Source organism: Urtica dioica, chromosome 2 (assembly GCF_054948205.1).
Source record: "Urtica dioica subsp. dioica isolate 48M chromosome 2, U.dioica_male_clone48M_v1_H2, whole genome shotgun sequence".
Lineage (NCBI taxonomy): Eukaryota > Viridiplantae > Streptophyta > Magnoliopsida > Rosales > Urticaceae > Urtica > Urtica dioica.
Window position 1 is genome coordinate 31,917,639 of NC_142757.1, and position 70,730 is coordinate 31,988,368.

General features: G+C 39.3%; 6 protein-coding genes and 1 non-coding gene across 9 annotated transcripts; 4 read left to right on the forward strand and 3 right to left on the reverse strand.

The window, feature by feature from the left end:
- The first annotated feature begins 3,075 nt into the window (after nt 1-3,075).
- LOC149404372 (putative receptor protein kinase ZmPK1) lies at nt 3,076-5,607 on the forward strand. Its single transcript, XM_089604256.1, has one exon. The coding sequence runs from the start codon at nt 3,105-3,107 to the stop codon at nt 5,523-5,525; it is 2,421 nt and encodes an 806-aa protein (XP_089460382.1). The 5' UTR covers nt 3,076-3,104; the 3' UTR covers nt 5,526-5,607.
- A 156-nt stretch (nt 5,608-5,763) lies between these two features.
- LOC149404373 (protein RETICULATA, chloroplastic-like) lies at nt 5,764-8,228 on the reverse strand. Its single transcript, XM_089604267.1, has 7 exons — nt 7,404-8,228; nt 7,235-7,330; nt 6,830-7,050; nt 6,665-6,734; nt 6,504-6,583; nt 6,195-6,259; nt 5,764-6,086 (listed from the first exon to the last, which is right to left on the reverse strand). The coding sequence occupies exons 1-7, from the start codon at nt 7,968-7,970 to the stop codon at nt 5,893-5,895; spliced, it is 1,293 nt and encodes a 430-aa protein (XP_089460393.1). The 5' UTR covers nt 7,971-8,228; the 3' UTR covers nt 5,764-5,892.
- Nucleotides 8,229-9,159: 931 nt separating this feature from the next.
- On the reverse strand, nt 9,160-10,193 carry LOC149404374 (uncharacterized). The gene is made up of 3 exons (XM_089607502.1): nt 9,566-10,193; nt 9,277-9,471; nt 9,160-9,227 (listed from the first exon to the last, which is right to left on the reverse strand). The coding sequence occupies exons 1-3, from the start codon at nt 9,765-9,767 to the stop codon at nt 9,160-9,162; spliced, it is 465 nt and encodes a 154-aa protein (XP_089463628.1). The 5' UTR covers nt 9,768-10,193.
- A 7,509-nt stretch (nt 10,194-17,702) lies between these two features.
- LOC149404375 (uncharacterized) lies at nt 17,703-19,897 on the forward strand. Its single transcript, XM_089607503.1, has 2 exons — nt 17,703-18,914; nt 19,775-19,897. The coding sequence occupies exons 1-2, from the start codon at nt 17,703-17,705 to the stop codon at nt 19,895-19,897; spliced, it is 1,335 nt and encodes a 444-aa protein (XP_089463629.1).
- A 589-nt stretch (nt 19,898-20,486) lies between these two features.
- LOC149404376 (serine/threonine-protein kinase ATG1c-like) lies at nt 20,487-25,850 on the reverse strand. 3 transcript variants are annotated; one of them, XM_089603236.1, is made up of 13 exons: nt 25,287-25,850; nt 24,728-24,845; nt 24,581-24,639; nt 24,253-24,317; nt 23,942-24,035; nt 23,749-23,829; nt 23,510-23,618; nt 22,803-22,875; nt 22,348-22,721; nt 21,912-22,267; nt 21,499-21,796; nt 21,264-21,334; nt 20,487-20,955 (listed from the first exon to the last, which is right to left on the reverse strand). In XM_089603236.1, exons 1-13 carry the CDS (start codon nt 25,527-25,529, stop codon nt 20,725-20,727), a joined length of 2,172 nt encoding a protein of 723 aa, XP_089459362.1. In that variant the 5' UTR covers nt 25,530-25,850; the 3' UTR covers nt 20,487-20,724. The 3 variants fall into 3 exon arrangements, with proteins under 3 accessions (XP_089459362.1, XP_089459355.1, XP_089459371.1); XM_089603229.1 differs by having other exon boundaries at nt 21,912-22,273; nt 25,287-25,846; XM_089603245.1 differs by lacking the exons at nt 24,581-24,639; nt 24,728-24,845; nt 25,287-25,850 and adding an exon at nt 24,476-24,549 and having other exon boundaries at nt 21,912-22,273.
- Nucleotides 25,851-28,614: 2,764 nt separating this feature from the next.
- On the forward strand, nt 28,615-28,688 carry TRNAV-CAC (transfer RNA valine (anticodon CAC)). The gene has a single exon. It is a non-coding gene; the product is annotated as a tRNA-Val (tRNA).
- Nucleotides 28,689-28,740: 52 nt separating this feature from the next.
- On the forward strand, nt 28,741-31,791 carry LOC149404378 (PRA1 family protein A1-like). Its single transcript, XM_089607032.1, has 8 exons — nt 28,741-29,030; nt 29,825-29,865; nt 29,944-30,022; nt 30,139-30,225; nt 30,307-30,395; nt 30,511-30,582; nt 30,698-30,822; nt 31,217-31,791. Exons 1-7 carry the CDS (start codon nt 28,873-28,875, stop codon nt 30,799-30,801), a joined length of 630 nt encoding a protein of 209 aa, XP_089463158.1. The 5' UTR covers nt 28,741-28,872; the 3' UTR covers nt 30,802-30,822; nt 31,217-31,791.
- Nucleotides 31,792-70,730: the final 38,939 nt, after the last annotated feature.

Sequence of the window (70,730 nt, forward strand, 5' to 3'; positions counted from 1 at the left end):
GCGCATGTCTAGTCCCTCCTCCTAGTGTGCATAATCCTTCCTTGCCCGGCCACCCACTTCGTCCCTTAATGTTGAGTCCTCAAGGAGCTGAGTACCCTTTTTGTCATTGACCCCACCCTGCCTCATGGGCATGGCCCATGAACCTCCAAGGTAATACATTGTCCTTTAAAAGTCGCAAGGTGACTCTCTCTCTCTCTCAACAAAGATGAGATCTTATACCATCACTTTACTTAGCACAAATGACTAATATTGAGTATCGGAGCGTGCGTCGAGTGAAATTCATTTTCGCCTCACTACTACAAAAAAAAATAAAACAAAAAACTAACGACAAGGTAAAAAAAATCGCTGATAATTGAATTTTAGAAGCGACATTAAAAGGCTCGCTTCTAAAAGTCTGTCGCTTCTAAAATTTAGATGCGGCATTTCGCATTTAAAGTCGCATCTAAGTCAGGTTCATGCATTATAGGTGCGCATGACTAGAAACCTTTTTTGGATGAAGAACAGTGATCATCCAAAGAAAAGTCTCTCTTCCAATAGTTCCTGTGACGTTTTGGATCTGATCTTTGAATGATTCATGTATTCTCAAGCATCTTCCACGAAAAATGTAAGTTAACATACGAACGGCCTTGAAAATTATTTTTAGGAAAAAAAAAAAAAAAAAAACCACAGTCAACATTGTGCATAGTACTTAAGACAACCATCTTTACAATGTGTACTTTAAGTGAGATTCAGAATGGCATTAACATGTATTATATGAATGCAAAATTTGACAAAACTCGCATGAATGATGTATTTCTTTTAATAATAATGAGAAATAAGCCCACAATGATGACATATAATGGGGTCATTATCTACATCACTTGGATCAACACTGCATTTTCATATGTAAGTATACTATGACTTTATTAAAATATATATCTACAAAGCTTTTACACCTCAGGAAGAAGCAAGATCGATCATGAAGAACATGCATAAACTTCAATATCGCCACTAGAGTAATATTATTTATAATCTTCCTGTGTGAATGCAAAATATTCTTAGTGATGTGATGTGTTAGATATAAGATTGGATAAATTATTGAAGACATATTCCAGTCAACAACCCAAATTTAAATTTAAATTGAGTCGCTTTTGATACATACTGTAAAATAATTATTAACTAAAATAATGGATAGATTTGAGAGAATTATCTTTATTAATCTATGAATTACAATAAAAAATAAAAAATTGAAAACCCAATTTTACCTTTTAAATTTCAAAATTTCGCAACCTCTGGTACATATAAAAACAAATCAAATCAACTCAAGAAAAAAAAAATCATTCAAATTTTCAAACCTAAAATTTTTAGGTTAATATTAGTTATATCTATTAATTACAGTTTATAAAAAGTATATATTGATTAATATTGATGAAAAAGTGTAGCGAAATGAGAGAATTTGGGAACGATGACTATCAATCAATAATTAATATATGTATATTGGTTATTTGACTTCTAAAATCTTAAAAGACCACATAAATCGAGGAAAATCAATGCTACACAAAAATAAATCAAATCAACTAAAAAAATTTACCCATTTGCAATGTGACTATCTAATCATTTTAAAGTTTGGGTTTAGCAAAATAGCTCAACATTCTAAAATTGAGGTAAAATAACCAAAAATTGACAAAACTCCGAGAATATAAGAATACACCAAATATTCAGGTTTACCCAAACAATACAATCGATGAAAAAAAACCCGTAAAAATAGCTCTCGATCTATATTGGAGATCGACGCCATCATCTCTGTCGTCATCTCCGTTGGTCATTGTCGTCATCGTTGTCCTCGTCTTCGTCGATCACCATCGCCATCGCCGTCCTCGTCTTCGCGTTCCGTCTTCGTCGATGAGTAAATATTGACGTACTCATCATCAACAGCTCAAGATCTTGTTCCGTCTCGTCGTCATCATCATCATCATTATCGATCTCTTCATATCAGTCGCGAAGCAGGCTGTTCGTGTTCGATCGCCGTCGAGATCGAAAGTCGAAGATCATCGTCGAGTTTTTCTGCATCTTCTTCTTCTTATTTATCGCACAGTGGATTAAAATTTTTTAAAGCATGATTAAATTTTTTGACATCTTATTCTTCTTCCTTTTCTTCTTCTGATTTATCGCACAGTGAATTACATTTTTTGAAAACATGATTAAATTTTTTAATATCTTCTTCTTCTTTTTCTACTTTTGGTTTATCGAAAAGTAGATTATATTTTTTGAAAGCAGGATTAAATTTTTTTTTAAATGATTAAGGGTGTATTAATACTTTTACATTATAAGTGGCTATTTTGCATCAATTTATGAAATCTTGGTTATTTTGCTAAACACTAAGTTTGAAATGGCTATTTTATACAAAAATTCCTTTAAAATATCAAACCCCTGTTTTCGAAAGTTAAATGTTAATAATAGTTTATAAATATATATACATATATATATATATATGTATGTATACATATATGTGTCTTAAAAATCGAAATACAAATTCGCATTCATTATCACTACAATAAAATTGACTATTTATTTAAAATGTTCGAAACGTCTAGTCCCAATAAGCAAGTATAAACATAGACATGAAAGTCGAATATGTAAAAGCGTTAAAAAGAGTCAGAACTAGCAACAACAAATTAGGTAAAACATACATAAAATAACCTCATTTGTAATTTTAACAACGCCAAGAAATAATTAGTGTAGCATTGTAATTGTCAAATTTACAATTAGAAGTTAGAAGGTGTCACGCTATCATATTAAGAATTTCAGATATAAAATTTTATAAAATCAAGCACGAAAATGAAAACTTTACAGAATTATCAAAATTTGACCGAGTTTCAACATTACTGTTTCATTGACAACAATGATGGCGGTTTAAGAGGACTTCATTAACATATTGTTTTGTACTACGTCTGCATATAAAATATCATAGTTGACTCTGATTGCAAGTTGCAAATATATACATATATATATATATATATATATATATATATATATATATATATATATATATTATGGATGTCTCATAAGAGGTTTGCACACCAGAAAAGAGGGAAGACTTGTAAAACAAACTCATAGAGACAACCATGAAAGTGTTTTTGCTTGTGATTATTCTCACACTTTGCTATGGAACAGCGACAACCCGAGCTCTTGCCAGCAGAGAAAGACGGTTGGCAAGACTGAGGGAAGGCGATTCGCTGGTGGGCGAGAGAGGGAATGATACGTTCTTGGTCTCGCCAGAGGGAACGTTCTCCGCTGGGTTCTACACCGTTGGAACAAATGCCGTGTGTTTCTCGGTCTGGTTTTCGAAGTCCAATGGCAAGTCTGTGGTCTGGATGGCGAATCGGGACGCCCCGGTGAGCTCGAGTGGGTCGAGGCTGACACTCCGTGGTGACGGAAACATGGCGTTGACCGATCCCTCGGGGACAACTGTGTGGTCAACTGGCACTTCCTCAGCCTCGAATTCCGTCGTAGAAGCGCGTCTGTTGGAGACCGGAAATCTCGTCCTCCTTGAGGGAGAGGCCATAATCTGGGAGAGCTTTGGTTTCCCAACGGACACGCTATTGCAAACGCAGCGGCTCGTGAAGAACACGACTCTGGTCTCGGTCCGGGGTCCAGGATCGTTCTCCACCGGGCTCTACAACCTGAAGTTCGACGACGACAATGTGCTGAACCTCGTGTACGACGGGCCCAAGACATCCAGCGTGTACTGGCCGAGGCAGCCCGGGGGTAGCGTGTTCGGCACCGGAAGAACGCCGTACAACAGCACCAGAGTGGCGGTTCTGGACCAGTTCGGGGAGTTTCTGTCGAGCGATCTCCTGCAGTTCAAGGCCTTTGATTACGAGACCCGCTCGGAGAAGAAGCGGAGATTGACGCTGGACCACGACGGGGTTCTGAGGCTCTACAGCTTGGACGACTCCTCCGGGGAATGGGATGTCACGTGGCTTCCAAGCCGATTAGACTCCTGCCTGGTCGATGGGATTTGCGGGGAGTACGGGATTTGCAGTTATTTTGAGAGCGTGAGACCGGCTTGTAAATGTCCTCGCAGCGGTTTCCGAAGAGGTGACATGTCCGACTGGTCTAAAGGCTGTAAGCCCGTCTTTGATCTCACGCGGCGGAGCTCCGGCGCGTTCGGTCTCTTGAAGCTTCTCAACACGGATTACTACGGCTACGACTTGCCCACAATTCACTTCGGGATTTCGCTGCGGGAGTGTAAAAACATATGCCTCAACGACACGTTATGCCGAGGGTTCGGATACTCTTCGGACGGTCTCGGGCAGTGCTTCCCCAAGAGTTTTCTCATCAACGGCTACCACACGCCAAGCTCTCCGAGCGTTATGTACATAAAGGTTCCGAAATCAATACTGACCGATCAAGTGACGGGGAGAGACGATGATAGTCTCAGGTGCTTGGAAGCGGATGTTGTTCTCTCTAGCGGGGATGATTCCGGAGGGAAGAAGAGCGACAGAGACGGGTACGTGAAGTACTTGATGGCTTTCGTGGGATCCTTCGGAGCCATCGAAGCGATTTGTCTTGGGCTGTGGTGGTGGTTCATCTACCGGAAGCGGGTGAGCGAGGAGATTGTCAATATGGGCTACATTGCGCTGGCGATGGGCTTCAAGAGGTTTGGGTACGCGGAGCTCAAAAGGGCGACTGAGAACTTTAGAGAAGAGATCGGAAAGGGCGGTTTCGGGTCTGTCTACAAAGGGGTTCTCGGCGACGGGAGGGTTGTGGCAGTGAAGAGGCTCGAAGGAGTTTTGCAGGGGGAATCGGAGTTTTGGGCTGAGGTGAGCGTCATAGGAAACATCAACCACAGGAATCTGGTGAAAATGTGGGGTTTCTGCGCTGAAAACAAGTACAAACTTCTCGTCTACGAGTACGTCGAGAACAGTTCTTTGGACAAGATCTTGTTCCACAACACGTCGACACTATTCGGGTTGGAGCAACGATACAACGTCGCGCTCGGCACCGCGAAAGGGTTGTCGTATCTGCACGAAGAGTGCCTCGAGTGGGTTCTTCACTGCGACGTGAAGCCTCAGAACATACTTCTCGACGATCAATTAGAACCCAAAGTGTCCGATTTTGGGATGTCGAAGCTCTTCAGAGACGCCGGCGGCGACGGAGATACCGGCGGGTTCTCCCAAGTCAGGGGGACGAGAGGGTACTTGGCACCCGAGTGGACGATGAACCTGAGGATCGATGCAAAAGCCGATGTGTACAGCTATGGAATTGTGGTGTTGGAGCTTCTGACCGGGAAATGCGTGTCCAATTTTCTCGCATCGCAGGACGGCGAGTTCGACCACTTGGTTCAGTGGGTTACCGAGAAGACCCAACATCACGGGTTCGAGGGAGTCATCGATCCTAGATTGCTCGAAGAGGAGTTTGACAAGCAAAAGGTTGAGAGGTTGCTGGGTGTCGCATTGTTGTGTGTGCAAGACGATAGGAATTTGAGACCTGCCATGAGTAAGGTTGTGGAGCTTCTGCTAGAAACTGACAAGGAAGAATAATAATAATAATAATGCTAATAAACTACATGAATCTCTTATTTATTTGTATATTTTGAATTGTAATGAACGCAATGTGATTTCGTTATTAAATATGACTAGCATACTTTTTTCCTTGTTTATTAGCAGCTAGAATTCAAAATTATACTTCAAAAGGAGTTTATTTTATTATACTTCAAAATTTGGTTGTAGAATCCAGAAAGAACCCTTGGCCTTAGTAAGGATTTCAGATTTTATCCGATGATCAGCAAGTCAAAGACAAGCATTTATAAACCAAATTCAGCATTTCAACACCGACTAGGTTTTTCATAAACTACCCTAGTCCTACGACGCTCTTTAAAGATAATAAACAATAAGAAAGAGAGTAAATCTATTGCACACCGCTCCATCTAGCCCAATCCACAAACTGCATTCCACCGTAAACGTTGTTGGCAAATCGCACTCCGACGGTGAAAGCCAAAGCCATTGGAGGAAATTGCTTCCCCACCACCGATCCTTCTACAACACGTTCAAGTCCGTTGATGATCTGATACCGGGTGTTCGAAGACACTGCCAGGAAAAAACCTGAAAGGAACAAAGAGAGCCCATTGAAAACACTAATACGATCTGTAATAATGAACTCGGAATCAATAAATATAAAAATAGTACAGCTACGAACGAAACTTGACATACCCCACAAAGCAGCACTCTTAAGTAGTGGCGGCACAGGTACATCCTTTTCTGATTTCTTTATGCTCCTGATGATAACAAAACAATATGTTCATAAAAATAAAATAAAAAAATAAAATAAAAAAAAGTATAAATTGGGTATCCGTTCTTTACAAATCATGACATGCTAAAAATGTATCATAAGGAAGATCTCTCACGGTCAGATACAAAAAGGATGCAGATCCTATTGTCTTACTACCATGACTCACTAAAATGAAATCATGAGATTAATTTATATAACATCTCCGGCTACAGATTAAAATATGGGTATACCGCTTGGCAGTCATAATCAAATTGGCGATGCCTTGGCCAATGATACCGCAACCAAATCCAACGCCGCCATACAAGATACCCTATAAAAAGAAGCACACACTAGTCATCAAGAACAAAACGAGAATTACAGCCAAAGCAAGCCATCTTCACTGACTTTATACCTTGTAGAAATACGTAGCGAGTCTCTGTTGCACTGAAAATCTACATCCTGGTCTTTCCGCTTCAAAAACGCTGCATAAGAACATCACGAAACTCAAAGTCGAATCACAAAATCTCTCAGCTACCAGATATATTTATGGGGCTCAGCAAGAGCTGATAGATGATACCTGCTCGGTAGAGCTCCATAAGCATGTTGCAATCGTCCGAGAAAGCTTTTTGATACAGATGGTTGTCCAATACGAACATACGGTGCCAACATACCAACCAGAGCAACGTTGACCACTAGTCCCACCAACATATCAGCCACGTACAGCTCGAATTCTGACCAGAAATCCTCACCTCTCTTTTGTACTTCCGCAAATGTCGCACAACATGTGTCAATGACTATCTGGAATAGATTGAAGCCGATTATAAAAATTAGTCCGTCACAAGAATGGTAAAGGAAAAAATTCCTTATTTCCCTTGCATTTGTGTTACCAAGCATGCAAATAGTAAGTAGTTATTGATGAGCTTCATTTCCATAATTGGACTAAAGAAATAAACTAACTGAAGAAAAACAAAACACCACAAACCTCCGTTCCAATCTTGAAAAGAAAAGCCGGGTCCGCCAGCATTCGGTTGCGAAGCCAGGGGAAGGATCTCATCAAAAAGCCTATAATCCCAGAGCCCTGCAAAACAAGATATTCAATTATGAAAAAGCACGGAAACAAAAGCAGTAACTAAAAGCATGAAACAGAGTACCTGCAAATCCAAGTATCTAAGAAGAAGCACTCTTCGGATTCCCACGCTCTTGGCAGCCTCCAACATGCTCAAAGGAAGACTCATTCCCCGAGCTTCGGTCTCTCTCATAACCTCTTCAAACTTCAATAGCGGCCCGAACTCATCTTCCTCGCCATCACCGCCCTTTTCGTCACCACCACCATCGCCGCCGCCGCCGCCACCTTGCCCGCCATTTCCAAGCCCTCCATCACCGCCATTGCCTTCGAGCTCTATCCCATCCTTCCCCGGCTCTAAAGCCTTATGACCCTCGTTCTCTACAGCTTCCTCGCCGCTTTCCTTGGGTACGGTGACCGCGCCCACAGATGATCCGGGCTTGTTACTGGACTCCATGCTACTACTCATTGTCACAAGCCCGTGTCTTTTGTAATTCACAGGGACATGTCTAAACCTATTAGTCCCACAAAACCCAACATTTCTAAATCCTATACTGTTCACCACCACCGCTTTCTGACTCCAAACCGCCTTCTTCGCCGAAACCACCTCGTTTCGGTAGGTTACAGCGTGAGACCATCCTAAACAACCCGCCATTTCTGCCTCTAGAGAACTCGAAGGATTCGGAATCAGAAGGGGGGGAAAGTCGACAAATTTCGTGACGAAACTCACAATGCGATTGAATAAAAGCGAAATCCGTATTCCGAACTGAAAGTTGAGAGAACTATATTTCTGACTGCAATCGAAAGCACGTCTCTTTACTGTGATCTAAGTGAGAGCTCGGAAAATGAGAGAAAATCTGTGTAGTGTTCGTCTGGCACAAGAGAAAGTGGCGAGAAAGTCTTGTGATGCACAAGTGGAACCGATATTTATACTCCAAATACATCTGATACTTTCTCTGAAATTCACACGTGCGATAATCTAGGGCTTTGCTAACTTACGCCGGGAGAAGAACGGCGTATTTTTAGCGGTTTTTTTTTTATTTTTAAATCTTTTCTTTTTGTAAGAAGCGAACTATATTTTATTTGAAAGAAGCGAACTTGGTAGTTAATTTTAGGGATGGCAAATTCGTGTTCGTGTCGTGTTAATCGTGTTTGCATAAATAATTGTTAGAATCAAATCCGATCATTTATTAATCGTGTTTGAAGTTTAGATACAAATCCGACCGTTTATTTTTTTACTAATCAATAACTATTTAAATTAAATCATTTAATAGTCGTGTTAAATGGGTTATTTAATCGTGTTTGAATCATGTTTGGACAATTGGACTCAATTAATCACGATTCAATTATCAAAACCATAATAATCATAAAAGAAAAAAAATAGCCTTAACAAAAAAAAATATCTCAAACATAATAGGTAACTTACCCAAGATATAGCCGAAAAATGCAGGGTCAAAATACATGTTCATGTATAAAGGAAAAAACAGAGTACATTACATTTAGACATGAATCGTTCGGCCGAAAGAATTCAAAAAATAATCACTTATTAAGCACGAGAAGTCAAAACATGTCATTGATTAAGATGAGGCATGGGTTATGCCGAATCATGGCAATGTGCCAACGATCTCGCTTTTACGGTAAGTTTTACGACCATTGTGTTACACAATCAATAAATTTAGAGCTGCTGGGAAATACATATTTATAGTCTATAGCCAAAATCAGAAGTTCAACAAAAAAAAATTACAGATTAAATTCCTAGCGAATATACCCAAAGAGTAATCCGAACCTATGGCTTCCCGAGGAACTCACATGAAGAGTAATCTCGTAAGGACATTCGAATCCTATTACGTGTATACAACAAGCTCTGGTTTGTTGGATCCTCCACCCACTCTTGGAGACCACTTTGGCATATCTGCAAAAGAAGAAGTAAAACGATGCCAAACCCGAGTAAAAAAATATACCCATTTCGGAGACCCTGAGAGAAACCATTTCAGCCTCGTCTTTGCTCTCAGAGCGCAGTCCGTGATCAACGACAATGGCGAGAATCCCGTCGATGAACCCATCCCCGTCACGAGAATCTCCGAGGCCATTGATCTTCCACTGTGCACTCAGAACACACAGAGCCATGCTATCTGGCCCTCCAGACACTCCCACGGCTATAGCAACAAGCACGTAATAAATTTCTCAGCATATCAAACCCTATACAAAGACGACCAAGCGAGAAAAAATAAATAAATAAAAATTACTGACCGATGCGATGGTGCGGTTCGAGGCCCGCCATGGCCATTCTGTTGGCGAAAGCTTTGCTGTTCTTGGTCACGTTCGAGACATTTACAGCAGAGGAATTGCAATGACAGAGACGTCGAAGGAAACGAAGACGAAGGCGATGATAGTGTGGTAATGCTTTGGAGACGAAGAGCGGTGCTGAAATCCTACTCGCTATCGTAATCATCTACGATGAGCTTAAAAAAAAACTCTCTGAAAATAAGAGAGACAAAGATCGTTTACCTCAGACGATAATCCCCAACACCTATTCGATCAAATGCAAATGAAACGTAACGCTCTATGACCGATAACATGCAAACAAGCAAATGACAAAGATTCAAATTGATCTTATTTTTTTTATTTCAATAGGCTGAAAGAAGGCAAAATTATTAATGTACATGAATTACATTTATGATCCTCCTTACTGTCTTGAATGGGAAGTCTTGAGATATCGTGGACGAGTCATAATTAGCGATTGAGTGTCACGGAGAGAGAGACCCAAATTGAAGAAATGAAAATTAGGTAATTGAGAATAAACTATCAAGGAAAGAAAAACCAAAGATTGAGCTATCTTCGTCTTGGCATCTTTCTAAATAGCATACGGCACATCGAAAAGCTTGCTAACCTTTTGGAGACTTGTAAAGCAAAATTGTTCTTGGTTTGAGTCACCAATAATACTGCAAGTCCAAATCGATCATGTTCAGTATGGTTAAAGCAAAAATAATCATCATCGAGCAGATTTACTGCTGAAATTTATTTAGAAAATATATGACATAAAACACAACAGGATCAAAGAGAGTAGCAAAATTTTTAGAAAAAATATGAAAGAGTTTCTGATTAACGTTATAAACAGTGTCAAAAAAATAAAAATCCTATTATCTACCGTACAAATCAAAATATAAATAATTTAAATTTTACCATCGCCGAAAACCTTATGAACCGAAGAGCCTGAAAATGTTCGTCTCCACCGACGAAGAACCCTAAAAGAATACCCCAATTCAGATTTCTAATCCCAATCGGCCTCCACTCCTTCTTCGTTCTGATTCTCAGTCCTCACTCTCGATTTTTTTTCTGTCTCAATCTCTCTCTCTCTCTCTCTCCTCTCTCTCTCTCTCTCTCTCTCTCTCTCTCGATTGTCGTTCTCATTCTCTTCTGTGTGTGCTTTGTATTGAGTCTTCTCTCTCTTTATTTGAGTCTACGTGATAACAAAATAAAAAAAGTTAGATTGAAATAACAATGTAAAAAAAGGGAGGGAAATTGATGGAGGGTAAAACAAAATAAAAAGAATAGATTGAAATTTTGTGGAGATAAATGGAGAGAATGACAAATTTCAATATTAATCTAAAAATTTGTAGTTACATGAATAAAAGTTTAAAATCACACGAAATATATTATTTATATTATATATTATAATTTATATTTAAAATTTCAATCTTATATACTATATATTAAATATTAAAGTAAAGTAAAGTGACTAAATTATATTTTATAGGAGAATGTAAAAATCTTAAAATTGGTGTCTATATTTTAGATAAAAATTAGAAATCGAATTTGAAAAAAATGGAGGTAATAACTAATAAGTCATTTTACTATAATTGAAATCAAATAAAATTGAATACAATATGTATTAGTTAACAAAATTATTTATGGCTTTTTGAATCCAAGACTACTCTGATATTCAAAGGTTATGTATCATAAATTGTGATTGTTCAAATACTATTTATTATATGATTGTGGATTGAAATCAAATAAAATTGAATATGATACGTATTATGATATTATAGTAATTGTGATTGTTTGATATGAATTGAATTAAAATTGAAATCAAATAAAATTGAATATGATATGTTACTATGATATTATAGTTATTGTGATTGTGAATTGTGAATGTTCGATATGAATTGAATTGAAATCAAATTATAAAATTGAATAGGATACATTATTACGAGACTATTGTTATTGTGAATTGTGATTGTTCGATATGAATTGAATTAAAATTGAATACGATACGTTATTACTTATTATGAGACTATTGTTATTGTGATTGTTCGATATGAATTGAATTGAAACAAAATAAAATTGAATATAATACGTTATTATAAGACTATTGTTATTGCGATTGTGGATTGTTAATTTTAATTGTTCGATATGAATTGAATTGAAATCAAATAAAGTTGAATACGATACATTATTACTATTGTACGTTATTGTGATTGTGAATTGTAAATTGTGATTGTTCAATCTAAATTGAATTGAATTGAAATCAAATAAAATTGAATACGATACATTATTATGTGATTATTGTTATTGAGATTGTAAATTGTGAATTATGAGAACACCACTAGACGTACTACTTAAATTAGTAATTGAAAACAACTAATTTGATATGTTATTATTGCTCTCATGAAGTCGATTGGTATATTATTGACTATATGTTATCATACGTAAATTGATATTGATATGAATATACCTTATTTTATTTCATCATATTTTATAATATCAATTTTATATATATATTTATAAATTAATAATTTTACATATATAATATTAATCGTGTTTAACTGGGTCGTAATCGTGTTATTACTCGTAATCGTATTAGTTTGGTCATATTCGTGCGGGTCGTAATCGTGTTTCGTGTCGACCATTTAATAATCGTGTTAATCGGATTTTATTCGTGTTACCGTAATCGTGTCGTTTTGACCAATTAATTAATCGTGTTAGCGTGTTCGACCCAATTAAGAACCGATCCATTTATTGAGATCCAAATCCGCTTTAAATCGTGTCGTAACCGTTTCGTGTTTCGTGTCCGGACCAAATTGCCATCCCTAGTTATTACTTATTTTCAAGTATGAGTTTAGACATGCATGGGACAAAATATATTTTAATAAATAGATAAAGAAAAATAGCGTTTTTGAAATGTTGAAATTGCATTTTAGATTAATAGTTAAAAATTAGACTCTCAAATTGTCACGACCCGCGAGCGTCGTCACCTCGCCCGCAAGCCGCGACTCGACGGAACCAACATCACGTAGCGGGAGCATATCATATATGAATAATGAAATGTAAACAAGACATTTAAAGTAAATATATAATTTACGAAACATATAATATACGAAATATGATATTATTAAAAGTGCGGAAACGTTTACAACAAAAGTGGTTATCAGAAATCTCGGGAAATTTTTCGTTTTTCTTTTAGAACTAGAAGTCGTATATCGACCCTTATACATACATATATATGTACATAGAAGCTCCCGACTTTACATATACACACGAGATATTATATAAGGAAGAGTCGATATTATTCAAAACATTATATATATAGAGGTCTACTTCCCGAGCCAGAACCCATAGCCCGTAGGTCAAGAGATACGCGTTCCGTCCCAGTTTCCTTCTCGGTCGTCTACATTGCCGTCTTGCCCTTATCTACATTACCAAGGGACATAAAACTATGAGTCGAATGACTCAGCAAGCGGGAGTCTAGCCTATGAAAGAAAAGCAGCTAATGCAAAGCATGTGACGTGCGAACAAGCAAACAAGAATGCAGGATGCAGCTATCACCTAAAAGTGACTAATGAGCGCGCATCCTAGAATACTAGCCGTCCCGCAAGGTTATACACTCCTCACTGCTATAACCCCCGATCCGACTAGAGACCAGTTTCCAACTTCGAGCAGCAGTCGTCAACTGATCTAAGTTTTAACACATGTCTGGGATCCACTAGTGGTACTTCCTTCATCATGACGTCAACGCCACTGGTCTCTGGCATAGTGAGCTCGCGAACCGCGACCATCACCCACTACGCCCCGGTGTGCTCAAGGCAGCTTCCGGTGAGTCTTCCAGCAAGCAATGAGCTCGCGATGCGCGACCTTCACCCATTGCTTCGAGTACTCGGCGCACGGACCGGCATGGCCCGCCAAGCACAAGTCAGGGACTTGTGAGTACCACCGACACGAGTTTAAAGTTTGGGTACACTGCAGCTAGCAGCGTACACGTTAAACTTATATACGGAAGAGCGTGACGGGATAAACCCCAAAAGAAATTAGTGTTTCCCTTTGAAGCTCGTTTAGTGTTTTAAGTTGAAAGCTCGAAATGTGACTTTCGAACTCTCTACTCTCGATTGAATTTGAGAGTCTATCGCTCTTCCGTCCTCTCGATTCTAACCTACTTCCTAGAGTTAGAAGAGAAGTCTAACCACACACAAAGCAAACAAGGCTGGTTCAAGTTAGCATTTGAACCTAACGGGCGAACCCGAGCTAAGTTTTCAAGCAAGAGTGGCCGAAGCCTTAACTTTCGAGTTTATTCATTTTTAGGCTTCTACCTAGTCTTGTTTACTAGCAAGCAAATGCACAAACAAGCAGGATTATACCCTTGGTAAGTAGTTGACTTATGTCTCCACACTTACCCGGAATTGTTCGACAGAAAGCTTGACGATTCCCGAAGATGTCTTGCTTCACACGTTCTTCGAGACACTTGGCACTTGTCGAACGTCGAGAGAACTAGCATCCGGAGTTGAACATCTGTTAGTTATTGGATTCGAGTTTACTTAAAGATAATAGGGTTCGTTGTCGGGATTAGAGTCGGTTCGGAATTCGAGAATTTAATTTATTATTCCCCGGTTTTTCGGAGGTTTATTCAAGACTCGCGTATCCTCATATCGAGAGTGATACGAGATAATGTTCAACGAATAATCACGAGTCTTAAATAAATCAAATAATCCGAAATTAAAAATAACCGAGAATTCCAAACGAATAATTAAATTAAATTCATAACCATTATTAAATAAATAATTATAAATTATTTATTTAAATACTGAAAGTACATATCTAAGAGTATTTAAACGCTATAAGCGATTTAAAACTCACGAGTTAATCGAGCTTTATTTCGATAACTCTTTCACTTGATATCTTCAGAAACTGATCTCGTTGCTCTTGACTCGTCTGGTTCCCGTCCGTCCGTCAAGATCTGTAATTCAAACCTGGAACCCAACGACGAGTTAACATCGTAAATTCCAAACTCTTATCAGTTTCAAAATCCAAATCCCGAACCCAACACCAATTTAAGTACACTTAATCCGAAATCCAATTATCCGGAAACGTTCTAATACCAAATGACCACAAATGAAACACCTAGCCAACCAATTACACAAGCAGAAATTCACACGGCCAAAAACATAACCAAACAAACTCACGGTCAAGCATATAACCAAACCAAAACATCCGGGTTCTCAATTTTTCTCATTACAGCCTCAATTATCAACACTAATCCAAATAACAGGAATCAGAACAAACACATTTGGCCAAAATCAACTCACGGCCAAGAAATCCACACGGCCATAATGAGCACACGGCCAAGAATTCCAATTTCACACCAAACAATTCAAAATTCATAACGAGTCATCATCAAAGCCTCAAATACTAACAACAATCAGATTCACATATCCAGAAACATCAATTAATTCGCAGAAATCAAAAGCCCCAAATCCAAACCTAGTTCATCATGATTTTCGGCCAAATTCTCAATCCAAGATGAGAAATTCGAGTTCAATGAACATAACTAAGCCATAAACATCATAAATGAAGCTCCAAGAACCAACCAAAACAAACAATTTCATCAATTTCACTCGGACCCAAAAACCCCCAAATCAACCCAAGAACCCTAACCACGAAATCAAATCCAAAGAGAGAAATCTCTACCTCAAATCGTGATATTAGGCGTCTTGGGTGAGCTTTCCCTCTTCCCCGACGTCTTCCTTCTTGCTCCGGCGTCACGGCGGTCCTCGGCGGCGTCGTTCTTCTTCGGCCCGGAGCGCGCGCGATGGAGGCTCGGCGAGGGTGATAGCGCTCGAAGGAGAAGAGAGAAGAAGAGATGAGAAGAGTTATGTGGGTGATGGTGATGATGAAGCTCGGTCTCGTGGAACTCAGGGCTGGGAAATTTTTTTTTCTTGTCTGGTTCTTTTGGCCGAGCAGCGTGAGGAAGAAGAAGAGAAGTAGAGAGAAACCGAGAATGAGAAATAGAGAGAGTGAGGGACGGGTGAGGTGGCAGTGAAAGAGAGAGGATGAGTGGCTTAAGAGCCTAAGTGGCACTCTCACGCTACGCCACGCGTGCACAGGTGGCCCACTTAATTATTTCCACAATTCTCTTAAAACGACCCATTTTTCCTCTTTTTCTTACAATCTCATCCTTCAAAATGTTGCACATAAGTCCTTTTAAAATAAAACCTCACAAATCTGTCCTTAATTAAATAAAAAATAATCTTGAAAATAACCGAGAAAATTGTCATTATTTCCCGTTATCTTGAATATATTTAAGGGATTCCGGAATATATTTTTACTCTTGAGATTTTTAAATCTCCGAGTATGTTTCGAATAATAATATTGGATTACTCGAATATTCTCATTCCGAAATTTCATCGACCTTAAATATTATCATTTTCCAAGATATTTAAAATTTAAGGACGTCTCATATGCAACAAGAATTTGAATTAAAACTTGTCCATTTTATTCAAATTCACAAGTAGAGCGTTTACAAAAGTTTATACATTACACAAATTATTAACTAACCACTTGGGACAAAAATACCTTCTAACCGATTTTAATGGAAAAAATAAATAAAATGCATGGACACTTGTTGACGTTGGACTTTGTCCTTGAAATAACAAGATAGGGACTCGGCCCAATGTAAAGAAGTTGGACCCAAGCCCACGAATTTGTAATAATAGGTTCAGGAAAAACACCAGCTCGAAGGAAGATTCAAATATCAGCTCGAGATAACTGCTCCCCGAAGACTCGCAGGTATATGGCAAGTCAGCCCTGCAATCCGTAACCGCCCCCCAACGAATGGGTCTTTGAACGACAGGTGTCCCGGAATGCAGTAGTGAACTTCAACTGACACACGATGTGTCACCAATCAACCCGGAGCTCGCGACCTCAATTTTAGTACTATATATATAAGATAATTAAGCCTACATGGGACATATTACGTAACTTCTGATTTCTCCCCCTCTCATTTTTATCATCTCTTGATTCGAACAATTGTATTACTCTCAACGATATAATATACAGCCCCGAGCTCGCTTTGCATTAAACCTCTTTTTAATTGTTATTTTGCAACATACAAAATTCTTCAAGTTTTTCCATTTTAGTCTTGCAATGGAGATTTGAGGCCCAGTTCTAAATTTAAATCGACCCATTTATTTGCTTAAATTTTCGTGACTGTTTTGGTGTGATTTCTCGCATCAACAGTTTGGCGTCGTCTGTGAGAAATATCATCTCTCCTTACGCTTCGAGCCCAAATTCTTACAACACCTCCTTTTTCACCCTTTCCAACAACTCTCACGTCCGGCTGGGAAATGATCCCGGAATTCAAGTCAATGTTGCAGGCTCTAATTGAGAGGGCCGCGGCCCATGAGCAGTCGTATCAGACCATGATGCGAGAGGTTTTCCACGTTGGAGTCCCGTTGCGATGAGGTAGGTCTCCCGTTGACGGAATCCAACCCGAACGTTGCGGGATTTAGTAGGCCGGAAATGAATCTCCCACCTGGAATTCAGTTGGATTTCTCGGGAATCGAAATGACTCCTAACCCTGACCAGGGGGACTCCAACTGAACTTCCGCCACCGCCTCGCAAAGTCTTGTCGCACATAAGGATCCCAAGGAACGGGCCTGTCCGGGCCCAATCCCCGGTGTTCCGACCCCATCGAGAGCGCGCGAGCTCAGCCGAGCCAGCGGCTCACAGGGTGGATCACTCTATGAGTCGACCCATCTCACCCATGAATGCGGGACACCAAGTCCCGTACAATCGAGTCGAGGCAGTTCGAAATCCGTATTGGCCTGACCAGCTAGACGTTGAGCCCGTCAGAGCTCGCAAACTAACCCGCTTGAGGCCCGGTACGACCACAATAAAATTGCTTTGTTGCACCGAACTGTGGCCGAAACAAATACAGGGTTGCGGGCCGTGAGAACGCGAGTTCTCAACTCCACCAGCACAACCCCCCGAAATTGATTGTCTGATTGAAGAAACTCGTCGTACCCCGTTCATCGAACGGATTACCAGCGTCCGAATCAGGGATGCAGGAAAACCGAGGCTCCCCTTTTACGAGGGGAAGACTGATCCAAAGGCACATATGACTGCGTTTAGAATCGCCGTCGGACGGGCTTACCTGAACGACGACGAAAGAGACGCCGGTAAGTGCCACCTCTTTGCAGAACATCTTACTGGGCCTGCCCTGGAATGGTTCTTGAAATTGAAAGAAGGATCCATCGATAATTTTGACCAATTTTCGATGGTCTTCTTGAATCACTATTCCATGTACGTGGAAACAGGCGCTCCAGATGCCGACCTATGGTCGCTTCAACAAGGGGCCCAAGAGCCGCTGAGGACCTTCATGACAAGATTCAAAGATGTCATGTTGAAAATCAGTGGCGTCAGTGGTGCAGGAGCAATTGCGGCCCTAAAGAACGCCCTCTGGCACGAGTCACGGTTTCGCACGGAGCTAATCATGAACCAGTCCGCTACAATAGAGGATGCTATGCATCGGGCAACAAAATGGGCCGTCGTCGAGGAGGACAGGGCGGCCCTGGCAAGGAAGTTCGCGACCGCGAAACCGACCCCGAGCACAACCAATCCTACAAACCAGAATCCCCGCCCATTCACGCCTAAAATGCGTCACGATGGGCCGGGACAACCACAAGGGAACCACCCCCACAGCCAAGGGGGAAAGCCGAGGTTCCCTCAGCAGTTCGCGTATGCTGTTGTAGGGGGAAACAAAGGACCAGAATTCACCCTGAGGACCAACACATGGACACGAGACATGTCTACCTACTGTAAGCACCACAAGAATTGGGGGCACAAGACGGAAGATTGCAGGGCTGTACGAGACTACCTCGCCGCTAAATTTGTACGCGACGAGTTAGGAAACGTAAGCCTGAATGAGCTTCCCCCTCTTCGAGGTGGGCCATCACCTGGAAAGCTTGAACGTCCCGAGGAAGGAGCATCGCCCTCGACAGAAGCCACAAAGAAAAGAGTCGATTGCATAATAGGAGGATCCCGACTTTGCAAAGAGTTGGTGAACTCCATAAAGGCTCACCAACGTTGGACCATCACAGGGACTACTGCTAAGTGTCCCATGAACAGACCCGACGACCTGAACGAGTTCAGGGAAAGCGAGTCGTGGTCGTTGGATGGTCTTCATGACGACGCGTTTATCCTAACCTTGGATGTAGCAAACTGCACAGTTTCTCGGATTCTCATCGATAACGGAAATTCCATCGACATCGTCTATCTAAGCACTCTCCGAAAGATGGACATAAGCGAATCCGAGGTCGAGAAAGGTTCGGTAGAACTTACTGGATTCGATGGGAAGTCGACTTCCGCAATCGGATCTATAAAATTGATAACTCAATTTTTTTTTTTTTTTTTTTTTTTTTTTTTTTTTTTTTTTTTTTTTTTTTTTACTTTGGTATCTTATTCTTAAGGGAAAATAACACATATTTTAGTGAAATGTTGAATTTAACCTTTGGTTTTCAAAAATGTCGAGATCATACCCTTTGTTTAACTAAAATGACGAAATTATACATTAAAATGGATAACAGTGTCATAAATCTCATTTTCATTGATATTAACTCTTATATAAGAAAAACCGAATCAAATTCAAAACAGTATCCTAACTTCCAAATTTCCAATTTTGAAATAAAAATAGTCTTAAATTGAAATTAAATAATAAAATTCATATCTCCCAAGAGATGACTTCATTCTGTGTTCGAATTGCAACTCTAAATCCTGGGTTCTCTGTTCGAATCTGTAATTTTGATGACTATCAACAGTCGATTTTTACCCTTTTGCCTCTTTTTGCGTTCTTCACGATTAAGAGACTGTTGTTTATTTTTTAGTTTTTTTAATAAATTACATATATGACGTAATTGAATAAAGATAATTGGTGTTTACATATAAATATTATAGTTAACGTTAATTAAAAGTCAATAAAAGAAGATTTGTTGCACTTTTGTCTATTTCAGGGTATAATTTCGTCATTTTAGTTAAACAGAGAGTATGATCTCGACATTTTTTAAAATCAAAGGTTAAACTTGACATTTCACTAAAACACAAGGTATATATGCGTCATTTTCCCTATTCTTAACAATGTTTGGTTTCTCTTTTATTAACTTCATAAAATTATTACTCAGCTTGTTTATATAGGACTACGACGTTAATCACCTTGCTCTGTTTCCACATTCATCCATTGGATTTAGGTCACAATTTAGCTTACATCTCAACGACACTGGATCTCAGCAGGAGGAGACGATAGGAATTTGGGCGTGAATGCATCACTTCCTTGAGTGTTATGCTTCTATACCTCATTCCAAATTTGTTTTCAATTCATTATCCCATTTTAATATTAAATTATATAGATATATGGGACATTATAAAAAGGAAAACATGAAAAGTGCAAGCCTTCCATCATAAAATAAGAGATTGCTAACGCAATTTTTTCAAGGAGAAAATAACTGTGGACCCTATATTATATTGAACACGTCTGCTACATTAGAAATTCTGCCGCGGACCATCGTTTTGGAAGGTTAATTCATAAACAGTTTAGTTCAACGATGATAGACTTTCTATACATTAATGTTTTTTATATGCTATCCCTGCAATTGCTAAGAATATTGTTACTCCAAGCTCTGCTAATTATCACCACCACCAGAATCCAATCCATGTCTTACTCAAAAATCCCATTTAGACATGAGTAAATGATGAATGCATGTGCCCAAAAGAACCATTGCACTTTACCCAATTTTTCCCCCTTTTTTTTTTATTGAACATTACACTTTACCCAGTTACGTCTTCCCCCGAAAACCCATAAAGATTATTAACTCAAAGGCCTAAGAGCCCTATAACATATTTATGTAAATAGAAGTAAAATTGCACTTTACCGGCAGTGCATGGAATAATAGCTACCTGAGTTTAATGCACATTTTGTCATTCATTAGATCATCATACACCATACTACAAAGCTTTTTTTTTTTTTTTTTCTTTTTCTTTTTCGGCAATTACCCATGAATCCCATCCCAACATAAAGAATATCTGTACAAATGAATAAATATTTACAGTTAAATCAGGGAAAGTTACCAAGAAATATGGGGCCTAACTCATGGCTGATCCTCGCATTTCAAAATAGCCATCCGCTGAGACCGTGAATGGTTTTGCCTATTATTGAGGATGTCAATGTAGTTTCGAAGCCTATACCGATCAGAGCTTGTTAGAGAGAAAGGTGGATTTAAAATGAGAGATGGTGCTTCTACGAGAAGGAAGACTAACAACCGAACAGCTTTTGAATATGACGCTGCAGCACTTTCCACGTTACCCATTAATTCGTCGACCTGCCAAAAAAAGCCACCGTTTAGCTTATAGGGAAATCCCATTTAAAATTCAGAGCCTTGAGTAAGGAAATTATGAAATCAGCAATATAAGGTTATACTACAAACAACATTTAAAAATTCATACTAAAAACTTCTTTTTGCTTCAGAATTTGTAAAGTTTTTCATCTTTATTTTTTCCCGCTACTACAAATAATTTACGTGTATTTATCTAATCGCTATTTCTGTTTGTACAATATCAATTAACAAAAGATAAGTAAGCACTCACAGCTCAGGACAAAATTAATTTTTTTAGAATAAATAACACTTACACCCCCATTTTTTCCGAAGGTAAGAGCAGATTGGAATATTGTCTCCATTGCATCTGGCATCTCTATATTTTCTGCAACCATGAAAATGATATATCTTATTTTAGGCAATGTAAATGGGGGTAATATAAAGATCCTCTCTTTGAAATAACACCATCGATGTTCGTAGCAATGTGTGAAGGAAAAAAAATATAAAAAAAGGAAAATATTTATGGGGAATAAACGGTTGAGTTGCTACCAGGATCGACAATCTTAGCAAACTCTTCAGCATGCTCAACCTCCCTAAGAAATTCTCTCTCGATCCGAGAGGAAATTTCCTCAGGCCCTCGAGTGCTAATCGTGGCCCCAATGCGCTCCTCCATGTCAGGGCTGCTTTCCTTCCTGCTAGAGCTCCTACTAAATCTTGAAGTCTCTCGAATTGGACTTCCTTCCATAGCAGAAGCAGCCTGTGTGTGACATATATGCAGTGCTTGCTTCCAAATCGCAAGAATCACAAGCTGGATCGAGAATGCTTCAAGTTGCTTACCAGCCCCAGTCTGTTTAAGTTCAAAATTGAAATCACGACATGGGAAATAAGCGCTTCAGAAGTATTGAATTTCACTACTAACGGTTTTGATAACTGCAACGGGTAGCAAAGATCACACAGCTTACTTTTTCATTCACCAACTCCGTTATAGCAGACGCACATTTCTGAAGGGATCTGATTCTAGTCATGCAGTGCGCTGATGGCTGTTCCAAAATCTCACCGACATCAGTTGACCCTTGGGAAGTCCCTGGACCAGAGCTCTGACTTTCTGGACTTTCCAAGCAGTAAGTATAACTACTTGGTCCACCAATGATCGGCAATGGGGGTGTTGAAGCTGTCGCTGAACACATTTTAAGAGGGCCTTCTGACGGGTACAGATAATGGCTCGGCTTGGAAGTAGTAGCTGAGGAAGATGGCATGTCAACAGGAGGTCCGGAGACAAGTACGTAATCTTGATCAATCGACTCAGTTGCGTGAACAACTGCAACTGAGAAGAAATTTGATATTTTTCAAAATCTAGACTGAAGACCAAACGAGAAAATAAGATAAATTTATTGGCACCTTTATAAGGAGCATTCCCTGGTTTTTCGGGCACGAGCCTAGGAGGATTACTTAAACTTCCGTAAGACGATTTTTGGCTGTCTGACCTCAGATCAAAATTTTCTTTGTGTCTTCCACTACCGTATTTCACAGTATGGTCTACCTTTCTAGATGTGGTGGATGGCGCTTCATATCTGTCAGTTTTCGTATCAAGAGAAAATCCATAAGTAGACTTCATAGAGATCTGCCTTAAATGGGAAGGGCTTCCCTCAGGGCCACTGGAATCATCATCTAGAAAGAAAGGCAGACAGTCTTCTTGGGAGCTTTCATCCGTTTTCCTTTCTAATTTGCGTTCAGAGGAAAACCCTTCCACTCTTTCAGACATCTTTCTACTCCTACAAGAAGAAAAAAAAAATGTTTTCGTATCATAAGATGAAGATGTGGAAGCTCAAGTTACAGCATTGACTAGTTATTACCTCAACAAGTCGTCCGGCTGCGTTTGAAACAGAAACTGATGGTTAAAGAATTCTTCGAATGTCAAGCGCTCCACTGTAAGTGCAAAAGAATAAGCGATCTAGAATAACCATTTTATAGATGAAGAGACTTGATAGACAACCAAAGGAATTAATAGGCATACATGAAGCCAAAGACAGATACTAAAGCTGGTTTCATTTGAGTTAGCCAAAACTATTCACCCATGACCCTGTGCCTAGAGGTTTAAAATAGAATTCCCAGTTACAATTTTTAAATATTAAAAAAAAATGTAGTCTTCTAGACCTCTGGTGGTATTCATAAGCAGAATTAAGTATGTAACAGTCTCCCCAGATCGTTTTCCAGTCACAGAATTTTGAGATGAATGATTCTTTGATGTGTTGTTGTAGGTTGAAAAAGAATGCAGAGAAAGATTATTGACTTAGAATGTGAAATTTTGAAGAGGTCGGTTACATCATTTACTTTTGCAATGAATTCACCCAAACTCAATGTGTTATCCAGAACTTGATCTCTCTAAAACCTTGGCTGATCTTAAAGATCCATTCAACTTAAGATGTAGTTCTAAGTTCTAACTTGTCAGTGCTTTTGGATGCAGATGCAGTCTAGTTCCAAGAATAAAATAAATAAAAGAAGAGATCTGACTCAATGATCATGTTTAGCTGATAACTAGAGGTCAGATTGCATAATATACCCGGATTGCGACGCAGCAATTTTCGGCACAAGTCTTTGCACTCAGAACTCAAGTCACTGCTATCTGAAGGGAAATTCAATTCTGTTGACTTCACAATATTTTGAAGGAGCTGCAAAAAACATACAAATTAGAAAAATAAATATCCCGTGAAAATAGTAAACCATATACATTGATATCAGGTTGAGGATGAAGACATGTGACAAACAACACAGGCTTGAAAATAGACAATGGGTACCGACCTGTATTTGATTGTTTCCGGTGAATGGGGTTTTTCCAGTTACGAGCTGAAAAAGAATTGCACCAACACTCCAGAGATCAGCCTGTATCAGGCTCCAAGGTTAGTAGGAAGATAACACACAGAAAGGCTTTTTTTTCCTTTCAAAATGGTAAAGAAAAGAAAATCCAAGAGGGCATAAGAAGGATTTTTGACACCTTTGCATCGTATTTTTGTAGTTGCATTATCTCTGGAGCCATGTAAAGGGGCGAGCCACATAAGGTTTCTGCAAGTCCTCGAGGCTGCAATGATCTTGCAAAAGCAAAGACAAAGCATCATTTAAGATTATCTGTGTTTAAGAACAACATGTGAAACTGCCACCATATTGGCTCTAGGAGAGCCAACGGTTAAAAGGAGGTCTTGAGCATAGGAAGGCATGTAAACAACTAATAAGCAAGAATAAGCACTGAGAAGTCGAAGAAAAAAGGCCTGAAAAAATAACACTAAAAAGAAAAGACGTGTTTCATACCGCGCAAATCCAAAATCTGCTATCTTCAAAACTGCAGTATCATCATTAGTAGAGAGCAAAAGATTCTGCAGCAAATGCACTGTGTTACAAAGAGGTGTACTACAGATGTTAATCTACGAAAAAATATAGAATCTTGATTCTCGAAGCACTGGTGCTAACTATAAAATTATAATCGGCTTGGCCTTTTGGAAATTTCCCAGCCTTCCAAAAACATAACACTCACCAGCATTTACAAATCATTTCACAACAGCGGTTCTACTCTATCAGATCATCAGTTGCTCAACGAAAGTGGAAAATATTATATTTTGCTGACAAAAATAAACTGGACCTGTGGCTTAAGATCACGGTGTATGAGATTGTTATCGCGAAGCATTTGCAGACCGGCCGCTGCAAACAAAGGAATCGTAAGCTACGCTACAACAAGCACGATGATGGCTCGATCAAATTCGAAAAACAGATTTTATGACAACCCAACCTAGCTGCTGCATAAAGTGCTTGGCGGTCGCCTCTGGGACTCTCCCATAACGTTGGAGGTACACTGAAATATCACCTCCTTTGCAATATTCCAACACAAGGTGTATCTTCCCAGGAGCCTAAAGTCAGTGTAGTGATAAGATTAAACTCCTTTACAGCCCTAAATATTCAGTCTTCAGTAAAGAACTAGCACTTTTCTGGCTTGATTCCAAACCGAACACCATACTTTCAACAGTGGAATCATTTAATAACAATTAGCATTAATGATAGACAAATCAAGACATATTTAACTTCCGTGAAATATTTTCTCGTTTTGTTTTACATGAGCTGTTTATGCACATGCGTCCATAAAAGTAACATTCTTTGTCCAAAAGAATCTTTGTTCAAAAGAAATGGTGACGAAGTTTCTCACGTCAACTCTTACACTAATCATACAAGTTAACAAATTTACACACAGAAAACACAAACCGTAGTAATCGTTCAACCATCACTATTACATTGCTATGCCAAAAGGCTCAATTTTGACCTCAAATACACAAACTCAGTGCGTGACAACGAACCTCGATTATGTCGTGTAAGTGAATGATATTTGGGTGGTTGATCTTTTTCAGGATGATGATCTCTGACATGAGACTCTCCTGCAACTTCTTGTTGAGCCGAGCCATGGCGATCTCTTTGATCGCCACCTCTGTGCCGTGGACTCTGTGCCTCGCGTGCCAGACGACCGAGAACGAACCCGCCCCGATTTGGCGACCCACCAGGTAGTCTCCGACCACCCTCCCCCTCCCAACCGCCTGAGCCATTGTCGGAAATTAAAAACCCTAACCCTAACCTCCGCTTCAGATTCAACAATCGGAGATCTTCACGAACTTGATGCTTCCTTTTCTATTTGACTGAAAATGGATTTCTACTTTTTTTTTCTGTGCGTATGAAACGATGAGAGAGAGAGATAGATTAGCGAGAATTTTCTTAAATAATGTTAGTTAACTGTTTCCAAATATATTTTCTCCTGCATACATAAATGCTTTGAAGATTTTTAATATTAAACAGACCAAATTAGAGGGAATAATTGAGATTAGTGATGATTGAGGGAAGAGCGAGACGGAGAGAGGGTTCAAGATAACGGACAAGGCTGCGAAGGGAAACCGAAATGCTAACCTGCTATCGAGTACACAGCAAGCTCTTAGTACGACACGATGAGATGATGACGTGGCGATGGTAAATTGGACAAGTTTATTCTGTGACGCGATCGGCAAGAATGTCACGATATAGAAGACGTGCAAGAATATTATTGGTAACAAAAGTTGGGGTTACTTGATAAAAAAAAAGGTATAAATAAAAAAAATTTGGGGATTACTTCTACGAAATTTTTGTGCAACTCTATGCAGATACGTGCTTTCTTAAGCTTCCTAACGGAAAGCGCGTTCACACCGGCCCATGGACGCTCACGATCGTGCCGGATCCTCTAGGCGCTCGGACACGCAACGCACACCGACTTTCTCTAAAACGTTTCCAAAACGTCCTACATATTTATAAATACACTTTTTCTCTTGAGAGCTTGAGAGAAAAGATAAGTAATTTTAAACACCTTTGCATAAATCATTTTGCACCATATTTTCACACGAGATTTTTCTCTTTCTAAACACATAATCACCATTGCTTTTTCACCAAAAGCTTAGAAACAAGATGAGACCTCCCACTTCAATCAAACTATTATTTAGCATGGTTTCTTCTTATTTTTAGGTCTGTACGACGAAAAGATAACCCTCAACCCGAAGGAACAACCTCGAAACTTCGAACCCAACGGACTCAAACTTGAGTGTGATCACTTAGTCCGACCTTGAATTAAACCAGTCAAATTTCTCAATTGTTGTAAAAAAAAAAAAACGCGCGACAACACTACGCATGCCCGAAAAGGAGACTAGGATATCTTCGAAAAAGAGCAAGAGCAAAGCCTGAAGATCATCTCTCCCAAACCTCACTTCCCTTATCTCCTCCCTTTGTTCCCCTACTCAGAGGATGTTTGAAATTCCTTCATTGAAAAAGAGAAATAAGAAATGATACATGGGGTCACCTTGTCGATGTCCTAGGTGGGGCACCAAATGACCATGGACTATGTTATTGATGTTGAAAGAGAAACTGAATGACATGACGCACCACATGATCTTCTCAACCCAGGCCCTTGCGAACGACAACTTAAGCATCATCATTTTAAGGAAATGTCACTACACTCGTTCATATGCCTATGTCAAATAAATCGTTAGGACTGCGCACATACAAAACCAAATCGTTCTCTTTTTATGGTGTGGATTCATTCGAAGCATACAATGACGTTGTCAAAGATCTGACGACCCCCATTCCCCCCCTCCTCGAACGTGTTGTGATTTTCCAAGACAGTCGCTGCAGAGTATATTTCAACATCTCTACAAGACATCGTGATACCACTATATAAATAACATTATATGCACTAATTGTTCGAAAATCACTAACCCTTTCCCACCTTGCACGTATTGTGAATCAAGGTAATCACTGTATAATTAATATATGTCAACGACTCACCCTCATTTAGAATCCCTAGGTACGTAGATATTCGCCACCAACCATTGCACATACTCCCCAAAATATTTGGTAGAAGAGTGCCGGGTACTAGCCGCATCGGGGCTTTAATGGAATCAATTTTAAAACTTGCTTTTCACACATCCTCCACGAAAAAAAGGAGCAAACTCTCATTCATCTCGCTTGACACCTTTAGACTAGCACCATCACTGGGCATCTCGATTAGATTTGGGTTCGGATTCTTTAAAGTAAAGATTGACTCAAAATAAGAGGCGATCACCTCTTCCATACTCTTCTCGTCCTCGACCCTCCAACTCATCAAAGAGTCCCCTACTGGTATTATGAATCTTCCTTGACCAAGCTTTCCTATGGAAGAACCTTGTATTCTTGTCAGCACATCTCATTCAAGTAGCATGACTCCTTTGTCTCCAATACATCTTCCCAAGGAAGGCATCAAGCTGGCGGCAAGGCCTCCCTCCTTCACCCTAGAAAGCACCTACTTTTGTACCTCGATCTTAGATGTCATCTCACATCGTTGCAGTGAGGCCCACCGATTAAGGCTGATTTTACATCGTTCTCACCATCATCATCCCATACTTCACGAATTTTGGCTGTGCACATCTCCTTGTCACATCACACCTCCTTGAAGAAGAATCTCATACGGCGCTTCACCTTGTTCTTCTTAGATTTCCTTTCCGTGCAAAAGAATAACAACCGATGGCCCGAACACCAATACTCCAAATGAGAGACCTTCACGCCCGAGAACTTCACGATCTACTCCAGATTAGCAAATCACCCATCTAACCGTTCTTCAATGAGATCCCCAAAACTTTTATCCTCCAAGTGAAATCCTGTCCCTCGAACCCCAGATCCATAAGTTCGAAAGAAGTTTGATTTTATGGTTGTTATGTTATATTAAGCCAATTTTGATTGATATGAAAATTAAGAGTAAATTTTAGATGGACAATTAGTTTTTACAAATGCGTTTATAATTTATTAATTAAAGAGTTATAGACTGCGAGGAAGGGACACGAAACCCTAAACTACGTTATAGATGACTTTATATCAATATGTTTATTTCTTTTCATTTATTATTACTGATTATTTAAATTTGTAGGTTTTTATGTTTTTTTTTAATAAATTGTTTTTGCGGTGACTCCCTTCCTTCTCCTTAAATTTATTTAAGGGATGGGGGGTACTATGATGATTGAGCCTACTTCTCATCTCATGTCTTGCAAACCTATAGCTTAAACACTCGGGTAAAGCTAAATATGAATAAAGTTAAGGAAAATATCTATAATAATTTAATATTAGGAGATCGAACCAATAACTGTCTGGGTGGTGTAGTCGGTTATCACGTTAGTCTCACACACTAAAGGTCCCCGGTTCGAACCCGGGCTCAGACAAGTTTTTGTGTCTATAATTTTTATTTTATTTTATTTTTTTTATGAGAGCTATACTTTTCTTTCAATCTCCAAGATGTCTCCTGTATAAATCTCTCTCTGTCTTCCTAAATACCAAAATCGCTCAATTATTTTTGCAAAGAGACAATCATTCATTGGTCGCGTTGGGTTCAAGAAGGTTCGAGCCATGGATTGGAGCAGCGTCACGGCGGAGGATCTGATGGATGCTCTACGAGAGGTTGATTGGTCGTCTCCGCCGCGTCCCCTGCCGGAGTTCTTCTCCCGATTCACTCTTCCCAGAACCTACTCCAAATGGAACAGCCGTCTCAAATGCAATCTCTACTAGTACGCTCTCTCTAAACCCTAGAATACTTCGATGTTTTGATTTTCGATTCAATCGCTTCCAACTTTTTATTCGGTTTTGCTATGATCGATAAGCTGTTTGAATTCCAAAGAAGACCACATCTTTATCGTCTGTCTCTGATTCGAATAACCTGGACAATTAAGCTTTCTTTGCGTAGTAGTGGCTACTTTATTCATTTGGAATCTATGTGTAATAAGAGTGTTAGTATGTAATCTTTGAATCCGAAATAAGTCTCTTGTTTTGTCTCTGTGATTTGAATTCTGTATATTGTTGATAATTTTTTTTTTTACATACGAGATTCTACTTAACCAAGGGCTGATTTCTAAATGAGAAGGCTATATATGTTGCCAATACGTTTTTTTTAAAGATATAATTGATGCTCTAAATCTTGTAAACTTTTTCCTTATAATTTTGTCATTGTATGCGTTTGCGGTTACCGAATAGTTGGTTCATCATGATCATATTCGTTCTTGGTAACCAATTTTTAGTTCTCGTTGGGGAATAGGGGTATACATCTACGTATGGACTCGATTGAGAAATGAAAGTTCTACTGCATGTCTTTTTTAAATTGAAAGGAAGTTGCTTATTTTGTCTGTCTGTGGTAGGATGTTGAGATTTAGATTTTTTTACTGTCTGTGTGTGGAGAGAGACTATACAGCTTAGAGCTGATTTGGAGATGAGAAGGAGATATGGTGATGATCAAGAAAACATGGTTTTAGAGAAGTAATAAAGATTTGAAAACCTTGTAATGATTTGTTGTTTAATGTGTCTGCAGTTACCGAACCAACTACTTCATAATGATCATCTTGATTCTTGGTAAGTCAAAATAACTGACTTCCATTTACTGTGTTTCTGCCGTGTGGACCTTAACTGATATTTTTATCTTCGATGTAGGGCTGGGGTTTCTTCGGAGGCCCTTAGCGCTTCTTGCCGCCTTTTTAACTGCGCTTAGTATTGCTTTTCTGAATGACAGGTTAGCCATATTATCCGAAATTGGTTTCTGTTTCTTTTGTATTTGGTTTCACTTTCACCATGCACACCTCCATTGTCTTCGTTTCTAATCGGCCGTACTGTGTATTATTGCTACAGCTTTGCGGGTACTTTCAGTGAGAAGGCGACAAGAACTGTGAGGAAATTTTCTCCGCATCTAGCTGCAAAAATGAGACCCCCTCTTTCGTACGTGTGCGCATTTGTTATTTTTATTTATTTATTTTATATTGATTATCTGGCTTGTGTAATCGATTGATATTTTGGCAGGCCTGTTATCCGTGGTCGTCCATCTTCTAAAAGGGCTATACACATCTGTGGTCAGCCTCGCTGGGTGTTTGTTTTGCTATTTGCTTCTGGTATTCAAAACAGTTTAATATCTATTTACTCTTTAGCATCTGCACTTATGTATCTGTTGTTTGACTTATATGCAATGCCATGCTTACTCATCAAAAAGTTTTCTATCTTCTGCAGTGAGTTTCACTTTATGGTTTGTTTCCGCTGGCTTGTTAACTGTTTTATGGGCACTCGCTATCGGACTTCTGGGTACGCTACTTGCTTGATATCCATTTGTGTCCCTAGCATTTGGAAACTATTTTTGCCACTTCTTCGAATCACACCGATGCATTGTCTACTCTTATTTTACTTTTGCTGTTCACAGGCACAATACTACATGCAAGCTTCAGAACGCCAAACTTAAAAGCTCGCTTAAACACATTCCGGGAGGAATTCCGCGCAGTATGGCGCAATTATAGTGAGCTGTAGCTTAAGTAGAGAGTCTAAAATGTGAGTCTTCACACCCTTTTTTCCATCTCAATGTAGGTTCTTAAAATAATTTGATGCAGGCACGCTTTCTGAATCGCCTGTATCTAATAAATCACCTTACTATTTTCACGTAATCATTCTACAGTAAGTGACTAAGGACGATTCGGATTCCATTGAAGTAAATTTCAGATAGTCTTTTAAATAAATTCAGATAGTCTTCAATTCACTTTAGGTTGTTTGTGTGAATGTTGGTACACTGACACGTCTTGTCTTGTGCTATTGAAGAATTAAACAGATTTGAACTATTTAATGGTTGTTAGTCAGGTGTTTGGAAACAGGCAAATGAATGCATATTCTTGAAACAAAATTAAAAAAGTCATCACTGTCGTAATTTATCATGGTGCTTCTTTTGCAGGGAAATACAAGTGTTCATCGAGGATCATACGTGTCATACTGATTCCGGGCTAAACTGCTGATGATAAGAAATAAATATCTGCTGGCCGTTGATATAATCCTTAGGTGAAGCTTTACACCTGTCGTTGTCTCCCCTGAAAAGAAGGTTGTATTGTAATGAAATCGGTCACTTTCACATTGTAAAGAAATTGCTGTTACTATTTATCTTTCGATGTTCATTGAAGATCATGGAGTGCTTTAATATGGAATAGTGGCCAACAATTCTAGGAATGTCCGGGGGTTTTGTTTTTATTCCCTTTCTGGTTAGTGGGTCGTGATATTACTGTGATGTTCCTAACAGATACCTAACAGTTCAGTCACATTTTGCACAAACAATTTTTTTTTGTTTTTTGTTTTTGTTTTTTGGAATATTTTGAGCACGCAAGTGACTTTACCTTGTGCAAACCCTTAATTTGCCAACGCTTCTCAATCATGGTTTCGCGATCCAGCAGTTTTTTGCCTTGAAAAATCAGTAAGCAATACGGCCTCATGGTGCTTAGATATATTAATATTAAAATGATATGTATTTTTATCAAATTGTTCATCCTTATTTAATAAAAATGTTTCTTTTGAGGATTCTAATCTGGAATCACTAGTCGATTACATGGCTACCTTAAACACATAAACTGCAACTCTTCCCTTTGCCATTTATCGCACATACACTTAGAAAAAGGAGGCTTTATGTTTTTATTCTAGACAAAAGAATGAAAGTGTTCTAAAGCAATCTCTCTTCCTTCGAGTATTTTTCTGCCTTGTCATTGTGTGGTAGATTCATACACGTGGTTTTAGTTTGCCGGAGACGATCGTTTTGGTGCACCGCTAGTCTATTCGTTGTTGTATCTTTGGGATGATTTCAATTATAAAATTCAGCATCCGCGAGTGATAAAAGCTTCAGAGTTAAACGTTTAAAATTGCTAAATAGCCAACGTTTGAAAAAAATCTCAAGTAAATAACCATTTTCATGTATTTACTGACGTAAATCTTAGATAAATAACCACCTCCATATATTAGGTCACGCCATTATTAACGGCTATTAACTTAAGATTTATCAAACGTCGACTATTTAGCAATGTCAAACGTTTAAGTTGACTATTTTTCTAATTTTCTATTTATTTAATAGCTAGAAATTGTTCTTCTATATCATTTATTTTATTTCCATATTTTTAGTTTTCCAAAACATTTTTTTTTTCGCAAATTGTCTATTTATTCTTGCAAATATTATTTCTGATATGTCTAACATGTTTGAACAGATTGGTTAGGTGAACCGTTAGGGTCTAACAACAATGATAAAAGAGATCAAACAAACTATAAGACAATGTTAATGCAGTCAAGAAAATATATTACCCAGAGATGACTCGTTAATTCATCTCTTTCAACAACAACACTAGTTATATAGGGAATAAATTGTATTTTGCTTCTCTTAAATCATATAGGTTAGGCACAAAAAATCGGAATGGTTCGAATGACAGTTACGTTTTCAAGTCAACTGCCGCCGCAGGAATCTTGCCTTCGTATAGGCAAACTTTCCTTTGACACTATTAACTAGTTCGTGTAGCACTATTTCGTTGAACTACATATAATGGGAAGTTTCAGAGTAAGAGAACGAAAAAGTCAAGATGCTCTAAGTTAGTCAACGAATGTCTAATTAAATTTAAAATAATATATATACACATATATAATAGAGTCGTGTCGACCACCTAATGTAACATGTATAAAGTCAATAAATAAACAATGGACATGTAGCAATTAGATATAATTGTGTGCAAGCAACGACTTGATACCATGGCAATTTAATATGGAAAGGAATGTTTCTTTATAAAACCCAAGCATACAAAATTGACCCAACTTTCAATGATTCACGTGTCACTGTTCTCAGTTTCCTATATAAAAATATGGACTAAACCGAAACCAATTATACCCGAGTCTCTCTACCATTTTTCCTCTGTTCTTCATAGTTCTGTTTTGGTTCATGGGCTGCTTTTGGAGACGTAAAGTTTTGCATGAAAAGAAAGAGAGGAGAAGGAAGAATCAGGTGCGGTCAAGCCCACGGCCACACTGCGGCAATGATGGTGGTGTTATCGGTGGCGGAGCTAATGATGGAGATATGGTTGTTATGAACAGTGCGGCCCTGGCTATTGCTGCCGCCACTGCAACAGCAGCCTCGGTTGATTTCTGCACTTCTGATTGTGACGGCGGTGGCTGCGGCGGTGCTTAACCAACACTCAACATATATCATTAGATGAAAATTTAAGTTATTTATATCAAATTTTGTAATTTCTACTAAATTGTTCATAGTTTTGTTTTTCCCTAGCTCAATATAGTAAATTTTAGAAAAAATTCGATATCAATGTTGTTGATGTCGTTTTCGAACTTCAACAATCACGAAGAAAACAAAGAGATTTTAAGTGTTTGATTCGATTTATATTTTAAATATGAATTTCAGAAAATCATCGTATAGAAACGAATATAAATTATAAAATAAAATAAACTGAAATTAAGTGAGAATAATAACGATTGTATTGATAATCCGATCTCGAGTACAAGAAGCCGAGCTCGACAATTCAAGAACGAATGACGAACTCAAAAGTACAACAAAGAGAGAGAGAAAGAGATAAGCGATGATAAGGAAAAGTGCGTGCATTTCTTCACTGAAGAAATGAATTTATACTACTACGAGATGCGACATCTCCGGAGACACATGCTAGTGACTTCGTCCTTCATTGCATCAAGCTCTGTCACGTCGCTTTACTCGATTGAACTGGCTCTGTAGAAATCGTCAACACTCCGGGTTATAAGGCGAGATCGCATCTGCACGCTGACTTCGGCTTTGTGACGATTCCTGACAAAGATGGTCTAAGTTTGTAAACGAGATATGGGCCTGACCCAGATGATTCTTTAGACGTTTACGACAACAAAAAATAATCGATAAAGACTTTTTGTTGTTCGGTTGTTTCACAAGTCGTTATCCATTTGGCTTCGTAAGTTATTGAGTCTGACGACCCAATAACATTTTGCTAAAGAGGGCCGAACTCTACAACCACATATATCAACTGTATTTATGTATATAGTCTTTGTTTTGTGAAAACCAATAACAATCTATTTTGCTTGTGTTTTTGAAATGGTAACGCACCATGTCCTTGTTTCAGTTTACTTGTTTATTATTTGTCAATATTCCATACAAACGTGAAAGTTTGTCTTGAATCGAAAAAATTACAACGAAGTTACATTATGAGCAAAAACTATCAATCTTGATTCCGTTATTAAGTTTTCAAAACCGAACTCCTCCTCGAAAATATATCATGGGGAATTTATTAGAATTAAGAGAGATAAAACAACATTTTACTAAGACTTGACGGACAAAACATTCTAATTAGTATCGTGTCCACCCTTTTTTTTTTCTTCAGTATATTCTCCAAGAGCCTCATACCAACAAGTGGGTTCTATCTAGTTTGCCCCCCATCAACGATGCAATATGATCATGGAGTTCTAACTCAAAACTAATTTGTAGTAAGAGAATAATCCATAAGCTTTATAAACACTTGTTAGTTTTCATACCCTGAGAGGTTCCTAACATGTTGCTTCAAGATGATGGCTCGTTGCATTCGCTCGTCTTATTTCGTATCCCACTGATTGAATCGGATGCCTGTTTGGACTATGATCTCTAATACCATAAAGTATCATGAGATTCCGACTCAAAACCAATTGAAAACGAGATAAGTAATCCATAATTTTTATAAGCAGTTATTAGTTTCATGAATTTTTTAAACACTTATTAGTTCTCATCTCACTTTTAATGTGGGTTTCCTAATAGTCAATTAAGAGATTGCTAATGAGGACTGGATCCCTAACAACAAGAAAAATATCTAATACAAATTAGTGGGGAAGGTGTTCTCACCCATGAGAGCTTTTTATAAGTTTTTGGGATCCTAAAGAGTGTCGGGGATCTTACACAACTCACCTATGATAAGTTATTCTTCAACTTTGACTCGTAAGCAGACAAAGAGAGGGTATAGCGACAGAACCATGACAATAAAAAATAAACTTTGATGATCCTTAAGGAGTACAAATGAGGTGAGGAACCTGAAGATGCGGACTTCCATATCACTTCCATGTGGATCCAAATCCATGCACTTTGTATCTATGCAATGACCATGAAGATTTACCCGCTTCTTTAGTAACCAGCTAGGAGAGGTGACCAAAGTTGAGTCAAACCGTAGAGGAAAATGTATTGAGAGAGCCATTTATGTATGAGTCCAACTCGACATAATAAAACCCCTTAAGTGCGAGCAAAACATTTAAGTGGGTAATAGTGGTGAAGTCAAATGGGAGGAATTCAAATATGAGAATTACTCCACTTTTGTTTAACTGTGGCCTGAGGACTCACTTAGATAAGGATCTTGAGGAATTAATGTCCCTAAATTCAAAAGTCATGAATCTTTCCCTTATGGGACCTTTGTGCGATTCTAAAATTCACATTGGTCGAGGGAGAAATGACTATAGCAGAGCAAGAGTTCCAAAAAAGCGAATCTTCACCGGAACAAGAAGGCAGTTGATGGTCAGTCCTTAGGTTATGTTTCTCATCCCGTTGACTTACCTTCTTTACGTAGAAGTCTCCATTGACCACAAATTTCTCTCTTTGTGTTATCGAAGCCAAACAATCAAGGGTGAATTAATAGGTAAGTATCTCCCATAAATCATAATCAATTGTCATGGATTTAATTCCACAAATTCTGAGATCTTGCTCTAAGTTAATGTTGATTATGTTTCAAATTCGAGGTTAATTGGTTGGAAATTACCTTTCATCTTTCTTGATCTAATTTTTAGATGGGCCATAAATAGGTCTACTATCAACTTCAACCCCATTGTACGGTAGGAAGATCATGTACAACTCCATCAGGCTTTGAATTGATTGCCATCATCAAGCGCCATTGAACGTAACTGTTGAATTTCGTGCCCACAAGTAGAAGTAGAATGACATATTTACTTTGTGTGAAATAAGTCCTTTTGTAAGGCAACTTGATGTAATAACTGAAGTAAATGAATAAAGTGAAACATTCATTTTTTTTAAAGTTAGTGTTATGATTTTTTTTTTTTGCTATAAAATAACTTACAACACAAGAAGAGTAAAATTCATATTTGCATAACAAACTATTCTAATAGTTAAATGTCATACATTCACAATCTAGGATAACTCATGATTTTTTAGTATTAAATATAGAGAGTTGGGGAATCTATAGTTCTTACTAGATATGTTAGAAGATATTGAATATATTTCTAAGACTTAAACCTAAAATTATAAGACTCTTATAATCTTAGAATTACTATATATAAATACACTCATGCTTACCTAAATTTTGAAATGATAAGTAGTCACTTATGGCTATTCATCTTCATTTGACATGCCAACGATCAATGTTCTTCAAAGAGAACTTCTGATTAGGCTATTGGTTAAATGACTTAGTCATGTTGGTGTTATGAGCTCATATATGAAATTCATGAACAGATTGTTGAAATGTAATGTATATCACTTCATGATTTGTTCTTAAGATTATGAATGAATTATCTAGGCCTCCTATTCAATTGAGAATGTTGTCCTTAATTTTTGGATAATGATTTATGAACTTGGGTGGCTCGGCCCAAGACCGGAACAAGTGATCTCAAGCCGGGTTGTGTGGAACTCGAAGTCTCAAGTGTGCTCTCTTCATTTTGGAAATGTTCTTCATTCATTGCGGAGACCTAATAACAAGAAGAAGAATAAAAGAGCTAAAAGGGTGGAAATGCGGTGCCTCTGGCGCGCTCTGCTATACTTAACATTAGCCTTAGGCGGGGGAACCAAGATTATATGAGAGAGATTCTCATCAGCGTTTCAGTTCTCTGGAGAAAAGTTTTTGTGATTGTTTTTTCATTACCTTGTTATCTCATACGCTCAACATTATCCTATTACTTTAGTCTAAGTGGGGGCACGGAAGGAAAGTTCTAGCTTATATTTCTGAACATGTGTTTGGGACCTCTCAAAATAAAAGGATTCCTTCAAAGAAGAAGGGCCATGCTGCTGCTTCTAAAGGTTTCTACAGAAGAGGTGTTTGGTTTGCTACTCAGTCTTTTGCCGAGAAGTGGGAAGTTGTGCTCAAGAGATCAATAATACATGAAAAGATCTTGGATGAAGAGAAGTATACCATACATGAGATTGTATCACTCCTGAAAAAGGTAAATCTATTTCCTACTGTTACTTCTTCTCAGAAGTTTTCCCTCCAGCTAGTCAGAGAGGCGATTGCAAATATATCAGAGAAGTTTGGAGATGAGTCTAGTTCAGAGTTTGGAACTCTTAAGGTCAGAGGAAATGTGGTGTCTATCTCTCCGGGGTCGATCAATGCCTTCTACGACATCGATTCAATTGAAGACTTTCAGGGGAGCAAGATTTTGACAAGATTACTTGTGTGCTGACCAGGAAGGAGATGTCTTGTTGGGTAGATCAGAACTTGCCCTATTCAGAGATGAACACTAAATTCTCTTTGCTCTATGCCATTGCCATAAAAAAACATGTTCCCAAATCTTCGTAGGGGATCAGTGTTGGAATCGATCTAGGGTCTAAGAAAAAGTTTAACGCTTCGTTAAGCGGCGGAATTTTAAAAATTTTCTTTTTCAAGTAAAACAGTTTTTACTAACCTAGACAAAGAGCAAGCACATGTAAATAAAAACTAATATGAGCATAAAAGATTACTAACCTTTTTAGAAGCTTGAACGTTGAGAAGCTTTTGGAAAAGGTTGCAACGTTCGTCTCCCCTCGCAGCACGTCTCTCTTCCTTCCTCGGCAACTCGAGCAACCACGAAAATTTCTATCACTACATCACTCGAGAGAAAATGAATTAGTGTGTGGGCACTTTTAAACACTACGACTTAAGAACGAGTCTTGAAGTCGCAGAACTAAACACTAGGTCAAATGAGGACCTAGGTGCCAAAACAAAAACCGAAAATTAACTAGAGAGAGAGAGAGAGGATCGGCCAAGTTCTAGAGAGAGAGTCTCTCAAATCTCTTAAACTTGGATGAATGAAATGTGTGGAATGAGGCTCCTATTTATAGGAGAGGTCTCACCTTCAATAAGGTAGTTTCATCTTCTATAGAATATCACATATTCATGAGCCAATTTCCTCTTTTCCTCTATGAGGCACACGGCCAACAAGCCTTCTAGAAGGCTTGGATTTGTTTCCTCTTTTGCTTCCCCTTAGCCTTGGCCGAAATTCCCTTATGCATGCATGGGAAATTTGTTTCCTCTTTTTCTTTTGGCAAGTATCTTGATACATTTATGCACAAAATATTCTCTCTTTCTTTGGGTATGTTGGGCGCCCATATTGTCTAGAAAAGGCTTCTAGAAGCTTTTCCATTTATACATGACAACATGAAAAATGCCCATTAAGAATTTTCAATAAAATTCTCATGAAATGAAATTAATCCACAAGGCCCAATAAATCTAATTTTGGCCGAGCGTTACTTGTCATCAAATGACCATGTCAAAAAATTTATTGACATTCATTTCATCCTATGTCTCAAAAGACAAAAAATACCATTTTGACAATTTTCGTTCTTGTTTTGACTTAGCTTCCAGTTTAACTATTCCTACTCGATGTGATTCGTGACAGTGACCTCATGGATCCAAATGAACAAAGCTTGAGCTAAACACTTGGACTCAAAAGTTCACAAAACCTTTTCCAAGTTTAGCTTAATGTCAACTGACTCCACTACAGAGTTGACACTGAAAATCTCTCGGTTCAAATGAATTTATCTTCTACTCGAGAATTCAACCTAATTGTAATGAGTGGATCCACATAATATTATCAGTGTTTACCCTTCATGAATATCATCAACTAGTCGGGATTTACAAAATTACCATTTTACCCTTCTAGCTGTTATTTCCTCAACTCCTTTGTTGCTTGTGAATAAGTTAGAAACAATGTATTGACGAGGAGCTAACAAGTCACACTGTTTCATCCAAAAGAGTCGGGACTCAATTTGGACACTGGCCAGTTCATTTATTCACACTCCAAGGAACAAAGCATGATGTGATATACATTGCATTTCAGCAATCTTGTACATGAATTCCATATCTATGAGAACTTCACAAAGTTACTCATGACATTCTCACAACTTAGTACTTCACCAATAGGCCTTGTTCGGAATCACATAGTGAGTCTGACCTCTGACTTTATCAAATGAGAATACGTAAGGTGTGAAATGGCATGTCTCATTTCAGGATTAAGGTAAGCACGATGCAATTCATACGTAGTGACTTCGAGACATAAGAGGTTAAATGGTTTGTTCTTATCTTGTCACTAGAAGTGCAGTGGTCAATTCAGTATCTTCGGAAGATACCTAGAAGAACTATAGAGTCTCCTACTCTCAATGCCTCATAACCAGACATCATAGATTCTTCTAACAATCATACTGAGGTCAATAGTCCTTTGACCCTTAGATTGCGAATATATCGTTTTAAGCAAACTACGAAGAGTTTGTTCATGCAAATCTACATTTGTCTCTTCGTAAGTTGTTTAGTTTGTTTATGGACTAAAGACTAGTGTTTTATCATAAAGCTTCAAACAGACAAGGAGGAATGAATGAACGTTTCAACTTTTTATTAATGAATAAACAATTACAAGCAAGAGTCTTCATGAGACTTTATTACATCAAATGTATAATATAAAGACTACAACTCTTCTTGTGGGCACCATTGACAACAATCAGTGAGAAAATTCATGGGACAAATTCTGTATGATATAGGACTCAAGAGTAAGGTGGATATTGGTCAATCATTTCTTTTACCAAATTGCAGTTCATGGAGTATCAGATAAAGTCAATCATTCCATTGGGTTCCCCTATTTGATCTTTGAGTTGTTGGTCAGTCAACATCCTTAGCTTAAGGCTTCTGATGATGCTCTTTCTAGAGAGCCTCTGCGCTTCAATGCCGATCCCAAGTTATTTATTGGGAAACATGACAATGATATCGAATGGGTGCCTATTGCTCCAAATGTTAAAGGAGATGTTTTACCATCCTCCTCCAGTGCAAGAACATCTTCTTCTATTTCTTCTGCTATGAAACAGGGGATTATCAGGTAGCTCGAGTCTAAGATCAAGGAGATGAATGCTGAAATCAAAAGGATCACATTGTCAAGGATGAAGTTGACTGCTCTCATGCGCGACCTCAAGTACCCGGTGGAAGATATTCAGGTTGAAGTAGAAAATGAAGACAAAGATACCGCTGCGTGAACAAGAATTTTTTTTTTGCTTTTATTTATTTTCAGTATGATAAGTTCTTTTTTCTCTCAACCTAGAATTCCTTATTCCCTTAGCTTGTCTTTTTATGGAAAAAATGGGGAGTATTTTCTGGTTAAGTGCCGTTTTTTGGGTTGCAATAGCTAGGCTCAAACAATGATTTACTTCTTTTTGCTTGAATGATTTTGAACTGGTGATTTTGTTTTTGCTCGAAGTACTATGCGTAGTGTCTGCTCGTTTTTTCCAAAAATGCCAACAGGAAGATTGTTGGATCTTCTGTGGCATGATTAGTTTGGCAAATTTTGTTTGTTAAGGTTGTTCGAGCAAAACTGGAAGAAATTATTCAAGACCCAGGTTACTTATGCCGCCTTTCTCCTCTCATGCGTACAAACGAAGAAACTTCTTACTTTTCTGTTTTGAATATATTGGGTATATATTATCGAATATTTGTTATATATTATTGAATATTTGGTTCCCGATTATGTGTGATTCGTGAGAGATTTGTGAGTTGGCCTAATAAAGCTCATTGTGAGTCAAATTAGGTCATTCACCTTTAGGAAAATTTAATGCCTTCTTAAACCTTGAGCTAGTCTCTTTGCATCAGAGATCTTCATCGATAACCAGCTCTTGGTGTTTTTAATTTCTGGATCACTTCATTGTTCAGAGTTTTTGAGTGTGTATGGTTACGTTGACGTGCTTAATAATCTTTGGGAGAAGATTGTGTGAAACATAAAGAGAGTCTTTAATATGAGGGGAGCTCGGATTTACATCCATTAGAGAAGTCAAAGATGGAGGTGTTTTTGAGGGAGTCATCAAGCTTAATATTCCTATTCTTTTGACAATTTGATATAGTGGATTGCTTTCACCCGAACATATCAGTCCTGCTGAGTAGGTGGTTTATCGCCGAAAGGGTTACCGATTCTCTATGTCCTTACTGCTTTTTGTTTGATTGGCTGTTTGATTATAGCTTTAATTAAAACTGTCTAAAAACAATTAGTTGTTCAACAAGTTGTTTCACCCACTAGTTGAACAACCATCTTGATCACGTTAAGTTGAACAACCATCGCATGGATGGCTTATATGCGCCGTTTGGGCGTCTTGAGCGCATCGCATATACGGCTTATGTGCCCCGAGCGGGTGTCTTTGAGTGCACTACCTGGACAACTTAAGTGCGCCACATGGGCATCTTTGAGTGCGCCGTGTGGGTGTCTTAAATGCATAGTAGAAAATGACTTTTGAGCGTGTATGTCTTGCGTGTATCATGTAGACGCCTTAGGTGTGGCGCATGGGAGTCTTGCGTGTGCACGACCTAGGTATGCTATATGAGTGTCTTAATTGCGTCGTGGAAGATAAATTGTGTGCATCGTGGAAGACGGCTTTTGTGCGTTGCATGGGCGCCGTGGTTGCGCCATGTGGTGTCTTAAGAGAGACGACTTCAGTGCGTCATGGAAGACGAATTTTATGTCCCGCGAAAGACAAATTTTGTGCATCGTGGAAGATGACTTTTGTGTTGGTGTCTTAGGTCGATTTTGTAATAAATGACTTAAGTGCGTCGTGGAAGATGGATTTTGTACACTGCGTGGGCATCTTGGATGTGCCGCATTGGCGTCTTAATTGCGTTTCGAGAGATGACTTTTGTGCATCATGGAAGACAGCTTTGTTGCGCTTCGTGGGCGGCTTAAGGTGCACTGTGGGAGATGAATTCATGCGTCATGTGGGCGGCTTTATAAAGGGACAAAAAAGGCTTTTAAATGTGAAAAAATTTATGTGTGTGTGTGTGTTAGAGTTAGAGAGAGAGAGAGAGAGAGAGAGAGAGAGAGAGAGAGAGAGAGAGAGAGAGACGTTACCTCGTCCGGAGAAGGGGAGACTAGAGGCCGTGAAGCGGAGGTCCACCTGAGGCTGAGATTGAGAGAGATATAGAGTGAGTGAGACTGAGAAAGATAGATCGTGAGTGAGAGATAGCGAGAGTTAAAGATTCACACGTAGCAGAGGAAAGAGATAATTTAGTCACGGTGGGGTGGCTGTGGCAAGGCCTGGCAAGCACGGTTCACTGAGACCAAGGGACCACCAGAGAGATACCCACATAGAGAGGAGAAGTGAGAGAGACCAAATGTATGTTAGACGACAGAGGTAAGGGGCAACACGAAGAGAGAGAGAGAGAGAGAGAGAGAGAGAGAGAGAGAGAGAGAGAGAGAGAGATTTATTTGTGAAGAGACTCAGCGTGGAAATAAGAAGAATAAAAGAAGTTTATATTGACCTAGGTTTTAGATGCGACATGTTGCATCTAAAAACTAGAAAAAAGAGGAAAATTAATCCGCGTAAAATTTGGAAAAATTTAGATGCGACATGTCACATCTAATCTCCAAAAATTGAATTAGCCACTTTTTCTAAAACTCGGTGATGCCTTTAGATGCGACATGTTGTATCTAATAGGCTTTTAGATATGACATGTTGCATCTGTCACGTGACATGTCGTATCTAATTTGACCGCGCATCTAAAAATTCATTTTTTAGCAGTGTTAGGTGAGTCATGGGAGATGACTTTCGCATCCTCCTAGTAAACGTATATGCTTGTGAGCACGTGAAGCGTCGATAAATTATAAAAAGACAAATAAACGGACTCAAATTTAGTTTAACCCCTTTAAGAAAAAGATTTTTAGACTTTTCTTGCAAAAGTGATGAGAACATTAAAAGGTGAAAAACAAAAGTCCATATAATATTGTGGAAGTTTAAGTCTTTTTTTTTATATGTTTTTTTAAGTCTTTCTTTAAGTCTTTACGTATGTAACATTTATTCCAATTAGTTGCATTTTTGCTTTAGGTGGATTTATTTTATGGGGTTTATATTTTGGGGTTTTAATTTTGTTAATTGATTTGTGGTTATGGAAATATGTATGGGTATTTTTAGGAAATGTTATCTACTCTAAATAGTTTTGTAAGATCAAATATGAACATCTTGGAAAAGAAATATAAAAGTGTGTTTGTGTGTTTTAGAGAGGATTTTCTTAATTTTATAACTTATCAATATTTTATTCTCGAGTTCTTGTGGCGTTCGTCAGATTTATCGACGAGAATTCTGCAACTTATCATGACATCATTTGATCCATCCTAATTCGAAGATTTCGAGGGCGAAAGCTTCGTCTATATCCGAACCTTCTGATAGACGGTCCGCTCAAATATGAACTCCGACGAGTTCACATTAAGTGGTATAGAACTTAGTTCTATCAAGGTTTAATTTTGGTTCTATTTTTATTTATTTTGTTTTAGTTTGTACCTTTCTTTTCTTCTTTCTTCTTCGTTTGTATCAAGCAATATTTAAAAAAAAAAGAGATAAAAAAAAAAGAAAAAGAACGAAAAAAAAATTTCTACAGAATACTTTTCTCCATATTACTTACCTCCAGAAAATTATACTCCTCCAAAAAGCTTTTCTCCCCAGAAAAAGTCTTTCTCCAATAAAAGAAAAAGAAAAATAGAGAGAATATCTCACAACGGAAACAACAACGAAGAGGTGAAGAATTTTGATTTTCTCCAAAGCTTGATTCAAGATATGAATAAGAGATTCACCATCACCGGAAAAGTCATCGTACGACCTCCCGCACCACCACAAGTTCCACCACAACAACTTCCACCACTACGAAGTCGTAACACCGGCCGCGATAAGACAACAAAAGTATGCGCTCCGCTAATATCCCAACAAGTCTGAGAGCGATGACTAAGGCGAATACCAACTCCATCGACAAGACTATCAACGTCAAAGACATCGGGGAATACAATCGCCACACCAAAATAACGACCAAGACGATGAACGGGGGTCGAAAAGAAGCTATCGTCGATATCGAAATCAAAACCGAGATGAACTAGCCCATGTCCAAGTGAAGGTCTATCCCTTCCATGGGAAGAATGATCCCAAAGCCTACCTCGATTGAGAGAGAAAAGTCGATATGATTTTTGATGACCAACGTTGTTCCAAGGTAAGCAAAGTCAAACTTGTGTCCCTTTAGTTTTATGACTAAGTTTTGGTTTGGTGGGATCAAATGGTCTTAAATACAAGGAAGAATCGTGAGCCCGCCATCGATGCATGGGAGCAAATGAAGTGAATCATGAGAAAAATAATTGTGCCAAGCCATTACCATTGAGAAATTTATACCAAACTTCAATGACTCAACCAAAGAAGCTGGAGTGTGGAAGAATACTACCAAGATATGTAAATATTGATGAGCCGTGCCGACATCGAGGAAGACAAAGAGAAAAGAATGGCTCGATTTCTAGCCGGGCTCAATATCAACATCGTGAACGACGTAGAGGTCCATCACTATGTAGAGCTTGAAGAAATGGTCCACATGGCAAATACCATCGAAAAACAATTAAGAAGAGGAAGCACCGATCCTTCAAGACCGCCGAAAAGACTCCTTGGAAGACGCCCTACCAACAACGAGAAGATAAAAGATCAAGCTCCTCCAAAATAGTGGTTCCACCACCGTCCATGCTATACACTCGTGATGTTGAAGACAAGAACGCATCGACAAGTCAAGAAATAGTGACATAAGGTGCTTCAAATGCTAAGGCCGAGGGCACATCGCTAGCCAATGTCCAAACAAGCGTATCATGATCTTGACGGAAAATGGAGAATACACCACCGATGAAGAGTCGACAGAAGAACACGAAGAGAACAAAGAAGACCCGGCAGATGACATCCCCAAAAGTCTCACACTTGTGAATTGTCTAAGTGTGCTCGCTAAGGAAGGTGACGACGCTCAATGAAAAATAATCTTCCAAACACGGTGCTTCATCAAGGACAAAGTATGTATTTTGATCATTGATGGTGGTAGTTGTACCAACGTGTCTAGTACTACCTTGATCTACAAGTTCGATTTACCGATGACCAATCACCCACGACCATACAAGCTCCATTGGTTCAACGATAACGGAGGTGTGAAAGTTGTTCAACAAGTTGTCGTTCCGTTTAAAATCGGAATGTATGAAGGTGAGGTTCTTTGCGACGTCGTTCCGATGGAGGCTGAATATTTACTACTTGGACGGCCATGGCAATTCAACTAAAAGGTATCCCACAACGGCTTCACCAACAAGTACACTTTCCGCCACAACACCGTGACATCACTTTGTCACCACTTTCCCCAAAAGAAGTTTTCAAAGACCAACAACAAATGTGTCAAAAAATTGGGTAAGAATAAATAAAAGACAGTTTGATTCGAGGGTAAATTCTTCTCAACCCGGAGGGAACGATGAGAACATTAAAAGGTGAAGAACAAAAGTCCATGTCCTCAATAATATTGTGGACGTTTAAGTCTCTTTTGTTTCGTGTCTTTTGATATGTTATTTTTAAGTCTTTCTTTAAGTCTTTACGTATGTAACATCTATTGCAATTAGTTGCATTTTCCTTTAGGTGGTTATGATATGTATGGGTATTTTTAGGAGAGGTTATCTTCTCTATAAATAGTTTTGTAAGCTCAATATATATGGGCATCTTGAAAAAGAAATATAAAAGTGTGTTTGTGTGTTTTAAAGAGGATCCTCTTAATTTTAGAACTCATCAAGAATTTGTGCTCGAGTTTTTGTGACGTTCGTCCGATTTATCGGGTGGAATTCTTTAACTCATCATGGCATGAAAGTTTCGAACGAGAAAGCTTCGTCTATATTCGAACTTTTCGATAGACGATCCGTTCAAATTTAAACTCCAATGAATTCCTCCGACGAGTACACATATCAAAATAAGGGTAAAAGCATAAAATATCTCTCACAAAAGAAGCTAAGAGCGTAAATAATATAAGGATTAAATAGTTGATTTCAAGGTCTACTTTTGTGTTGTCACAGGCACGTTGTTCACAGATCTCTCGAGCATGAGGTGGTGGTAGAGGTGTCGAAAGAAGACTTTTTTCTATTATAATAAATTTAAAAGAAACGTTAAGGGATAGAAAAAAATAAAGCCGCTGCCCCACTCTTCCCACCACTCGAGCAAGTTTCCACTACAAAAATTAGGAGAGACATGGGGAACTCACAGAGAAAGAAAGGAGCATAATCATATTAAAATACCATAATCATATTAAAATACCATAATAATATACTATTTGAAATTTATCTTTTGTCTTTTCTTTTAATGAGTGGACGTTTCATACAAAAATGTTCATGCGTTTGGTAATGGATTATTTAGTACAAGGTGGAATGTTCCATCACTTTTTGTGCTTAAAAATATTGACCCAACCCTGATGACTGCCCAAAAACTATTTCGTATCATTTTTATATAAACATTTATTAATTAATTCTAACTTTTAACGAACACACTTGTTATCGTAGATTTTTTATTTATTTATTTCACCAATGTAATATATATTTTTAGATTAATATTGGGAAGGGTTGTGTTATTCCTCAACTCGATAAAAAAAATGACCTCAATCACAGCGTAGGACGAGGCATCTCACCAATAAGAAAGTGTTATGAGGTTGTTTTCTTTGCCGAAAAAATGATGACCCGACTAAAAAATAATAGAAAGAGACTCGTCAGATCCGACCCAAAAGAGATTAAGACAACTCGAAAGGGCATGTGCAACGTGAAATTTAAAAGACAATCAATAACAGAACCTTTCTAAAGCTTCGGGTGTTATGATCGTCTAAAAAAAAAAAAACAAATGACAGGACCGTCCTAAAACAGCGATTGACAAGTCCATCTAAAAAAGATGAGCGACATAACCATCCTTAAATGGCGAGTGACAGGACCACCTCAAAAAGACGAGTGAAAGGACCGTCTTTAAAAAAACGAGTGACGGGAGGACCATCCTAAAAAGGGTGATGATCGGGCTATCCTAAAATAACGAGTGACAAGATAATCCTTAAAAGATGAGTGATAAGTCCGTCCAAAAAAACGAGTGAAGTGACCGTCCTAAAAAGATGAATGACATGACCGTCCTAAAATGGCGAGTGATAGGAAAATCCCAAAAGACGAGTGACAAGACTATCCTAAAACGGAAAGTGATGACAGGTGTTAATGCGTCATTTTCCACCATCGAAAAATGATCCCCCAAAAGAAAAAATGACACGTGGCACGAATCCGAGCGAACAACACTTGCCCATGCCTTAATTCGAGCCGGTCATGCCCTTGTCAGCCCGGAAACACTTTCCCATTCCATCTAGGATGGCCAATCCTTGTCATCCCAAAAAATACTTCCCCTCCTCCCACGATCCGAGCCGGCCACATCCTTGCCGGTCCGGAGATGTTAGACTCTGCCCAGCGTTGGCCCGGGAAACGTTGCCATTTTCCCTAATCAAAGACATTCCACACTCTTTTCACCATCCGCCCCGATCCCTTTGCGACCGAAGGAAGTGCTCTCTAGCATCAAGAGCACCTACCCCGAAGAACCTTCTAAGTGGACATCTTGTGGTTTCCGACCCTTGATATCTCTGATTCCTCAGAGCCAAGGAAAGAGATCTCACTCACACGTGTGAAGCCGGACTCCTCTGTGGGACACACATCGCACATGTTATGCGAAAAACCGCATTAACATTTTGGCACTAAAAGGAGGGGATCTCGAGAACAACCACAATATTCTCGCTGGCAACCATTTCTCTCCGCTAGAAAAACTCCTCAATGACCAAGTTTACTCTTTTCAAGAAAAACCAAAGTTTTTTTTTTGTTGGAATAGATCTAGGATTAAGAATAATTTATTGCTTCTTGTAAGCGGCGGAAAATAAAAAATTCTTTAAAACATGTAAAACGATTTTACTACCTAGACAAAGTGGATGAACATGTAATCTAAAAAACTATAATGAGTTTTCACTCGGTACCAACCTCGCTTGAAGCTTGAGCGTTGAACAGCTTGTGGATTGGTTGAATCGCTCGTCTCCCCACTTAGCTTGTCTCCTTCGTGTCTTCTTGAATTCGAGCAACCACGATAGTTTCTACCACTAGAGTCTTCGAGCTTGGAAAAGATTTAGTGTGTGGGTACTATTAAACACAATGACCTAAGAACTAGTCTTAGGGCCAAAGAGCTAATACAAAATGCTAGGTCTAATGAGGACCTAGGTGCCAAAACAAAAGAACAAGAAGAAGAGAGGGAGATAGGAGTACATGGTCAAAACAAAGAAACAAAGGCACACACAAACTTATTTCAACATTGTGAATCTGGTGTGGTATTTATAGGAGAATGAATTGCCTTGAATCAAATCAATGCAAAAGATGCAATTAACTCTTTTCTATTATAGCTGAATATCACATATTCATGAGCACAATATTTTTTTCCCATTCCTATCATAATAATACCAAGGTTGGAAATTACTTTCCCTTTCTCTTTTGGACGTGTAACGTATAGCCATGTGCTATAAATTTGTTTCCTCTTTTCCTTTTGGGCAAATATCTTCATACATCAATGCACAAAATAACTTCCATCTTTCTTTATTTGATGATGGCCACGAAGTTTGTCATCTAGAACATGTTTCTAAATGTTTCTTTATTTGTTCAACACAGTACAAGAAAAGCCCATGTAGAATTTTCACATAAAATTCAATAAAATAAAATTCAATTCTCAAGGCCCAAATCCAATTCTTGGCCGTGTGAATTAATTCACATTATCATCATATGATAATGTCTAAAATCTTATTTTGACATTTATACCATCTTATGTCCTAATGGAAAAAATTAACCTTAAGACAATCTTCGTAAAATTCGTCTAGTTCAACACTCGAACTTGTTTTGACTTAGCTACTAGTTTAACAAATCCTATTCTAATGACTTGTAGTAGTGACCTCATGGATCCAAATGAACAAAGCTTGAGCTAGCATACTTGGACACAAAAGTTCACAAACTTTTTCTAAGTTCTAGCCTAATGTCAACTGACTCCACTAAAGAGTTGACACTGAAATCTCTCGGTTCAATTGAATATATTTTCTACTCAAAATTCTACTTAATTGTGATGAGTGGATCCATTGAATATTATTTATGTTTACCCTTCATGAATATCATCAACTAGATGGGATTTATAAAATTACCATTTTAGCCTTCTAGTTGTTATTTCCTCAACTCCTTTGTCACTTGTGAATAAGTTAGAAATAATGTATTGATGAGGAGCTAACAAGTCACATTGATTCATCAAAAAGAGTCATGACTCAATTTGGACACTGGCTAGTTTTTTATTCACATTCCAATGAATAAAGCATTATGTGATATACATTGCATTTCAGCAATCTTGTACATGAATTCCATATCTATGAGATCTTCACAAAGTTGTTCATGACATCTTCATAACTTAGTACTTCATCAATAGGTCTTGTCTATATCACATAGTGAATCTAGAACTCTGACTTTCTCAAATGAGAGTATGTAAGCTATGAAGTGACATGTCTCATTTCAAGCTTGAGGTAAGCATGATGCAATTCATACATAGTGACTTTGAGATAGAAGAGGTTAAATGGTTTGTTCTTACACTATCTCTAGAAATGCACTGGTCAATTCAGTATCTTCAGAAGATACCAAGGAAGAACTATAGAGTCTCCGACTCTCTATGTCTCATAACCAGACAACATAGGTTCTCCTAACAATCATACTGGGATCAATAGCCCTTTGATCCTTAGATTGTGAATATACTGTTTCAAGCAAACCATGGAGAGTTTGTTCATGCAAATCTGTATTTGACTCTTCATTTGCTGTTAGGTTTGTTTAAGGACTAAATACTAAGGTTTATCATAAAGCTTCAAGCAAACAAAGTAGAATGAATGAAAGTTTCAACTTTATTAGTTATTCAGCAGATACAAGCAAGAGTCTTTGTGAGACTTTATTACATCAAATGCATATAAACAACTACTACTCTTCTTGTGGGCATCAATGCCAACAAACTCCCACTTGACTCAAAGAAGATGTGAGTAGTCCTTCATGCCCAATCCCTCTCGATGTTGGTCGAAGACTTTGCTGGCTAAAGCCTTGGTGAATGGATCTGCCAGGTTGTCCATTGTCGAGATCTTCTTCACCTCCACGTCCCCGCGCTGCACGATCTCTTGAATCAAATGGTATTTGCTCGCAATATGCTTAGAGCGCTTATGGCTTCGAGGTTCCTTTGAGTTAGCGGCAGCCCCATTGCTATCACAATAAAGTGTCATGGGCTGTCGACTTTTGGAACGACTTCCAAATACTTAAGGAATTTTCTAAGCCATACAGCCTCTTTGGATGCTTCACAAGCAACAACATATTCTGCTTCCATTGTGGAGTCAGCAATGCAAGATTGCTTGATACTCCTCCAAACAACAGATCCACCATTCAGGACAAACACAGATCCTGAAGTGGATTTCCCGGAATCCTTATCCTCCTGAAAATCGGAGTCGGTATATCCCGTCATAGTCACGTCAGTACCTGAATATGTAAGCATTAAGTTCATAGTTCTCAGAAGATACTTAAGAACATGCTTAACAATAATCTAGTGCTCGGGTCCAGTGTTGGATTGAAAACGGCTTACTACGCCAACTGCGAAGCAGATATCTGGTCTAGTACAAAGCATAGTATACATGAGACTTCCTACGGCTGAGGCGTAAGGAATCTTTCTCATGTCCTCAATCTCTTGTGCAGACTTGGGAGACTGGTCCTTAGAAAGTGAGACTCCATGCCTAAAGGGTGTTTGGCCCTTCTTGGAGTCTTGCATCGAGAATCGATCCATCACCTTATCAATATAAGATGCTTGAGAGAGCGATAGGGTCCGAATCCCTAGAATGTACGCGGCTTCTCCTAGATCCTTCATATCGAATTGCTTTGTTAGCCAGATTTTAACCTCAGATAACTTACCCACGTCATTACCTATGAGTATTATATCATCGACATACAATACTAGAAACACAATCTTCCCCTCGTGCATTAACTTGTAAACACAAGGCTCATCTATCGACTACTCAAAACCGAAGCTCTTCACAGTTTCATCGAATCTAATATTCCATGACCTAGATGCTTGCTCTAATCCATAAATGGACTTAAGAAACTCACAAACCTTGGTCTCTTGACCTCCTTCCACGAAACCGTCTCGTTGAGCGATATAAATGTGCTCGTCAAGATTTCCATTCAGAAAGGCAGTCTTAACATCCATTTGCCAGATCTCATAGTCGAGAGCTGCAGCAATGGATATAAGTATGCAGATTGATTTAAGCATCGCGTCTGGCGAGAAGGTATCCTCATAGTCAATACCTTCCTTTTGGGTATAACCCTTAGCCACTAGTCATGTTTTGAACGTCTCAACGTTCCCATCCGGACCCTTTTTCTTCTTGTATATCCACTTACACCCTACGGTTTTAATCCCTTGGGGAAGGTCTACAAGTTTTCAAAGTTTGTTGACGTACATCGAATGCATTTCAACTTTCATGGCGTCAAGCCCAAGGTTTGATTCAGAACCAGCCATTGCTTGGCTGTAGGATACAGGGTCATCCATGTCAGAGACAGCTACGAGAGTATCTCCGTAAGACATGTACCTATCAGGCTTTTGAGAAGCCCTCCCACTATGTCAAAGTACTACCTGACGAGATTCTGATGAGTTAGGTTATGTTTCAGTTGGGGTAAGAACAGTTCTTACAGATGAGGTAGAAGCTTCCTCACCCAACTTTTCTTTAAGCACAACTTTTCTGAAGCTTCCTCAAGGAAACGAGCGTTCGTGCTAACAAACGTTTTGTTGTTCTCGTGACTATAGAATGTGAAACCTTTGGTTTCCTTTGGATATCCAACAAGCAGACATAATTCTGATCTACTAGCCAACTTGCTTGTCTTTTTCCTTAGGACATGTGCAGGGCAACCCCAAATTCTGATGTGGCATAGATTTACTTTATGCCCAGTCCATCATTCATAAGGAGTACCAGGAACCGTTTTAGACGGGACTTGGTTCAGAATGTAAGCTGCTGTTTCGAGGGCATATCCCCAAAAGGAAAGAGGGAGTGATGAGTAACTCATCCTTGATCTAACCATCTCCATTAGAGTTCGGTTCCTTCTCTCTAACACTCCATTTTGCTGAGGTGTGCCAAGTGCTGTAAGCTGAAAAGTGATACCTTCTTCTTTAAGAAAGTCATCGAACTATCCAGACATATACTCACCACCTCGATCGGATCAAAGGGTTTTGATCTGTTTGCTAGTTTGCTTTTCCACTAAAGCCTGGAAGACCTTAAATACGTCAAAGGTCTCAGATTTGTGTTTGAGGAGATAAACAAAATCGTATCTTGAGTAATCATCTATGAAGGTATCGTAATATTCATAGCCTCCACGTGCTTGTGTACTGAGTGGACCACATACATCATAATGTATGAGTTCCAACAACTCAGTGACTCTTCGACCCTTAGCAGAGAAAGGTCGTTTAGTCTTTTTCCTTCTATACAAGATTCACAAGTAGGCAATGAACCTATTGCAGAGGCTTGGAGTGGACCGTCCCTCATAAGTCCCTTAATCCCGTCTAGACTGATATGACTAAGTCTTAAGTGCCAGATATATGTTGATTTTATTAGATCGGAGGAATCAGAAAGTTTGATCCTTTTTGGCTCCCTAACTAGATCGTTATCTATTTCAGTGTCTAAAAGCGAAGGTTGTGTGGGATAAATGTAAAAGAGAGCATTCTTCATACATGCATCAGTGATGAAAGAATTTTTGGAAAGAGAAATTCGAATTCCATTCTTAATAAACTTTAAACAATAATCTTGCTCCCAAAGACGAGCACAGATATCAAGTTTTTCCCAAAGGAAGGAAAAAATAAACATTTCAAATTTAAAGTTCGGTCTTCAAAAGATAGCATCATTGATCCCACGGCCTTTGCTGACACCGCGCTCCCATCACCCCATCTGAAGGAGAAGTCACCTTCCTCTAAGCTTTTGCTTTTCCTAAAACCAGTCAAGGAACAATAAATATGGTTAGTAGTAGTGGAGTCAAGAATCCACATTGATACATTATCAGGTACTAAGCATGCTTCGGTAATAAGTACAATACATTTTTCCTTTGTTTTGAGGTAGGTAGGACAGTTCCTGCACCAGTGTTCGGGTTCATTGTAGTGGTGGCATTTGTCGTTAGACTTGTCCACCTTGATTGCCCGGAGAATTTGCATCGACTACAAGGACATCATCAAAGCGTGCCCCAAAGATTGTTTCCCTCGACCAAGGATCGATCAATTGGTGGACTTGAGGGCCGGCCACAAACTCATGAGGTTCATGGACGCTTACTGGGCATATAGCCAAATTCAAATGCATGAACCCGACCAACTCGCGACAACTTTGACCACCGATCGTAAGGTCTTTTGTTACAAGATCATGTCATTTGGTTGAAGAATGAAAGAACAACTTACCACCGGCTACTTAAAAAAATGTTCGCAAACCAAATCGGGAAAACAATGGAAGTTTAAGTGGATGACATGCTAGTTAAGAGTTTGAAGGCCCTCAATCACGTCCAAAACATGAAGGAAATGTTCGATCTCCTCTGAAAATATAAAATGAAACTAAGTTCTAACAAATGCACTTTTGGAGTCGAATTGGGAAAGTTCTTGAGATTCATCGTCAACCACCGCGAGATCGAAGCCAACCCGAAGAAGATCAAAGTATTGCTAGAAATGAAATCTCTAAGGAAGGTGAAAGACATTCAAAGCCTAATCGGGCGTGGCACCGCCTTCAGTCGCTTCATCTCTAAAGCTATCGACTGATGCTAGCCATTCTACCAGGCACTCAAAAGAAGAAAATTACTTTGAATGGCTCGAAAAGTGTGAGATAACTTTTCATGGTTTAAAAGACTACTTTTCCTCTCCTATGTTACTCGCAAAATCGAGAGAAAAGGATGCCCTTTATCTTTACCTGGCAGTCTCCAACCGAGCCGTCAGCTCCGTCCTTATTTGAGAAAAAGATAAGGTCCAACAACCAATCTACTACGTCAACGAAGCACTGCTGGATGCTGAGACTCGGTATCCAAAGATTGAGAAACTAGTGCTCGCACTAGTTATAGCTGCAAGGAAGCTACAGACATATTATCAAGGACACTAGGTGGTCGTCCAAACAAGATACCCCATCAATAAAGCACAACAAAATGGGACGTCATCGAGAATGGCCATATGATTACAAGAGCTGGGAGAGTACGAGGTTGAATTCCAACCCAAGACGACCATAAAAGGGCAAGCAATAGGCGACTTTGTGGCCGAGCTCAAATACAACGTGGACCTATAGCAAGACGAGGGCGAGGAACATGGACACGAAGAGAAAGGCAGCCCCTAACGAGCCTGTGCAGAGCTTATACATAGACGGAGTCTCTTGTTAATGCTCGAAAATGGAGCAACACTAAACACCAAAGTTATTCGATCCAGGGATGGACAATGTGACCGCACTAAGGCCCAAATGTTGGAATTGATCTAGGGTTTAAGAAAAAGTTTAACGCTTCGTTAAGCGGCGGAATTTTAAAAATTTTCTTTTACAAGTAAAACAGTTTTTACTAACCTAGACAAAGAGCAAGCACATGTAAATAAAAACTAATATGAGCATAGAAGTTTACTAACCTTTTAGACGCTTGAACGTTGTGAAGCTTTTGGAAAAAGGTTGCAACGTTCGTCTCCCTCGCAGCACGTCTCTCTTTCTCGGCAACTCGAGCAACCACGAAAGTTTCTATCACTAAATCACTCGAAATAAAAGGAATTAGTGTGTGGGCACTTTTAAACACTACGACTTAAGAACGAGTCTTGAAGTCGCAGAGCTAAACTCTAGGTCAAGTGAGGACCTAGGTGCCAAAACAATAAAACGAAATTGACTAGAGAGAGGAGAGGGGCGGCCAAGTTCTAGAGAGAGAGTCTCTCAAATCTCTTAAACTTGGATGAATGAAATGTGAAGAATGAGGCTCATATTTATAGGAGAGGTCTCACCTTCAATAAGGTAGTTTCCTCTTCTATAGAATATCACATATTCATGAGCCAATTTCCTCTTTTCCTCTATGACATACTCGGCCAAGGCAGCCTTCTAGAAGGCTTGGATTTGTTTCCTTTTTTTGTTCCTTGCCTTGCCTTTTGTCTACTTGGCTGATTCCCTTAGCACATGTGTGGGAAATTTATTTCCTATTTTTCTTTTGGCAAGTATCTTGATACATTTATGCACAAAATATTCTCTCTTTCTCTTAGGTATTTGGGTGCCCATTTCAATTCTAGAAGGAGCTTCTAGAAGCTTCTTCATTTGTTCATGACAACATGAGAAAGGCCCATTAATAATTTTCAATAAAATTCTTAGGAAATGAAATTAATCAACAAGGCCCAATGATCAAGTCATGGCCGAGTGATATTGAGTCATCAAATGACCTTGTCAAAAAATTTATTGACATTCATTTCATCCTATGTCTCAAAAGAAAAAGATACCCTTTTGACAATTTTCGTTCTTGTTTTGACTTAGCTTCCAGTTTAACTATTCCTAATCGATGTGATTCGTGACAGTGACCTCATGGATCCAAATGAACAAAGCTTGAGCTAAAATACTTGGACTCAAAAGTTCACAAACCTTTTCCAAGTTTAGCTTAATGTCAACTGACTCCACTAAAGAGTTGACACTGAAAATCTCTCGGTTCAAATGAATTTATTTTCTACTAAAAAATTCAACCTAATTGTAATGAGTGGATCCACAGAATATTATCAGTGTTTACCCTTCATGAATATCATCAGCTAGTTGAGATTTACAAAATTACCATTTTACCCTTCTAGCTGTTATTTCCTCAACTCCTTTGTCGCTTGTGAATAAGTTAGAAATAATGTATTGACGAGGAGCTACCAAGTCACATTGTTTCATCCAAAAGAGTCAAGACTCAATTTGGACACTGGTCAGTTCATTTATTCACACTCCAAGGAACAAAGCATGAGGTGATATACATTGCATTTCAGCAATCTTGTACATGAATTCCATATCTATGAGATCTTCACAAAGTTACTCATGACATTCTCACAACTTAGTACTTCACCAATAGGCCTTGTTCGGAATCACATAGTGAGTCCGAACTCTGACTTTCTCAAATGAGAATACTAAGGTGTGAAATGACATGTCTCATTTCGGGATTAAGGTAAGCACGATGCAATTCATACGTAGTGACTTTGAGACATAAGAGGTTAAATGGTTTGTTCTTATCTTGTCTCTAGAAGTGCACTGGTCAATTCAGTACCTTCGGAAGATACCTATAAGAACTATAGAGTCTCCAACTCTCAATGCCTCATAACCAGACATCATAGATTCTTCTAACAATCATACTGAGGTCATTAGTCCTTTGACCCTTAGATTGCGAATATATCGTTTTAAGCAAACTACGAAGAGTTTGTTCATGCAGATCTATATTTGTCTCTTCGTAAGTTGTTTAGTTTGTTTATGGACTAAAGACTAATGTTTTATCATAAAGCTTCAAACATACACGGAAGAATGAATGAACGTTTCAACTTTTTATTAATGATTAAGCAATTACAAGCAAGAGTCTTCATGAGACTTTATTACATCAAATGTACAAAATAAAGATTACAACTCTTCTTGTGGGCACCATTGACAACAAACTCCCACTTGACTCAAAGAAGATGTCTGTAGTCCTTCATGCCTAATTCCTCTCGATGTTGGTCGAAGACCTTGTTCGCTAGGGCCTTTGTGAATGGATCTGCTAGGTTGTCCACCGTTGAGATCTTCTTCACTTCCACGTCTCCGCGCTGCACGATCTCTCGAATCAAATGGTATTTCCTCTCAATATGCTTAGAGCGCTTATGGCTTCGAGGTTCGTTTGAGTTAGCGACAGCCCCACTATTATCACAATAAAGGGTCATGGGCTCGTCGACGTTTGGAACAACTTCCAAATACTTAAGGAATTTTCTAAGCCATACAGCCTCTTTAGATGCTTCACAAGCAGTCACATATTCTGCTTCCATTGTGGAGTCAGCAATGCAAGATTTCTTAATACTCCTCCACACAACAGCTCCACTATTAAGGATGAACACAGATCCCGAAGTGGATTTCCTGGAATCCTTATCCGCTTGAAGATCGGAGTCGGTATATCCCGTCATAGTCAGGTCAGTACCTGAGTATGTAAGCATCAAGTTCCTAGTTCTTCGAAGATACTTAAGAACATGCTTAACAGCAATCCAGTGCTCGGGTCCAGAGTTGGATTGGAAACGGCTAACTACGCCAACGGCGAAACAGATGTCAGGTCTAGTGCAAAGCGTGGCATACATAAGGCTTCCTACGGCAGAGGCGTAAGGAATTTTCCTCATGTCTTCAATCTCTTGTGCAGTCTTGAGAGACTGGTCCTTAGAGAGTGAGACTCCATGCCTAAAGGGTGTTTGGCCCTTCTTGGGGTCTCAATATAAGATGCTTGAGAGAGTGACAGTGTCCGGTTTTTCCGATCTCGAAAGATTTGGATCCCCAGAATATACGCGGCTTCTCCTAGATCCTTCATATCGAATTGCTTTGCTAGCCAGACCTTAACCTCAGATAACTTACCCACGTCATTACCAATGAGTAGTATATCATCGACATATAGCACCAGAAACACAACTTTGCCTTCGTGTATTAACTTGTAAACACAAGGCTCATCTATTGACTTTTCAAAGCTGAAGCTTTTCACAGTTTCATCGAATATGATATTCCATGACCTAGATGCTTGCTTTAATCCATAAATGGACTTAATTAACTCACTAACCTTGTTCTTTTGACCTTCTTCCACGAAATCGTCTTGTTGAGCCATGTAAATGCGCTCGTCAAGATTACCATTCAGGAAGGCTGTCTTGACATCCATTTGCCAGATCTCATAGTCGAGAGCTGCAGCTATGGATAGGAGTATGCGGATGGATTTAAGCATCGCGCCTGGCGAGAAGGTTTCTTCATAGTCAATCCCTTCTTGTTGGGTATAACCCTTCGCTACAAGTCGTGCTTTGAACGTCTTGACGTTCCCATCATGACCCCTTTTCTTCTTGTATATCTACTTACACCCTACGGGTTTAATCCCTTCAGGAAGGTCTACAAGTTTCCAGACTTTGTTGACATACATCGAGTGCATCTCAACTTTCATGGCGTCAAGCCAAAGGTTTGATTCAGAACAAGCCATCGTTTGGCTATAGGAAACAGGATCATCCATGTCGGAGATGGCTACTAGAGAGTCTCCATAAGACATGTACCTGTCAGGCTTTTGAGTAGCCCTCCCACTACGTCAAAGTATTACTTGACGAGATTCTGATGAGTTAGGTTGTGTTTCAGTTGGGGTAAGAACAGTTCTTACAGATGAGGTAGAAGCTTCCTCACCCAACTTTTCTTCAAGCACAATTTTGCTTCTAGGTTTTGCATCGTTCATAAAGTCCTCCTCAAGGAAACGAGCATTCGTGCTAACGAAAGTCTTATCGTCCTCGGGACTATAGAAAGTAAAACCCTTGGTTTCCTTTGGATATCCAACGAACAGACACAATTATGACCTACTAGCCAACTTGCTAGTCTTTTGCCTCAGCACGTGTGCGGGGCAACCCCAAATTTTGATGCGGCCAAGATTCACTTTACGGCCAGTCCATCGTTCATAAGGAGTACCAGGAACCGTTTTGGACGGAACTGGGTTCAGAATATAAGCGGCTGTTTCGAAGGCATATCCCCAAAAGGAAAGAGGGAGTGATGAGTAACTCATCATTGATCTAACCATCTCCATAAGAGTTCGGTTTCTTCTCTCTGACACTCCATTTTGTTGAGGTGTGCCAGGTGCGGAAAGCTGAGAAGCGATACCTTCTTCTTTAAGAAAGTCATCGAACTCTCCAGACATATACTCACCACCTCGATCAGATCGAAGGGTTTTGATCACTTTGCCAGTTTGCTTTTCCACTAAAGCCCTAAAGACCTTAAATACGTTAAAGGTCTCGGATTTGTGTTTGAGCAAATAGACAAAACCATATCGCGAGTAATCATCGGTGAAGGTAACGAAGTATTCGTATCCCCCACGTGCCTGTTGGCTGAGCGGTCCACATACATCAGAATGTATTAGTTCCAGCAGCTCAGTGGCTCTTTGACCTTTATCGGAGAAAGGTCGCTTAGTCATTTTTCCTTCTATGCAGGATTCACAAGTAGGTAGTGAACCTATTGTAGAGGCTTGGAGTGGACCGTCCCTCACAAGTCTCATAATCCTGTCTAGACTGATATGACCAAGTCTTAAGTGCCAGTGGTATGTTGATTTTGTTAGATCGGAGGATTCAGAAAGTTTGATCCTCTTTGGCTCCCTAATTAGATCATTATCTATTTCTGTGTCTAAAAGAGAAGGTTGAGTGGGATAGATGTAGAAAAGAGCATTCTCCATACATGCATCAGTGACAAAAGAATTATCAGGAAACGAAATACGAATTCCATTCTTAATGAACTTTAAACAATAATCTTGCTCAAGAAGACGAGCAACGGATATTAAGTTCTTCCCAAAGGTAGGAACAAAATAAACATTATTCAAGTTTAAAGTGCGGTCTTCAAAAGACAGCGTCACGGATCCCACAGCCTTCGCAGACACCAGGCTCCCATCACCCCATTTGAAACAGAACTCGCCTTCCTCTAAGCTTTTGGTTTTCTTGAAACCATTCAAGGAACAGCAAATATGGTTAGTAGCAGCGGAGTCAAGAATCCACGTTGATACATTATCAGCTACTAAGCATGCTTCGGTAACTAGTACTATACTTTGTTCATTTGCTTTGAGATAGGCAGGACAGTTCTTTTTATTGGCCTTGTGAGGTCTCTTCTTAGTTCCAGAGGCGGAGGCTTTATGCTCAGTAGTATGTGCCTCTCCTTTATTCCTCTTTCTCTTAGTGAGACCTATAGCAGTGTGAAGTTCCTTCATAAGCTTGGTAACAATGTACTCTAGCTTGTTTATGGAGTAGTTCATCTTGAAAGTATCAAGTGATGCGGGGAGAGTTTCTAAGATCATATCTATGACACTTTTCCCATCAATCTCAGATCCTAGGATTTCCATTTTATTCAGAAAACTAATGATCAGTATCATAAAGTCTCCAACAGGAGTCCTAGCCTGCATATGACAGTTCATAAACTGTCGGACTGCTTGTTGCCTTGTTTGTCGCCTTTGCCCTCCAAACATCTCAAGGAGATTGTAGAGCATGTCGGCAGCAGTCTTGATGTCACGATGTTGCTTTTTCAGCATATTGTTCATAGATGCTAAGTTATAGCACCTCACAATCTCATCGGATCGAAGCCAAGCCGCTAAGGCGTCATTGTCCTCTTGAGTCGAATCATCATTCGTCAGAGGAGGACATGGGGTGGTGAGTATCCATTTGTTCTTGTTAATGGTAAGGATGATATCGAGGTTACGTTTCCAGTCGACGTAATTGTCGCCTTCGAGTTTATTCGACGAAAGAATTGTCGAGAGAGGGTTGAGAGACATATTGCCTATAAAACTTGAAACAAGTTTATGATTAGTCTTAGGTTTAGGATTTAAGTTTTATTTAAGACTTTGATAAAATCCAAAGGTGTTATAAACCAAACGATAATTTACTCCCTCAAGAGAAGGCCGTAAAAAACCTCCATTTATAAGTAAATGACACATCATTAGTGCTTAGCCAAGATGTCAATACATCAATTTTGACTAGCCACCTTTTAAATTGGTTTGATCACTCACATCCTTTCGCAGAGCCTCAAGGGAGGATTACTAGGGATTGAGCCTAAGTGTGCAACCAACCACTTAGTCCAAAAGATCAACTTTGAAAAACAATCCCCCAAGGGGAGGCCTTGTCATCATCGTCTCACTCTCGGACGTAGCTCATTGAGCAATGATCGAAGCAAAAACACCTTGGAGTACTCCCATTTAAGAGAGGGTCGCAAGAGCGGCTCTTAGTCCCACGTTAATTGCTTCTTTCATTAGTGTTGGGGATCGCGGGTTACAAACAACAAGTATAACCCTCCCACTTAGTTTTTGGAGTTGGTACATCGACTCTTATAAGTTCGGAAACGGTTTTCCTAGTTATAGAGCGATAGAGCGGACAACTAGAAAAGAATCCTAGATTTTCATGTTCAGAGCAGTGTTAGTGCATAAAGGCATAAGGGACATACTCGGATCTTTTCCTATTTTCTATTTCGGGAAAGTGTGCGAGGGAAGTGTGAACTTCAACTCACTAGAACACTTGAAAGTTTGAGATTACACATCTTTTTATTTTTCGGCTCGTCTACAAGGAGACCTCCTACTCAAATTTTCAAGAGCATATAGATTTTGAACATATGTGATATAGATATAGTTTTGAAAATATTTTGAAAACTTATTTGATTTGGATGACAAAATATTTTCAAGTTTGAAAACGAAAACGGTTTTTTCAAAATTCAAACTAGTTTAGTAAAAATTCAATTTCAATTAAACTTTCAAAAATTAAAACATTTTAATCTTACACATCATGTTTATAATCATATGAAAAACATTTTTGCTCAAGAAAATTTTCTCATTAGAGTTCTATAACTCATGGTAGTGGGGCTGAAAATCCGGAATTCTAAAAAACTGGACTTTCAGAACAGCCGCGTACCTCGGAGTAAAATCGCCATAACTGATGGCTCCGATGTCCTTTTGACCTGAAACCGGTGGAATTGGACAGAGGACAGTCAGAGCATTAATTTGAGTAAAAAATCATTAAATTTAGATTTCTGAGCAGAGAGTTATGCCACTTTTACTGCGGGTTTTACTCCAGCTCGAAGAAAAAGAAATAATTAAAGCTTGGTCCTTTTTAGGTGCGAAAAAGAATCGAGTGTAACAGAACGTTTTAGGAGGTTGTTAAAGCTTTTATTTGTGTTTTATTAGAAAGGTAATAACATGGTATAAAAGAAATAACAACATGCATAAAACGATTCAAGTAAATAAAAGAAACTAGCAAGACAATATAACTAGTCACAAAATTTACTCGAAATTTCTCAAACCTTAAAAACACGGTTTTCAATATAAAAAATTAAAAACTTTTAGAACTGATTCTAATGTGTTTTAATAACATCCCAAACTCATAGAAATTCAACATGATTTTTAATTTAAAGGCAAGAGCAATAAATTAAAAAAAAAATCTAAGAAAACATTTCTAACTTGTCACAAAATTAGTAAACTTTCGAAAACGATTTTCAAGCTCATATTTTTCAATACATGTACATGCATATATTTGACCATAGCTCTGATACCATTTGTTGGAATTGATCTAGGATTTAAGAAAAAGTTTAACGCTTCGTTAAGCGGCGGAATTTTAAAAAATTTCTTTTGCAAGTAAAACAGTTTTTACTAACCTAGACAAAGAGCAAGCACATGTAAATAAAAACTAATATGAGCATAGAAGTTTACTAACCTTTTAGATGCTTGAACGTTGAGAAGCTTTTGGATAAAGATTTCAACGTTCGTCTCCCTCGCAGCACGTCTCTCTTTCTTTCTCGGCAACTCGAGCAACCACGAAAGTTTCTATCACTAAATCACTCGAAATAAAAGGAATTAGTGTGTGGGCACTTTTAAACACTACGACTTAAGAACGAGTCTTGAAGTCGCAGAGCTAAACTCTAAGTCAAATGAGGACCTAGGTGCCAAAACAATAAAACGAAATTGACTAGAGAGCGAGAGAGGAGAGGGGCGGCCAAGTTCTAGAGAGAGAGAGTCTCTCAAATCTCTTAAACTAGGATGAATGAAATGTGAAGAATGAGGCTCCTATTTATAGGAGAGGTCTCACCTTCAATAAGGTAGTTTCCTCTTCTATAGAATATCACATATTCATGAGCCAATTTCCTAATTTCCTCTATGACATACTCGGCCAAGGTAGCCTTCTAGAAGGCTTGGATTTGTTTCCTTTTTTTGTTCCTTGGCTTGCCTTTTGTCTACTTGGCCGATTCCCTTAGCACATGTGTGAGAAATTTGTTTCCTCTTTTTCTTTTGGCAAGTATCTTGATACATTTATGCACAAAATATTCTCTCTTTCTCTTAGGTATTTGGGTGCCCATTTCAATTCTAGAAGGAGCTTCTAGAAGCTTCTTCATTTGTTCATGACAACATGAGAAATGCCCATTAATAATTTTCAATAAAATTCTTATGAAATGAAATTAATCCACAAGGCCCAATGATCAAGTCATGGCCAAGTGTTATTGAGTCATCAAATGACCTTGTCAAAAAATTTATTGACATTCATTTCATCCTATGTCTAAAAAGACAAAAATACCCTTTTTACAATTTTCGTTCTTGTTTTGACTTAGCTTCCAGTTTAACTATTCCTAATCGATGTGATTCGTGACAGTGACCTCATGGATCCAAATGAACAAAGCTTGAGCTAAAATACTTGGACTCAAAAGTTCACAAACCTTTTCCAAGTTTAGCTTAATGTCAACTGACTCCACTAAAGAGTTGACACTGAAAATCTCTCGGTTCAAATGAATTTATTTTCTACTCAAGAATTCAACCTAATTGTAATGAGTATATCCACAGAATATTATCAGTGTTTACCCTTCATGAATATCATCAGCTAGTTGGGATTTACAAAATTACCATTTTACCCTTCTAGCAGTTATTTCCTCAACTCCTTTGTTGCTTGTGAATAAGTTAGAAACAATGTATTGACGAGGAGTTACCAAGTCACATTGTTTCATCCAAAAGAGTCAAGACTTAATTTGGACACTGGCCAGTTCATTTATTCACACTCCAAGGAACAAAGCATGAGGTGATATACATTGAATTTCATCAATCTTGTACATGAATTCCATATCTATGAGAACTTCACAAAGTTACTCATGACATCTTCACAACTTAGTACTTCACCAATAGGCCTTGTTCGGAATCACATAGTGAGTCCGAACTCTGACTTTCTCAAATGAGAATACTAAGGTGTGAAATGACATGTCTCATTTCAGGATTAAGGTCAGCACGATGCAATTCATACGTAGTGACTTCGAGACATAAGAGGTTAAATGGTTTGTTCTTATCTTGTCTCTAGAAGTGCACTGGTCAATTCAGTACATTCGGAAGATACCTAGAAGAACTATAGAGTCTCCAACTCTCAATGCCTCATAACCAGACATCATAGATTCTTCTAACAATCATACTGAGGTCAAAAGTCCTTTGACCCTTAGATTGCGAATATATCGTTTTAAGCAAACTACGAAGAGTTTGTTCATGCAAATCTATATTTGTCTGTTCGTAAGTTGTTTAGTTTGTTTATTGACTAAAGACTAATGTTTTATCATAAAGCTTCAAACAGACACGGAAGAATGAATGAACGTTTCAACTTTTTATTAATGAATAAGCAATTACAAGCAAGAGTCTTCATGAGACTTTATTACATCAAATGTACAAAATAAAGATTACAACTCTTCTTGTGGGCACCATTGACGACACCAAATTAGTATGAGAATCTTCAAGCCAAGCTCCACGTAAAGGAATTTTTTATTATTTCATGAGTTCACTCCAAGCTATGAGTTCAGTCTTCGCTGCAGCTATAGATTTAGTTTTCCCTCCAACTATGGATGAGTCTCCGCTCGAGCTACGACAATGCTCTAGTTGTGAGGATGCTCCAGCTATGCTTGTGTTCCTGAGTGACAAAGAACACTTGAGCTATTGGGGTGCGGAGGCGGTGCCTTTGGCACGCTCTCCGACGTTCAACATTAGTGTGATTGCATTGGATGCTTATGAGTTCTCAAGAATAGGTACACTGATAATCAATTTTAGCAGAGCTTATGTGTAGATAATTTTTGTTACCTCTCCCCTCATTGAGATGGGTATACATAGGTGTCGGGGGAGTCAGAGAGACTCATTGTCCTTGCCTTGGGCGGCAAGGACATTGTTGGCCGACCATGTGTCAAAGGGCCACCCAGGGGAGGTTAAATCATTCTAGGAGGCCAGATGAGTAGAGGCTGGTTGGCCATGTAGCGTCAATGAAATGGCCAGAGAGAGATAAGGGGCCGGTCATCGGTAGGCGTGGCACAAGACCGATCACTGGGTCAAGGAATGACAGGCGTGACCAGGCTTGTGCTCCATGGAAGACCGGCCGGTGTTAAGGCGACACCAGGGTCAAGGTATCGGCCATTGTCAAAGTGACACCGGGGGTCAAGGGCCTAGAGGCCGGCCAAGTCAAGGTGATTTCCCAGATGGCTTGAGTCACTGGATCGGCGGGAGTCACCCGGCAGGCCAGAGTCACTGGGGCCGGCGGGAGTCACTCGGTCAACCAGAGTCATTGGGTCGGTGGGAGTCACCCAGCCAGCCAGAGTCTTGGGGCCGGCGGCAGTCACATTCCCATCCGGCGCGTCAGGGAGGCCGACCATGGTAGGGCAGGGTGTAGTCGGCATGGAAATGGGGCATCCAAGGCAAGAGGGCCAGTGAGGCAGAAAGGCCGGTCGGGCCGGGCTTAGACAGCATGGCAAGGGACCGACCAAGGTAGGTAGGCTGGTCGGGCGAGGCATGGTCGGCCAAAGTCACCTAGCCGGCGCGGCATAAGGACCGATCGGGAGCATGGCCGGAGTGGAAGGGCCGGCCAGGTCAGGGGACCGGCCGGGCTTATGTGCCGTGGTGCGTCTCATCACGTCCGTTTTTCTATAAGTTATTCTTAAGGTCTAGGGCTCTGTTAAGTCTCTTCGACCTCTTTCACTTCTTTGTTTCTTCGATGTTGTGAGCCTTTCGCATCGCCTGTAGAACGTGTTTCTCATTTTGTTGGAACTGAGAGCGAGGGCATGACATTAACCCCCTAAGTTTATGGGTCGGCGTAGCACGAGCAATAAACTTATTAGCACCTTTGATTCTCCGACTCGTTCGAAGTTTGTTTTTTCTTTCGATTTTTTTCAGTATTTTTTTCATTTTTTTACTAGAAAATTCGGGCCCATGTATTTTTTTAATTATTTTTTATTAGGTTGGTCCTATGGACTGATATGACGAGGAAAAGGAAATTGGTTGTTTCCCTTTCCTGGCGTGGACGTGTGCGCAACAAAGAGGGGGATGAGGATGAGAATTTTTCCGTTTTCCTCATCCTTGACTCCTTATTTAATTGTCTTCTATCTTTTTGTCTTAATTCGGGCCTCCCATTCTATTTCTCTGTCTTCTCCACGTCTTTCTCCTTCTTTTTCTTTCTCCTACGTGCGTGCATGGACCACCACACGTTTTGTAGATTCTCTTAAGTTGGAGTTTGATTTCTCCACTATAAATTCTTCTGATTTCTATAGCATTTGGAGTGATCCTTCTATTTCTTTCTCCATCATGACCGGCGCTTCTCTTTCGTTCTCAGATTCCTAGGCGACGACATGTGGCTTAGTAGAGGTGGCAATGATGTAGAGCGAACGACCAAAGGTCTTCTAGCCAGTGGCACCGGGCCGACCGTGTCCAAGCTGGCCGATCCGACATGGCCGACTAGTCTTCGTGGGTTGGCCACATTCGGGTCGGCCGATCTCCACGGGCCAGCCACGTCTTGGCCGACCGGTCTCCTAGGGCTGTTCATATTCATCTCGGCCGACCAATCTAGGCTAGCCATTCCCCGCCTGGCCGGTGAGTCAGGGCCGGTCATGCCCAAGCCAGTCAGCGGGTCTTATCCAGCCGGGGTCAGTTCGAGTGACCCCTCAGGTTTTGTTGTCTCTTCTCCGTGAGGTTGTGCTTCTCAAGCAACAAATGAAGTCCAAACTATTTCTCCAAGCGTTGTGGCCCCATCACCCATGGACTCGGCAACCATGAGGGCGATACGAGCAGGGGAGGGGGGCAAATATCCAGACATGATCCTACGGCGTTCATCTCTTGATTCTAACGAGGAGTATACGAGGTCGAGCATGCGGAGAATGTGTCAAGGACCGCAGAGTGCGAGTCATTTACGCGAGCCGTTCCCGTTGGCAAGCCCATTGTTGATGACTCTTTCGACTACTCGGTCCTCGATATCAGGAGCACAATCTGTGGGGGTGTTTTATGAAATTCATCCATCTGTTGAGATTCTCCAGCCGCTCAAAGACAATGGCCCTTATCTCTCGAAGAGTGGATTTTCCACCGTGCACCTTTCTAGTCTTGCGGCATGACTTTGGCTACCCTTCCAGCCTATTGTTCTGGAGTTGCTCTCCCGGCTCCAGGTGCATGATTACCATATGAGCCCTCACTTCTACCGCATGCTCACTTTGTGTCACATGATGTGTCATCAGAAGGAGGGAAAGTGAATGACTGCGGACGACTTTTAAAATCTCGTCGCGGTCTCTTAAGTCAATAACTATTTCGGCTTCGATCAGGTTCTTGGTCATGGCAGGTCCCGAATTGTTGGTGATGCGGACTCCAAGAATCACAAGCCTTGGATCTGGGTGTCTTCTCATGCGTTTGGGACCGCTCATTTGCGCTTTTGCCCGATCGCTGACTTTTTCTACCGATCCTGATGCTGACGATTCTGTTTTCGTCAAGGTGATTCATGCTACTCTTATCACTTCACGTCTGAGCAAGCTGTATCTAATCACCGAGAGGATGACGTCTTCGGGGTGGTATCCTCCCGCTTTGCCTAATTCATCGAGGGCTTCAAATGGTGTTTCTCCGGCGTTAAGACTTTCCTCGCAGGCGGTTCCTCCTAGAGTACTCTCATTCTTCGCTTCAACATGTATAGATTAGCCTTTGTAGATTTGTGTCGTCTTAGATTGTTTGGTGTCTAACCTTGTTCATTTCGTGTCTCAACAGGTACTACGTCCCCTTTTCAAAAGCATAAGAGCCTTATCTCTAAGTCCCCTAGCATCTTCTCGAGGCGAGGCGGTGCTCGAGTTGGGAATTCCTTGCGAAGTCACTTGTCGTCCAAGTCCGCGGTGAGCGGCCCGCCTTCGGTGTCTTGCCACTCTCAGTCCTCTAAGAGACCTATTTCATCTCCCCAACCATTTCCTGAGTCAAAGCATATGCGAGGGTCCGGTGCAATTCTTGCGAAGATCGAGGCATTGGCCTTGAAGTAGCAATGTATCTAAGGGCTCTAAGCGGTATCGCATTCCACTTTCTCCGAGGTCACTGCTTCTCCTGAGGCGGAATCGCTCACCCTTTCCGTTCATGATACGTGGAAGGGGCCTAGTGCCTTGTTAGAATAATCAGTGAAGCAAAGAGCTGGACGACACATTGGTACAATCTCATTCGGAGAAACCGCTTGGAAGACTTGGTGTTGATCTAACCTGAAGAACATAAAGAGCGCGAGGAACACGGAGGTCATGGAGACTGTCAACCCCCATGAAAATCAAATGGCAAGGTATCATGTAAGTTATTTCTAATCTTGTTATTTATTTATGTCTTATGAGTGTTTTGTTATCCGTACCATCATCTATATTAATTATATTTTCTCGAGAGTTAAGATAATAATAAAACCTAAAGGTATTTTTAAATTAACATTGTTTTGCATTCAACTTTCCGCATCAAACATGAAAACAATTTTTCTCGTAATTTTTCCGTTACGAGCTTCATGAAGTCATATAAAAAGTTTTAAAGATTTTTGAAAAGTGAAAAGAACTACCAACATCACTTTCTACAAATTGAGGATTAAATGGTCAACCCTTTGAGGTATAAATGAGAGATTGTTGGATAAATCTCGTATTCTAAAACGAATGTAGAATATAGTTTTTGGACAGTCATAACCTTCTATTGTCAAAGTAAGAGATTGTTGGGAATCTTGCCTCACAAAAGGGTATTATGGTTATTCCCTCTAAAAAGTATTGTTGTAATTACGTTAGAATGGAAACTGAAGAAGATAAATGCATAATCAATAATAGAATATATGGGTTACTACATGTTATTTTATAACAACATTTGTTAAACCCTTAGCCCTTTGCATTAACTGTGATTATACATCTACATTTGATGTGACAAGAATAAGTCATGGATGGAGCGCTTAAACTGGACAATGATCAATATATGCCTGAGTAGCAAGATTTGAGATCAAATATGTAGTTTCCCAGTTAATAGGTTTTCATTAAGTGGGAGCATTTTGTACATTTGATATTTACATGACCTGGACAGGATGCGATTAAGTACATCATTTAAGTGACCGCTACGATGGGACGTATTGCAATTACAAGCGATGGCCTCATGTAGATCAACCTAAATCCTCAGGCACTCCTGGAATTCAGGGTTATATACTCGGCTATTTAATTCATTGAAGGAAGCGAAACATCAAAAGTGGAATCTAGCTCTTAATAAAGAGAGTCAATGTTTGCTCACGTGATAGTCGTTTCCAGAACAGTAAGATCGTGCGCACATTTGTACTATGTGCGGCAAATGAATCTGTCGTTGGAGAATCGGTGGAACTCAGGGCTCACGAGTGACTGAAATGTATAATGGTATGCTTGACCCTTTCATGTCACAAGCTAAACATGGAGGGTAGACTATACATATTGATTATATCAATGTAAACTTTATCTAAACGATCGAGTAAATATAATTATGATAACTTCGAGGATTCAGTCCTAGAATTTTAGAGGAATATCACCAAGATTTGATGAAACTAAAGAAGAGAGGTTACAATGTCTAAGCTTCCGCTCGTGTTCATCTAGCTTTGAGTTATTTGGTCCATCATCCCCTAGTCAGATCTAACAAGATAGACAAGGACACTCTTGTAGTAAATATGATATTTGACTACAAGCTCACAAATACATTTTTTACTATACACTCTTCGATTTTGTAAAAGGAAGTTTTACAAAAAAAAAGTTATTAACAATTTAGCAAGTGTGAGATGTTGGAATTGATCTAGGGTTAAGAAAAGATTTAACGCTTCGAGCAAGCGGAGGAAAATAAAATTTTTCTTTTAAACAAGTAAAACAATTTTACTAACTTGGACAAAGAGCAAGCACATGTTATTATTAAAACCTATTAAGGAGCATGGCTCGTTTACTAACCTTTATCGAAACTTGATCGTTGAGAAGCCTTTGGAAAGGTTGAATCGCTCGTCTCCCCACTAAGCTCGTCTTTCTTCGTTCTTCGAGAACTCGAGTAACCACGAAAGTTTCTATCACATAAATCACTCGAGGTAAGAAGGAATTAGTGTGTGGGCACTTTTAAACATGACGACTCAAGAACAAGTCTTAGAGTCGATGAGCTAAAACACTAGGTCAAATGTGGACCTAGGTGCGAAAACAAAAACGAAAAGAACTAGAGAGAGAGAGGGAGTTGAGCGGCCACAAGGCCTAGAGAGAGAAGCTCTCAATCTCTAACTTATGTGGAATGAGAAAACAATGAGAATGATGGCCCTATTTATAGGAGAAGGGTTGGCCTTAGAAAGCGGAGTTTCCTCTTTTTTTCCAAGCATTCATGAGCAATCCCTCAATGCCCATTTTCTCCCATATCTG

What these genes read in the sequence shown, in the direction of transcription:
- LOC149404376 (XM_089603229.1), bottom strand. Translation starts at nt 25,529, where the DNA reads ATGGCTCAGGCGGTTGGGAGGGGGAGGGTGGTCGGAGACTACCTGGTG. An exon ending in GCACTTTATGCAGCAGCTAG is followed by an intron (nt 24,640 to 24,727) that starts GTTGGGTTGTCA and finishes CTTTGTTTGCAG; the next exon opens with CGGCCGGTCTGCAAATGCTT. An exon ending in TACAAAAATACGATGCAAAG is followed by an intron (nt 23,830 to 23,941) that starts GTGTCAAAAATC and finishes AGCCTGATACAG; the next exon opens with GCTGATCTCTGGAGTGTTGG.
- LOC149404378 (XM_089607032.1), top strand. Translation starts at nt 28,873, where the DNA reads ATGGATTGGAGCAGCGTCACGGCGGAGGATCTGATGGATGCTCTACGA. An exon ending in CTCAAATGCAATCTCTACTA is followed by an intron (nt 29,031 to 29,824) that starts GTACGCTCTCTC and finishes ATGTGTCTGCAG; the next exon opens with TTACCGAACCAACTACTTCA. An exon ending in TGTTTTGCTATTTGCTTCTG is followed by an intron (nt 30,396 to 30,510) that starts GTATTCAAAACA and finishes TATCTTCTGCAG; the next exon opens with TGAGTTTCACTTTATGGTTT.
- LOC149404374 (XM_089607502.1), bottom strand. Translation starts at nt 9,767, where the DNA reads ATGATTACGATAGCGAGTAGGATTTCAGCACCGCTCTTCGTCTCCAAA. An exon ending in CGAACCGCACCATCGCATCG is followed by an intron (nt 9,472 to 9,565) that starts GTCAGTAATTTT and finishes TTGTTGCTATAG; the next exon opens with CCGTGGGAGTGTCTGGAGGG. An exon ending in TCTCAGGGTCTCCGAAATGG is followed by an intron (nt 9,228 to 9,276) that starts GTATATTTTTTT and finishes CTTCTTTTGCAG; the next exon opens with ATATGCCAAAGTGGTCTCCA.
- LOC149404372 (XM_089604256.1), top strand. Translation starts at nt 3,105, where the DNA reads ATGAAAGTGTTTTTGCTTGTGATTATTCTCACACTTTGCTATGGAACA.
- LOC149404375 (XM_089607503.1), top strand. Translation starts at nt 17,703, where the DNA reads ATGACTGCGTTTAGAATCGCCGTCGGACGGGCTTACCTGAACGACGAC. An exon ending in CCGAGGTCGAGAAAGGTTCG is followed by an intron (nt 18,915 to 19,774) that starts GTAGAACTTACT and finishes TTGTTTATATAG; the next exon opens with GACTACGACGTTAATCACCT.
- LOC149404373 (XM_089604267.1), bottom strand. Translation starts at nt 7,970, where the DNA reads ATGGCGGGTTGTTTAGGATGGTCTCACGCTGTAACCTACCGAAACGAG. An exon ending in TTAGATACTTGGATTTGCAG is followed by an intron (nt 7,331 to 7,403) that starts GTACTCTGTTTC and finishes CTTGTTTTGCAG; the next exon opens with GGCTCTGGGATTATAGGCTT. An exon ending in TTGATTATGACTGCCAAGCG is followed by an intron (nt 6,260 to 6,503) that starts GTATACCCATAT and finishes TGTTATCATCAG; the next exon opens with GAGCATAAAGAAATCAGAAA.